The sequence below is a fragment of the Ranitomeya imitator genome, chromosome 2 (assembly GCF_032444005.1).
Source record: "Ranitomeya imitator isolate aRanImi1 chromosome 2, aRanImi1.pri, whole genome shotgun sequence".
NCBI classification, from domain to species: Eukaryota; Metazoa; Chordata; class Amphibia; order Anura; family Dendrobatidae; genus Ranitomeya; species Ranitomeya imitator.
In genome coordinates, this window is record NC_091283.1 from 27,839,185 (window position 1) to 27,910,463 (window position 71,279).

Genomic DNA, 71,279 nt, shown 5'->3' on the forward strand with positions numbered 1-71,279 from the left:
ATCTCGATTTTTTGCTGAAGCTATTTTTGGGATAAAAGCTGGGTCTAATTTTAGGATTATATGATCCTCTCTGACTTGAAGATATGGATCCTTAATTGATAGAGCCTGAATTTCCCCTACGCGTTTAGCTGTTGTAATCGCTACTAGGAAGGTCGTCTTCCAGGTACGAACTGAAATAGGCATGTCCTCCTCTAGAGAATAGGGATCTTTACATAGAGCCCTAAGGACTAAATTTAAGTCCCATGTGGGAGCTAGCTGTCTCAAGGTAGGCCGTAATCTTTGGATAGCCCTCACAAATCTGATTATCCAGGGGTGGGAAGCTAATGGATAATCCAGAAAAGTACTAAGGGCCGAGATCTGGACTTTAATTGTACCTGGCCTGAGCCCCAAGTCAAAGCCTGCCTGTAAGAATTTTAAGACTCTAGGAACATCCAAGACCCCCGGAATCACAGCTGACCCGCCACTTCCCATACAAAATTTTTTCCAGATTTTGTGGTAGATGGCTGAGGTGACAGGCTTCCTACTAGCCTGGATGGTTGTAATTACTTCATCTGAAAGACCTCTGGATTTCAAGATGTCCCTCTCAGGATCCATGCTGATAGATGCAGTCTCTCCGGGTTTTGGTGTAAAACAGGCCCTTGATGAATTATATCCTTCCATAACGGGAGCATGATAGGGTCTCCCGTTGCCATGGCCCCCAACAATGGGAACCAACTTCTCTTTGGCCAGAATGGTACAATTGTCAGCACTGTTGCCTGGTCTTCCTGAATCTTCCTGAGCACTATTGGAATAAGTGCTATTGGTGGAAATGCGTAAGACAGAGGTTCGCTCCATGCTTGACTTAAGGCGTCGACTGCTTCCGGCATGTCTAGAGGGTTGAGGGAATAAAATCTGGGAACCTTTGAATTTTTCCTTGTGGCGAATAAATCTATCCTGGGCGTTCCCCAACGGTGGCAAAGAATTTGGAACATTTCTTGACTTAGTTCCCATTCGGTTGGAGAAACTTTCTTTCTGCTTAGATAGTCGGCTAGTATGTTCTGTGACCCTTCTAGATGCACTGCTGTTATAGATAAGACAACGTCTTCTGCCCAGGCAAATATTCTCTGCGCTAGACCTTGAAGCGCTTTGTGTTTGGAACCTCCTTGATGCCTCAAAAAGGATACCGCTGTTACATTGTCGGATAGGATTTTTACATGTTTGTCCTTTAGGCATGAACGGTTTCTTCTGAGAGCTTCCCAGACTGCGTATAATTCTCTGTAATTTGACGACATCTGACTGATCTCCTCGGGCCACTTGTCCTGAAAGAATTTTCCTTCCAGGTGCGCTCCCCATCCCCACTGACTTGCATCTGTGGTGATCACACAAGGGGTTGATATCCAAGGGATGCCCTTTTTTAGATTGTAGTCCTGGATCCACCATCGTAGTGATCTTCTTGTCTTCATTGATAGCTCTAGCTTCTTGTCTAATGTGGAACGACGTCGATCCCATACCATGAGTATCTGTTCTTGTAAAGGCCTTGAGTGAGCCTGAGCCCATCTGACACACGGAATGCATGCTGTCATCTTCCCCAAGACTTTCATAGCTGCTCTTATCGTCACTGGACTTCTTTGGAATTCTAAGATCATCTTTTTTAATGAGGTTCGTTTGTCCCTTGGTAAGAAGGACTGCCTGGTTGTAGAATCCAAGAGTACTCCTAGAAATATCTTCTGGGATTCTGGCTTTAAATGTGACTTTTTCCTGTTGACCACCCATCCTATTTCCTCTAATACTGCTATGACCCGATCTCTGTGTTGTAGCAGAATGGCCCTTGATCGTGCCACAACCAGAAAATCGTCTAAGTATGGAATTATTGTTATTCCTTGGTTTCTTAAGAAAGCCACCACCTCTGCTACCAATTTGGTGAAAATTCTTGGGGCGGATGCTAGACCGAAAGGGAGGCATTGAAATTGGAAGTGGCAGGTCATGTCCGAGAGACTTACCGAGAATCTCAGAAGCTCCTGAGAAGAGAGATGTATCGGGACCTGATAATACGCACTCTTCAGATCGAGAGTGCACATTACCGAATCTTTGTTTATAAGATGAATGATGGACCTGATCGACTCCATTCTGAACCGTTTGTATTTGACGAAAACGTTCAGAGGTTTTAAATTTATCATTGTACGGGATTCCCCTGACGGTTTTGGAATAGAAAAAAGAGAGGAATAGTGACCTGCACCTATTTCTGGAGTAGGAACCCGAACTATAACCCCGGAGTCGAACAGTTTTTGTAGGTCTAGAAACATAGGGGAATCTTTGGCTAACATTGTTGGTAAGATACACCTTTGAGGTACGCGGGATATTAACTCTATTCTGTAACCTTCTGAGATTATCTTGAGGACATAATCGTTGTCTGAGATCTGACTCCATTGTTTGAGGAAGAAACTTAATCTCCCGCCTATTCCTATGGCGTCATTGTTTCCTTGGTCTATAGCCAGAACCGAACAAGGAATTCCTACCCCTTCTATTCTGAGCGTAGGAACTCCTAAAGGATCCTCTACCTGATCTCCATTGTTCTCTATACTCTGGAAATCTGCGGGGGGGAGGGGGAGGGGGGAGAGGCCTCCTCCGAAAGGGCTGAAACTTCTTGGGTTTATCCTCGGGAAACCCTCTTTTACTATCAGCTGCTGACTCTAGGATGTCATCTAAAGCCTGACCAAATATGCTGGAACCTGAAAATGGAATGGCGCATAATTTATTTTTGGATGCATTATCCCCCGACCAAGATCTAAGCCAAATAGCCCTTCGTGTTGCATTGGACAAGGAGCTATTTCTAGCCGCAAATCTCACAGATTCAGCTGATGTATCTGCCATAAAGGCCGTGGCCGACTTAATGATAGGCAGAGAAGCAATTATATCCGCCCGTGAAGTCTTATTAATTAAATGTTCTTCCAGCTGTTCCATCCACAGGAACATGGATCTCGCTACAGAAGTAGCTGCGATGTTAGTTTTTATTAAAGCTGCTGAAGTCTCCCAGGCTCGACGTAAAAGGATATCCGCCTTGCGATCCATTGCATCCTTAAGACTAGATGAATCTTCGAAAGGTATGGATGTTTTCTTTGCTACCTTGGCTAAAGGGACATCTACCTTCGGAATCTCTTCCCATGTCTTGATCTCTTCTGAATCAAACGGAAGACGGTTTTTAAACTCTCTGGACATCACCAATCTTCGCTCTGCATCTTTCCATTCTTGTGAGATCATCTTACGTATGTGTTCACTCACCGGGAACACCGTCCGTTCCTGATATGTGAGCCCTCCGAACATCTGATCTTGTCTAGACCTCGGCTGGGGGTCTTCTTTCACCTGCATAGTACGTCTGACCGCCTGGACCAGTTCTGTTTCTTCGACTGGAAAGTAGTACCTTTTCCCTTCTTGTTCTTCTACTGGCAGTTCTCCTTCTTCTTGATCAGAACCTCTATATTCTGATTCCGCCTCCGACGAACCATCCTGAACCTCCTGTTCTGGATCTTTCCTTGGTCTTTTACGAGCCGGGCCCGGACTGTACACTTCCCGTTGTGACATTGAAGCTAAGGAATTCTGGACCTCCTCCCGGATTATATTCCTCATTTCGGACAACATTGATGGTTGTTCTTCTCTGACAATTTTCTTAATACAAGAGCTGCACAGATCCTTCTTGTATGTTTCTGACAGTTTTGTGTTACAAAGAGAGCACCTCTTAGATTTAGTCAATACCTTGCCAGACTTTTTAGACTGAGGGAGGGGAGCTTGACTGGCCTCTTTATCCTAAATGTAATAATAAGGACAAGAATGGCTCAGTATGTGCAGGCGTATATTTGAGTACTCTGCGCATTGCGCACTTACCCCCATTTCCTCATTCCTGTTCTCCATATCTTCTGTGGAGAAATGCCACTATAAGTAAGTGATCCTTATGGTAACAGATGTAAAAAAGGGATATAGCAGCGACTGCTGCACTCACCCTTAGACTCCGGCATGTCTGCAGCAATCTGGTCGTACGGACCTTACTGTGTCCTGTAGCCAATTTCTCCAGGGATGCCCTCTAGCGCTTCTTACCACTAGAGGAAGCACTGGAAACATCTGCGAAAGCCCCTCTTTGCGCTCTTAAGCCTGCTCATTTCCGCGTTCCACCAGGTGGAACGCACGCCGAGATGGCCCCGACCCCGGATGTGACGTCACCTTACCTGCGCCTGACACCGGAAGTATCGCGCCTGTCTTATTAGTCCTACTTCCGCGTTCCACACAGTGGAACGCACGCTGCTGGATCCTCTAGCGGCGCCCGAACCGAGAGCCCCCCACCGGGAGGAAGCGGTTCGACCCAGGAGCTCATCCGCTCTACTGGTCTTTATGGCAGAGGGATTCCCCACCGGGAAGTTTCTGCCTGGGGCTTAGTGGAGCGGGGGAAGGATATTGGCGTTAGCCGCACGATCCCCCGAGCCTCCGGACTGGTGAGTCTTCACGCTAGTATAGCGCTCCTTCTCTCGTGTGTCCCTCCATGCAGGGACAGGAAAAACACTGGGGAAAAGGGGGTGGAGTGGGACCTTTTAACCTCTCGTGTTGTATTTCCTGTCCCTGCAAGGAGGAGGAGGACGTCCTCCAATGTGCTGTCAGGGGGACGTCCTGGAAAATAATGTTTGTTTTTTATGGATTTATACGCACACAGAGGTATTTGCATAACTACTTGTAGACAACATTTGCAAGGAGATTTGTATGCTCTCCCTGTGTTTGCATGGGTTTCCTCCAGATTCTTCCCACATTCCAAAGACATACTGATAGGAAATTTAGATTGTGAGCACCATTGGGGACAGCGATGATAATGTGTGCAACCTGTAAAGCGCTGCGGAATATGCTAGCGCTATATAAAAAACAGTAATTAGACCTACTGGTAATTGTATTTCCAGGAATCCATCCTGACAGCACACTGGAGGACGTCCTTCTTATCCTTGATGGGACAGGAAACACGAGAGGTTAAAAGGACCCTCCCCCTACCACCCTTCAGTGCTTTTCCAAAGTAACACATCTGGATGGATGCAAAAACAAAAGGTTTATTCCAACAAAATAATCAATCATACAAATGTTACATTACATGAGTATAAAGATCATACATTAGGGAGGGAAATAGTGCTGTCAGGATGGATTCCTGGAAATACAATTACCAGTAGGTCTAATTACTGTTTTCCAGGTCACCACCTAACAGCACACTGGAGAAATACCTAAGGAGACTGGTATTTAGGGTGGGACCACTGCTTGAAGTACCTTTCTACCGAAAGCCAAATGAGGTGACACTACATCTAACTTATAGTGTTTAGAAAAGGTACTAAGGCTAGACCATGATGCAGCCCTGCAGATCTGATCTGCCGTAGTCCCCCCTTTCTCTGCCCATGACGTAGCCATGGCCCTAGATGAATGGGCTTTGATGTTGACCGGGGAATTCTGCCCTTTCGCTTTATAAGCTAAACTGATTGTGGATTTTATCCACCGTACGATAGTCGCTTTAGACGCTTTTCTCCCTTTATTTGGACCCCTGAACTGAACAAACAAATTGTTGTCTTGTCTCCAGGGTCTAGATCAATCAAGGTACCTGAGTACCGTGTCTCTTACGTCTAAGTTGTGGTAAAATCTTTCCTTTTGATTTTTAGGGAACTGGCAAAACGACGGTAAAACAATCTCCTGATTCATATTAGTATCTGAAACTACCTTAGGGAGAAAAGCCGGATCGAGTCTTAGTACTAATTTATCCTCGAAGATCTGTAAATACGGATTCTGTACCGATAGAGCCTGTAGTTCCCCCAATCTTTTTGCCGACGTGATCGCAACTAAAAATGCGGTTTTAAGGGAGAGTTTGTTGATTTCTATATCCCCCGTTACATCCCACGCCTGTTCGCATAGGAAATTCAGAACCAAGTTCAGATCCCACGGCGGGACTGATCTTCTAATCAATGGTTTTAGTCTCTGGACTGCTCTAGAGAATCTACTAATCCAGGGATGGGCAGATAGGGAAGAATCAAAAAATACACTCAGGGCCGCTATTTGGACCCTTAATGTACTCGGTCTAAGACCTTTTTGAAACCCTGACTGCAAAAAGTCAAGAATTTTGGGGATATTTGGATGGTCAGTATCAACTGTGGTTAGCACTGCAGCCTTGCAGTGCTGGAGTCCTGGGTTCTAATCCCACCTTGGACAACATCTGCAAAGAGTTCGTATGTTCTCTCCGTGTTTGCGTGGGTTTCCTCCGGGCACTCCGGTTTCCTCCCACATTCCAAAGACATACTGATAGGGAATTTAGATTGTGAGCCCCATCGGGGACAGCGATGATAATGTGTGCAAACTGTAAAGCGCTGCGTAATATGTTAGCGCTATATAAAAATAAAGATTATTATTATTTATTATAACTGTCATCTCCCCGCAAAACCCACAGAATCGCTTCCATATTTTTGTATAGATAGCCGATGTCACCGGCTTCCTGCTGGCTTGAAGGGTAGAAATGACATCATCTGAAAGCCCTGTTGCCCTCAAGACCTTCCGTTCAGGATCCAGGCCGCCAGCTGAAGTGCTCTTGGATTCTGGTGTAGAACTGGACCCTGTAGAAGAAGATCCTCTCTCTCTGGTAACAGGAGGGGTTTTCCCACTGACCGTTTTCTTAACAAAGGAAACCAACTTCGTTTCGGCCAGTGAGGAGCTATGAGGATGACTTTGGCCTCGTCCTCGCAGATCTTCCTGTGTTCTCGGGATCATTGCTAGAGGAGGGAATGCATACAGAAGACCGTGGTTCCAGGGTTGTGAGAAGGCATCGATCGTGGCTGGACTTTCCCAGGGGTTTAGGGAGTATAAGATCTTGACCTTTGCATTTTCTTTTGTAACAAATAGGTCCACCGTCGGCTTCCCCCAACGTTGACACAGATCTCTGAATACCTCGCTGTTCAGTTCCCACTCCGTAGGGGATACACTTTTCCTGCTGAGGAAATCTGCCAACTGGTTCTTGGAACCCTCCAGGTGAACCGCCGAGATTGACAGAACCGACCTTTCTGCCCACTTGAAGATCTGTTCCACCAGATCCTGTAATGCCAGATGTCTTGGGCCCCCTTGATGCCGCAGGAAAGCTACAGTTGTCGTGTTGTCTAAGACCTTCACGTGTTTGTTCTGCAGCAGATGTTGCGCCGCCGTTAAGACCTTCCAAACCGCATGTAGTTCTCTGGTTCGATGACTGGTTGCGGTCTTTTCTTTCTCAGCGACCTTGAAAATATCTTCCTTGGACATGACCTCCCCAACCGAGCTGACTTGCATCTGTCGTAACAGATACGCTCGGTGTTTGAAGCCATGGCACCCCCAGTCGGAGGTTTCTGGAGAGAGTCCACCACACCAGGGATCTTTTGACCTGAGAAGTCAGGTTCAGAGTCCGGTTCAGTGAGTTCTGTCTTCTGTTCCAGCTACTCAGAACTCCCTGCTGAAGCTGTAGAGAATGAAATTGACTCCATCTTACGCAAGGGATGCAGGCCGTCATCAGTCCCAGTACTTTCATCCCGTCTCTTATCGTAATTCGGCCTCGAGAAAAGTGACGGATCTTCTCTATTATGCCCTTTAGCCTGTCTTCTGGAAGAAAGGACATTCTTGCTTGTGAATCGAGCATGACTCCTAGGAATTTTATTCTGGGATTTGGAATTTGATCTGATTTTTCCCAATTTATAATCCATCCCAGATTCTCTAGTGTTGAGATGCGGGACTGACAGTTGATCCTGAGCTGGACTTCTGAGTCTGCCGCTACTAAAAAGTCGTCTAGGTAGGGAATCACCATTATATCCTGATTCCTCAGGTAAGCGACCACTTCCACCATAAGTTTTGTAAAAACCCTGGGAGCGGAAGCCAGGCCAAAGGGGAGACAGCGAAATTGGAAATGGTAGATCTTCCATTCCATGTTTACTGTGAACCGCAGGAACCTTTGGTGATTTAGGTAAATGGGTACATGGTAATATGCACTTTTTAAATCTAGAGTGCACATTACCATATCTCTTCCCAACAGAGGGATGGTAGACCGAATCGACTCCATTTCGAACCTTTTGTAAAGGACCCAATTGTTTAGATGTTTCAAATTTATAATTGTCCTTGATTCTCCCGACGGTTTTGTTATTGAGAAGAGATTGGAGTAGTGACCTCTGCACTCTTCCCGAGGGGGTACCGGAACAATAGCCGCCATTTTTAAGAGGTCCTGTATATCTGACCACATGGGGGATGATGATTTTAGATGGGAGCTGGACACCAGGAATCTTTCGGGAGGAAGGGATGTAAATTCAATTTTGTATCCCTGGGACACTATCTGTAAGACCCATGGACTCGTAATCTCCCTCCTCCCAAGAATCCGGCCAGGCGACCCCCTACTCTGATGGCGTCATTTCCTGCGGTAGCTAGACCCTGATCCCGAGTAGCTCGCGTCTTTGGTTTTGGGCCTGCTATCCCCTCCTTTCTGGTAACTCCATCTACCCTGTTTTCCCTTACCCCTGTAATCGGGTTTTTGATTATAGCGGGGTCTCAGAATTTTTTAGGTTTTTCTTCCGGGAACCCTTTCTTTACGTCTGCAGCCTTTTCTAAGATATCATCGAGGACCGCTCCGAAGACCCTGCCCCCGGAAAAGGATATAGAACACAATTTGTTCTTAGAATGCATGTCACCCGACCAGCTTTTGAGCCAAAGAGCTCTTCGGGCTGCATTAGATAGGGATTGACCCCTAGCCGTGAACCTAGCAGACTCTGCGGACGCGTCCGCCAAAAAGGTGGTTGCTAACTTTAGCAAAGGTAGGGATTTCAGGATAGTTTCCCTGGGAGTTTTGGCTATTAGTTGATCTCGAAGATCATCTAACCAAAGGTCCATGGAGCGAGCCACCGATGTCGCTGCAATATTAGATCCAATAATCGGGGAAGAACTTTCCCAGGCCCTTTTTAAAAGGCCGTCTGCCTTCCTGTCCATGGGCTCTTTTAGATTGGAAGAGTCCTCAAAAGGATTTGCATTCCTTTTGGATACTTTAGCCAATGGTATGTCTATCTTAGGTATATAAACCCACTCTGACTTCGTCTGGATCAAACGGCAAACGAAGTCTGAAGTCCTTAGGGATAGTCAGTCTTTTCTCCGCTTCCTCCCATTCCTCCAGAATCATGGATCTGATATGGGAGTTTACAGGGAAGACCTGAGAGGTCTGTGAGCGCAAGCCCCCGAACATCTCATCCTGAACAGAACAAGACGGCTGAGGCTCCTCGATCTGCATGGTTTGCCGCACCACCTCCAACAGTTCTCCTGTGTCTGCAGCAGAGAACAAATATCTTCTCCCTTTCTCCGGAGGATCTCTACTCTCATCTTCCTCCTCTACCTCCGACCCACAGGATGATGAGTCTTCAGAAGAGTAATCGACCCTTGGCCTTTTCCTTGGTCTCTCTGAAGGTGAGAATTGAGGGAGTACCAGACTTGAAACTGAAGCCTGAACTTCCTCTCTTATCATGGCTCTCATATTTGTCATAAGAGACGCCTGTTCCTCTCCTATGATTTTGCAGGTGCATACTTCACATAGGGGTTTCTGCCAGGAATCCTTTAGTTTAACTGCACAGATAGGGCACTTCTTATTTCTACCGGGCTTCTTTACCGATTTCTCGGACAAGGAGGCTGCCTATAAAAAAAAATAAAAAAAAAATTGTATATATATATCTATCTATCTATCTCAAACACTAGCGTCCCCTTTTTTTAAAAAAAATACAGGGCTTTCTTACTTACTAGCACTGCTGACTCCTGCCCCTCTGCTCTAGCTGCGTCCTCCATGATGCTCTAGAGATCGCTACTGCCCCTGCACCATACCTTTTATTTCTGTTCCTCTGTTTAATTCAGCGCTCCCGCGTTCTCCATCACTCTTCCTGTTGCAGAGACGCTGTCCGTCCCCCTCAGCCGCAAACCGGAAGTGACGCGCGGCCGGAAAGAGAGGAAGGTGCAGCGAGGATCTGCTTCCCCCAGCGGCCGCATGGAGACGCGGCATCTGAAGAGGCCGCCGCTGGGATCGCTCGCACCAGGGGACGCGACGGAAGGATCGAGAGGCCCCGCCAGGGAGAAGCGATCCCCATACCAGGAGCAGCGCTACACTGGTAGGCCGAGGGACCCTCGGGCGGGTGTCAGCCAGCGGGTGTCTCATGGAGGGAAGGGTGAGGCAGAGCCCCCCAATCCACATCCCCCGCACAGAACGGTAGATGTGTTCCTATCCATGATGGGACAGGAAAAACACTGAAGGGTGGTAGGGGGAGGGTCCTTTTAACCTCTCGTGTTTCCTGTCCCATTCAAGGATAAGAAGGACGTCCTCCAGTGTGCTGTCAGGTGGTGACCTGGAAATAAAGATTATTATTGTAGCATCAGTTTTCTTTTCTATTTTTTTATGCTAGAGGGCGTGGGTGAATTTATTTATTTTTATACATTGTGTTAGAATACGATTTGTTTTCTGACATTTTGGATAAGTTCCATGGTATAGATCTGTAATACAGCAGTGTGCATGAGGCTCAGTTATTGATGGAACACAAATATAAGATGTAACGATAAATGATGGCAATTTACACTTTACTCTTTCATGATGCGAGACGTACAGACACCATAATTACCGTATACTGCACATAACACAGGCACCAATATACACGCAACGTTCACAAGTAATGATTGTTTATGCTCACGACAGGGAACGGGGGGGGGGCATATTCACACACGAAACACTGAATAGGTCACAGACGTACAAGAAATGGCAAATTTATTTACAGCAAGTCACCTCATGCATGTATACATATGTACAGACATCTATAAAAAAATTATTATTCTAAACAGCATTAGATAAAAAGTTTAAAATACATGGAGGAAAATATTCACAGTCATTAGGCACATTGTTTCTGACATTTTTTGTATGTTAACCTAAGAGAGGCTTTTTAAGTCTAAAGTGCCTGATAACAGCAAGTGTACTTTATAGAAAACGAAGGACCTACCCCAGCCTAAAATTTATAGATTCAAAGAAAAAAGAAACCGCATAAAATAAGCTGCGAATGGTGTAGTAAGAGGGATGGAAGTTCAATCTTTAATCCATTGTGGAGGGTCTCCACTACATTGGAAGGAGAATTAAAGTATTTTTTTTAGGGCATTTACAGCTTCTGCTTTGTGTACCACCAGACGACCCCTGTAAAATCAGGACCATATGAGCCTCCACTTACGGCTGACCTACGGCTCTTAAAATTGGCAGTTGTGGATAACACACACACAAAAAAAAGGTTTATAGATACAACTTGCTTCTGACGAGCGGCTCACTTCCGGTTTGCACGTGCTGTGCCGATCACACATTCATTCACCTAAAACAGAACGTTAAATAAACATCAGCAATAATATCAATACTAGAGATGAGTGAATAACTGCACAGGACCCCGGTCGGGCGCCCACTGACCTGGCACCAGGGACCTGCACATTCATCTGCTCATCTCTAATCACCATCATGATAATAACATTGCTGAATACAGTACAGAAGCATCCATTATAGCTTAATAATCAAATGTTAATTATAATTTAATTAATTCATTGTTAAATTCTTGATCTCCAGATTACAAATAATAGTGGAGGACACTTCAGGTAGGACCGTCAACAACAGGACTCCCCACAGCGATACCTTAAAAGCAAATCTCTCTTCAATACCTTACCTTGCTGGCAAACCTTAAAGAGTTCACAGACTCTGCAAAGTTTTCTTCCAAAGGAGAAATATTAACAAACATCAGCCTATAATAAAAAGATGTAATTATATATATATTAAAAAATTATAAATAGATAAGGAAGGTCTAAGAGTTTTAAGCTGGTTACACACATTACACAGCCGGCTGACTGCTGTCTCCCCCAAACATGGGAAGCGTTCCTGTGTTTTCTGACTTACACTTTTGAGTTTCCACCTAAGCTGTTCTGCAGCAGGTACGTCAGCTTACTATTCCGATATGGTATATGGGCGTCCTGCCAGTAGAAGAAATATATTTTTTTTTTGTTAAGATTATAATATTACAAAGAAACATGTAATATACAGACGAGTCCGTACCTTGTTACATAATGAAGTAATAACCATTCCCAATGTGGACAGTGAAGTGTTAATGCTCTGCGTTTCCTTTAACCGATCTCCTGTGGAAAGAGATCGGTCCAGACGCTCACTCCCAGCAAGGTCGATCAGGCTTAGGACAGCTAAAAACAGAACAAAACCTTAGTAAAGAATTATATATATTTATATTAAACCTGACAAGCGCATGTAATTCTGCAGCTGGAGAATTCTCTTATTTGTGGGAGACCCCATCAGGGTGAATATTACACAGACGGTCATGTCGGTCCATAAGCATTCAGGAACTTCTATGTCCTACATGGTCAATTATAACATGAAGTACCGGACTTTAGATGACAATTTTGGAGCCTCCTTGTTCTGGTGATCAGCTGCCCCCTCCTTGTAGGAGCCCAGATAAGCCCACCCGTACTCTGCACACACTTACATGATGTCCGAACATCTCTGAGACCGTTCTCCCCCTCTATCTTCAGCTGAAACACACTGTGGCTACGAGACGACCGGTCATTAAGAGCAGTTTTCGCCACAGATCGGTTTGTTTTTGCCATCTGCAGAAGTTCGTGCACCTGACAAACATAAATGCACTCACATTAGTGAAAAGTAATGAAATACGGTGAAGTCTTATTCTACAGCGAGCCACGGTTATATCACAGGTTCTCCTCACCTCTTCCACGCTGGAAACGTCGACGTAACGCAGGTTGGTGACATGTACTTCATTGCTGGAGGGACTGACTTTCCGAATGTCATACTCTTGTTTCTTGTCTGGTCGGTTTACCAGCAGATCCCTCAGGGTCTCATTATAAATCTCAAGGAAACTAGCCGTGAACTTATACTTGGGACGACAAAGTAATAAAATCAGTGAATGCGGCTCCTTGTGTGAAATTCTTGACATATTGCAAGGCTGATGAGGAACAGGTCATGTGCTTTAACCCTAACACTATGCGACTACTGGAAATCTTATTCATCTGAATGGCTACCAATACTTGGGTAAGGAAGAAAAAAACCGGTTTTTACGTAGCGGTAATAGGATTTTACGGAGCCACGACAGCACCCCTACGAGAGAGGGGATCTGCCCACCTTCCGGACAGGAACCTACAGGATTTAAAGGGGCGGTCCCCCTCATCACTCCAGTTTGTGTTTCAGAGTATAAGGGACACCGCCATTGAGTTAGTACATACACATATATACTTTAAACATTACTAAATACCATCACCTTCTAAAGAGTGATTTTTTAATAAGCACACTTTTCCCAAAGGGTGCAGAAACCAGTGAATAATTACGGGGGGGAATGTGCGGGTGCTGTCGTGGCTCCGTAAAATCCTATTACCGGTACGTAAAAACCGGTTTTCCTATCGCCACGACAGCACCCCTACGAGAGATTTTCAAAGATCAATCACCTGGGAGGGACTACAGCACTAAGTACTGTACGGCCAAAAACTAAATTGGCCTCTGAAGATAAATCAAGGCGATAATGTCCATAAAAGGTGGAAGGAGATGACCACGTTGCCGCCTTACATATTACGTCTAAGGAGACGTCCGCTCTTTCCGCCCAGGATGAGGCCATGGCTCGAGTGGAGTGGGCCCTGATGCCATCTGGTGGTGTCTGGCCTTTAGCAGTATAAGCAAGATATATGGCATCTCTTATCCATCTGGCGATAGACGCTTTAGTTACACTCGCCCCTTTCCTTGGATTCTGAAAGGAAACAAACAGAGCCCTACTCTGCCTCCATGGCTCTGTTTTGTGTATGTACTCTAATAAGAGTTCTTCTGACATCTAACATGTGATATTTCTGCTCGTCAGCTGAACTCGGACTGTCACAGAAAGATGGTAAAATTATTTCCTGACTTCTATGAAATTTGGAAGCTACTTTTGGTAGGTATGCTGGATCAGGTTTTAACACTACCCTGTCCTGAAAGACCATTAAATAAGGAGGATCTATCGACAAAGCTTGCAAGTCACTCACTCTCCTAGCAGAGGTCAGGGCTACTAGGAAGGCTGTTTTTAAGGTTAAATTTTTTATGGAGACAGAATCTAATGGCTCAAAGAGGGGGTTCTGTTAAGGCGTCTAAAACCAAATTTAAATCCCATGGTGGTAATCTAGGAATATACACTGGTTTACTACGTTCAGTGGCCCTGATAAATCGGGAAACCCATCTATTTCCCGCCACATCACTGTTATATAACGCACCCAAAGCTGATACTTGGACTCTAAGGCCATGTTCACACAGTGCGTTTTTTACTGCGGAACCGCAGCGGTTTTGCCGCTGCGGTTCCGCAGCTGTTTTCCATGCAGGGTACATAACAATGTAACCCTATGGAAAACAGTCACTGCTGTGCACATGATCCGGAATTTCGTTTAAAAAGCCGCGCAGAATAGCTGCGGCAAAAAAGAAGGAGCATGTCACTTCTTTTTCCTGAACCGCAGCGGTTCTGCACCCATAGACCTCCATTGTGAGGTCAAAATCGCAGTAAAACCCGCAGATCAAAAATATATCTGCGGGTTTTACTGCGATTTGATGTGCAGAACCGCTGCAGCAGGAAGTGCGGGGGAGCGGGCGGAAGTGCGTGGTCGGAGTGTGGCTGCTCCCCCGTGCTCCGATCCCGCCCCCCCGTGCTCCGATGCCCCCCCCCCCCCCGTGCTCCGATGCCCCCCCCCAGTGCTCCGATGCCCCCCCCGTGCCCTAATCTCCCCCCCTTATACTTACCCGGCCTCCCGGTGTCCGTCCGGCCGTCTTCTCCCTGGGCGCCGCCATCTTGCAAAATGGCGGGCGCATGCGCAGTGCGCCCGCCGACCGGCAGATTCGCTCCAAAGTGCATTTTGATCACTGAGATATAACCTATCTCAGTGATCAAAATAAAAAAATAGTAAATGACACCCCCCCCCCACTTTGTCACCCCCATTGGTAGGGACAATAAAAAAATTAAGAATTTTTTTTTTTTTTTTTCACTAAGGTTAGAATAGGGGTAGGGGTAGGGTTAGGGTATTTTCAGCCATTTTAGCCCTAAAAAGCTTCCTAGGAAACACACAGTCTCTGCATAGAAAACTGCATAAAAAAACGCATCAAAAAAGGACAAAAAAAGGACCTGCGTTTTCTGCCAAGAGCTGCAGTTTTTTAAAAAAACTGTCCTGAAAAAAAAAGGATGGAAATCCTGAACGTGTGAACATACCCTAAGGGTATTTACCGCCAAGCCCAATTCTCGGCCTTTCTGTAAAAACTCCAGAATAGCCGGAATTGGAACCTTGCCTGAAAAGGGATTTTGGTAGAAGGCAAGGAACTTTTTCCAAGTTTTAGCATAAATTTTAGTGGTAACTTCTTTCCGGCTATTTAAAAGGGTAGATATGAGAGCCTCTGAAAACCCTCTTCTTCTCAATAACTCCCTCTCAAATTCCACGCCGTCAGATGCAGGGATTCCACATTGGGGTAACGGAATGGACGCTGAGTAAGAAGCTCCGGACTGGTTGGCAGTACCCAGGGGTCGGACACAGACATTGCCCTGAGTAACGAGGACCATGCCCTCCTGGGCCAAAAGGGGGCAATCAGGATCACTCTCGCCCTCTCCTCCCTGATCTTCCTGAGGACTATCGGGATCAGACACATTGGGGGAAACGCGTAAGCCAGAGGGAAATCCCAGTGTATTTGAAGGGAGTCTATTATACAGGGCTTGTCCGCCACCCGAAGAGAAGCGAACTTCCTGGTCTGCCTGTTCTCTCTCGTTGCAAATAGATCGATAACGGGCAATCCCCACAGGTCCACTATCTGTCTGAACACCCGTCGATCTAGAACCCATTCTCCCTGACGTAGAGAATGACGGCTGAGGTAATCTGCCTCTGTGTTGAGCTCTCCCCGAATGTGCACAGCTGATAGAGAGCGAAAGTGGGCTTCGGTTATTTCGAGTATGTCTGTGGCGGTGTTCATTAGGGATCTTGACCTTGTACCCCCTTGATGGTTGAGATACGCCACTACTGTTGTGTTGTCTGTCTGGACTCTTACATGTGAATCCTGCAGAGATGGAAGCAGCCTGAGTAAGGCCTTCTTTACTGCCGTGAACCCTTTCCAGTTTGAGGACTCTTGAGCTTCTAAGAGAGACCATTGCCCTTGAGTCCAGACATCTCCTATATGAGCTCCCCAACCTATTGGACTGGCATCGGTTGTGACCGTGTTGTCTGGTACTATACTCCAGCGTACTCCTTTCCCTAAATGTCTTCTGTTTAACCACCATCTCAGACTGTGTAGAGTGGCGGTGGACAGCCTGAGTCTTCCGCCTAATTGCCCCTGAAGACTTCTCTCTGTATCCAAGACTTGGGCCTGTAACACTCGAGTGTGGAATTGAGCCCACTGGACGGCTGGTATGCAAGACGTTAGGGATCCCAGAAGGGACATAGCGTCTCTTAAAGTCAGATCTGGCTTCCTTGTTACCGTACTGACTTTGTGCACAATCCTCTGCTTTTTCTCCTCCGGAAGGAAACATTGTTGCTCTTCCGAATCCAGCAGAATACCTAGGAAAGTCTGAGTTTTTGATGGGTCGAGTCTTGACTTCTCCATATTGACTATCCAACCCAAGTCCTGTAAGGAAGATATGACATGATTTAGGCGAGTACTACACTGGCAAAAGGAATTCCCCACTACCAGGAAGTCATCCAAGTAGGGTATTATTAACGTATCTTGTTCTCTGACATAGGCCATTACTTCTGCCATAACTTTAGTAAATACCCTCGGTGCCATCGATAGACCAAAGGGCATTGCAGCAAACTGAAAGTGTCTGACCTGGCCGTTCAAGCGCACCGCCATTCTGAGGAATTGTTGATGATCTTGGTGAATGGGCAGATGGTAATACGCATCTTTTAAATCCAGGACTGTCATATAACATCTGGGAAAGAGAAGTTTAGTTGCCGTTTTAATAGATTCCATCTTAAAGGCATGATACTCTAGATGTTTGTTTAATCTCCGTAAGTTTATGATGGTTCGAAAGGATCCATCTGGCTTGGAAATTAAAAATAAAGGGGAATAGAACCCTTTCCCCTGTTGATGTTTTGGAACCTCCACTATGACTTTCTTCCGTCTTAGCATTTGGACCTCTTTTTCAAGGGCCTTTTGTTGGTCTAAGGAATCAGGGGCAGTCAAGATATAAAATTCAGAAGGTTTTTCCCGGAACTCTAATTTTAACCCTGAATTGATTATACCTAGAACCCTATTGCTCGAAGTTATTTTGGCCCATTGAGCATGGAAGTATTTTAACCTGCCCCCTACTGGAAGATCTCTATTAACGATAGTTTCTTCTTCTTCTTGAGGAAGATGACGAAGCGTTAAAGTCCGAACCTTTCTTTTTTGGGTCTGATGGTTCCCAGTCTCGGTTCTGGTAAGGTCTTCGGTATTGGAAGCGTTTCCTGAAGGTATTCCTAAAGGTAGGATTGAAAGCTTTAGGAAAACCTTTCTTCCTATCCTCAGCCTTAGCTAGGATATCATCCAATACCGGGCCAAACAGGTACTCACCCCTACACGGTATTGTACATAGTTTAGCTTTCGCCTGGGCATCCCCTTTCCAGGTCTTAAACCATAGGGCTCGGCGAGCAGCGTTTGAGAGACCTGCTGATCTTGCCGCCAATTTTAAAGAATCCACTGACGCGTCCGCTAAATACGCCACCCCTTCACGTATTTGCGAAAGTGAGTTCAACATCTTGTCTCTGGGCACCTTGGACTTTAGCTGTTCTTCCAGTTGGGATATCCACACCATGACGGATCTAGCCGTACACGTGCTAGAGATAGCAGGTTTGAACACCCCCGCAGTTGATTCCCATACTTTTCTCAAAAACATGTCCGCCTTCCTATCTGATGGATCTTTCAGAAGGCCCACATCCTCCAGCGGCAATGTACCGGCTTTAGACGTAGAAGCCACCGCTGCATCCACTTTCGGGACTTTCATCCATTCTGCCAGCTCATTATCTTCAAAGGGATACCTTCTTTTAGCTGATGACGGAAGAAAACCTTTATCCTGTTTATCCCATTCTCTCTTTATAAGAGTCTTAACCGTATCCACCACCGGGAACGTCTTACGACTCCTCTGGCACAAGCCCGCAAACATTATGTCCTGTGCGGACCTTGGTTCCTTGCTCTCTGCAACACCCATGGTAGCTCGGACTCCTTTAACTAACATGTCCATGTTGTCCACCGAGAAACAAGGCCTTCCCTCTTCATCTGAGGAGGATGGAGATAAAGATCGGGAACATTCCCCTTCTTGCAGGGACAGACTAGATCCTGGCGATATGTCCCTGCCCGACCTTTCCTGGCGGCTGCCTCTAAGGGAATAGCTAATTTCCTCCCTGATGACCGCTCTAAGGTCTGATGACCGAAGGGGAGCTTCCTCTTCTAAGGTCTGAGATATGCAAGCCTGACACAGCCTTTTGGTATAACTGTCAGGCATTGGAGTCATGCATAGAGCACATTGCTTGTGCTTAGATTTAGTGGTCTTTTTTCCCTAAAACAAAGCACAAATAACAGACCATATCAGCACCAGGTGTCTGATTTAACACTCACCATAAGGCTGATTCTGTGAATACCGGTTCTGGAGGAGTAGGATCCAAATGTGACGCTGGGGCGCTCGCACGCTGCTGCCCCCGTACCACGCTGCTGCTGCTTCTCCTTGAGCGGCCGCTACCACTCTTGCTGCGCTGTTCCGTTCCCTCTCCATGAGGGTGCTCGGCGTCCCCTACTGAGGACATGGCTGTGCGCCTCATACCATAGGCGCCGCTCTTTAACAGCGCTCCTCCCCCGGCAGCGTACCAACTACTTCCGGGTTCACCAGCGCCGGTGTGGACGCTGCACACCGCGCTCAACCGCGGACCAGGACGGCACTGCCCTACTCCTGGGACGCGCTCCTCATGGCCAGACGAGGGGGGGTCTGCACGCAGGACACCCCCGACGCTGCTTCCGAGCCCCCGATTCCGCCGTTCCTAGCAGATACCGCGCGGAGGCATGGAGGCCCGGGTAAGACTGCTGCTGCAGGCTCCCGCCGTCCGGACAGGAACCCAAACTGGAGTGATGAGGGGGACCGCCCCTTTAAATCCTGTAGGTTCCTGTCCGGAAGGTGGGCGGATCCCCTCTCTCGTAGGGGTGCTGTCGTGGCGATAGGAAAATTAAATATATATATATATATCTACTATATAATTGTCTAAGGGTCACTTCCGTCTGTCCTTCTGTCTAACGGAAATCCCAAGTCGCTGATGCCACGACCAATCAGCGACGGGCACAGTTCGGCGGCAAAATGGCCGCTCCTTCCTCCCCGCAGTCAGTGCCCGCTCCATACTCCCCTCCAGTCAGCCCTCACACAGGGTTAATGGCAGCACTAACGGACCGCGTTATGCCGCGGTGTAACGCACTCCACTAACGGAGCTATTAACCCTGTGTGACCAACTTTTTACTATTGATTATGCATATGCAGCATCAATAGTAAAAAGATCTAATGTTACAAATAATAATAAAAAAAGGTTATTCTCACCCTCCGACGTCGCGCTTTGTCCTCGGCAGTGCAAGTGGCAAGTGCCGGTGCCAAGGATGCTATGTGAGAAGGACCTGCCATGACATCATGGTCATGTGACCACGGCGTCATCACAGGTCCTGCGCTCATACCAACCCTGGGACCGGAAGCTGCTGCGTGCACCACACACAGGCGCCAGGACTTCAAGGGGCCTTCGGAAGGTGAGTATATATATTTTTTTATTTTAAGCTACATAGCTGTGCAATATACTATGTGGCTGTGTCGGTTCTGTTCTATACTACGTCGACTGTGCAATATACTACGTGGCTCTGTTATATACTATGTGGCTGTGCAATATACTACGTGCCTCTACAATATACTACGTGGCTATGTTATATACTACGTGACTCTGCTATATACTACGTGACTGACCAATATACTACATAGCTGTGCAATACACAACGTGGGTGTGCAAAATACTACGTGGCCGGCCGCGAACAATCAGCGACAGGCGCAGTCGCTGATACACATATATACACACACATACATACACACACTTTATTTTCTTCCTTACCCAAGTATTGGTAGCCGTTCAGATGAATAAGATTGCTATATCTTTCTCTCTCTCTCTTATCTATCTATCTTATACACACACAGAGCAGTAACAATGTAGGAGAACGTCCTTAAAGACGTGAGCACAAGCCACTGACCTGCCAGCCTTTAGACTTCAGCTCATCTGCACAGGTGAAGATCTGCCGGATAGCTCTGGGTATCATTCCCATGGTGTCCACGCATAGGTTTTCTGGACCCTCCATAGTATACGTCTTCCCACTGCCGGTCTGGCCATATGCAAATATGCACACAGGATACCCATCAAGGGCAGACTACAGGAGAGAAAGCCTAGGGTAAACCGAGGAAACATGGAGAGAAGCCATCGGTAGAAAACATGGATGTGAGCCTTACCTGAACCAGCAACGAGATCTCTTCGAACACGGCCGCCTGACTAGTGCTAGGTGGAAAGATGCAGTCGAAATTAAAGTCATATTTGACAGCCTGACTCTTATCCCGACCGATGTGAGACTAATGGAGATAAAAAAAAAAGCTAAGTCAGTAACCCCACAGGCACCTCGGTCATTTCACTTTGACCGATAAGCCTACCTCCTCAGTCTTCGTTAACAGTATAGCCTTCTCATCATTAGGGGAGAAAACAATGTGTCCCACAGGTGAAGGCTTCTCCGAGGGCAGGCTCGGCCGGACTCTGCAGAAGACACGAATGTTTCCCTAGTGTGGAAGGGACCAGATGAAGCAGAGATGTTAGATAAGATCACTTACTATTAGAATAGCCGGCGGAGAGTTGGGGGTCTCGTACCTTCAGCTCCTGCACAGTGTTGTGTAACCGTCTGCGCTCGCTTTCCAGCGTGTATATTTGTGTGTCCTTTTCGGTTATATGACATTTCAGATCATTTATCTCCTGGCTTTGCTCTCTCACCGTGGTCTGCAGTCTTGAGTTCTCTCCCTCCAGACAAATCAACCGCCCCTAGAAGAAGGTTTAACCAAACTGTGGTCAGCAACCGATTAATGACAACCTGCATGAAGTGGCCTATGGGATCAGCAAGAAACATACAATGAAAATCCAATAATGCACATGTACTTCACCTCCTTGTCCTTTAGCTGCTGTGTCACACTCTGATTAGTTGTCCTGAGCTCGAACAGCGCACATTTCTCAGTAGCCAGTTCTGATTCCAGCCTCTGGCTGAGCTCGGTCAGCCGCTGCACCTCCTTCTCCGTCTGCGACAACATCTTCTGCTCAGATTGCAGCTTGGACTCTGATGAACTAAATAAGGGATAGAACACAATGTTGTAGAATATAAAGCAAATGGGGTAAGACTAGAGAAACTTTATATGCAAAGCCCTGCTAGGAAGGAGGATGCCAAGATAAAGGACGGGGTGTAACGCAAGATATAAGCCTCCATTCACCATAGCTGCTGGCTGAGGCCACCATTCTGGCTAGTGAGAAGCTCCACTTGCTTCTGTAGTTGCTCCCTGGTGGTTTGGAGACGAGCATTTTCACCTGACAATGATTGTACTTTGCCTTTGTAATTAGTAACCTTGTCCTTCATGTCATTAACTTGGCCCTTCAGATCCCACGCGGCGCGTTTCTTGCCACCTGCTGAAGCTGCCACCTGTGGAGCTGGAGGATGAGGAAAGAAATAAGAGTTAATATTCAGCAATATCAATTATTAGATGCTATAACTTCAGTCTCGCCATATTTACCCCCACATTTCTCCAGTCTTATTCACTACCATGAGAGAGGAAGCGTGACGGCATACGATACATGCTCTTATGTGTGTGTCTACCGGTGCGGAGGAGACGTACAACACTAGCATCAGCCTGCCGCAGCCCAGGTGCTCACTAATATGGAAGCTTACCTGATGCTGGGCCTTTCACTTTAGCAGCACCTGTAGGGAAAAAAAAAATACAATTTCCTAAATGTTAAGGAATTAAAGCGGATCTGTCACTAGATCTAAACATATAATCTGTACATCTCATCACCTGGCCCTGATGAGGAGGAAGAGTTACTTTGAACACTGACTAATTCTTTCTGAAAACTCAGCATTTTAGGAATCCGGCTATGAACACTGCTAGATATTAGGAGTCCAAGTGTAATCGAGCTGCAATGTCCGTCTCTGCCTACACGGCGTGTGTGACAAATTACTGTCCTCTCACTGAATTCTGTCACTTGCTCAGAAGCTGCAGTCTGCACGGCGATGCAGTAAGGCCACAGCCGCCATTCAGCAACCTTTCCAACAGAATTATGGCTTAAAACAGTTTGACTTGATTCAGAATTGTGAGTCGATTTGGCGTTTATGTGCCAGACTCCAGCAAATGGTTCATCAACACTGGAGTACAAATGGCCATCCTCAATGAGCCGGGGCCCGAGGCTTCCAGCAGCACGGGCAGTGTGTAATTACAGTTTCTAACACCATCTGCTGCCAGAACCAAGATCACCGAGGAGAGCTCTGCACATGTGCATTGTATCTGTGCTACCTCAGGAAGGTCCTGGTTGTCAATCACAGGAGCGGGAGGGAGGGGAAAGGAATATTTACCAAAACCCCTGTAGCAAAGCCAGGAAGGATAAATCCTAGCACTGCACGTCTTAATTAGATCACCTGCCTAGCCAGGGCCTGTGCTCACTAGGTGTCAGTCTGTTGGGTGGAGCAAAGTAGAGTGTGCTGAAGCTGGTGAGTGCCCAGCCAAAATGTGAGCTGCACCCGAGAAAGACATGCCAGAGTCCGTCTCTGAATGGAGACTGCATGGGTCAACTAGGAAAGCAGAGCAATCTGCATGTTGGAGGTGCAAAATAATGTGTGGAAGCTGCAACCTGGTCAGTGTGAACTGTGCTTGGAGATGAACACTTCTGTTTGGTGATGGAAGCTGCTTGAGCTCGGGTCCTTCATCCAGGAACTGGAATCTTTTTCTTGGGACTTGTTCCTTGGATGACTATAACTGCTCAATTGATGATGTGGATTTTCGTTTGAACCATGATTTTATTGATGGAATAAACCACAATTTATCTAAAGTGCTGGATCAAATGTCCCCTTTTTTTGACAGCCTTTCCTTGGCTCTGGGATCCTGTGCACTCGTGGATAGGCGAGCTGATCATACTTTCCATGTTTCACAATATACATTGACCCCGCTCGTTGACCCGCTTACCTCCGCTGTTCACCCGGTTCTTCTGCTGTAGGACCTGAAGAGACTGTCGACCTGCAGACGAGAGAATAAACTTATTCTACTGCTCTGTACCAAGGATCCGCACTGGGTTATCAGAAAGACGGAGAACATCCATTACATTATTTCCCAATGTCAAGCACTTCTATGTCTGCCCAGGCACAAGTAGAAAGAGGAATATTCCCTTAGTCAGATTAAAGACCCCATTCACACAATGAGTCTTGTTTATTAATCTTGAACTGAACATATCAGCAACGATTACTTGTAAGTGACTAACTGCATAATCTATCAGGGACCCACGGCAACCACTTTCCTTTCATATGTCACAGGGGAAGGCTCCTGGCTTAGACCATTCAACTATTTTGGTCACAAGACCCCTACCCCCATCAGTCCTAAGAGACAGAGTCCCACATGAGTGACCACCCGTCCATATATTGTGTATTGGAGTAGTGGTGACGCATATGCACAACTGCTCCTCTCATCCTCAAGGAACAGAACTTGTTCCCAGCGTTATCAGAGCCGGACCCCGGACATAACCTTGAGGTCCCTTACCTATCACTTGTGGCTTAGGCAGAGCAAAAGCTGTAGTGACACGAGGTCGGAAAGAAGCAATACTTGCAGCTACTCGCGCCTTTGGTGCCTCACTGATTGGGGACGATTTCAGACGTTTCTGAGGAAAGGAAAGAAGATGGATCGTCACCTTGAGCCGACGCTACAGATACCAGAGTGAAGACACAAAGGGTAAAAAAAGCAGCATGACACACACCCCAAGATCTGCGTTTACCCTGGATGACTGCTCCAGGTTCTCCTCGCTCCGAGACCGCTTTTTGCTTGGAGGGACGGGAAGACGCGACATCTTCAATGGCTGCTGAGACTTCGGATTCTCCATAATCAGAGACTGAAAAGCAAATGATTGGACACATCAGAATGTGGATAAGCACAAAGACTCCATAAGGCCATGTGCACACGTTGCGGATTTACCCGCGGATCCGCAGCAGTTTTCCATGTGGTGTATAGTACCATGTAAACCTATGGAAAACCAAATCCGCTGTGAACATGCTGCGGAAAATACAGTGTGGAAACGCTGCGTTGTATTTTCCGCAGCATGTTCATTCTTTGTGCGGAATCGCGGGGATTCTGCACACATAGGAATGCATCGATCCGTTTACTTTCCGTATGTGGCTATGCCCACCATGCGGGAAGTAAGCAGATCATGTGCGGTTGGTACCCAGGGTGGAGGAGAAGAGACTCCAGGCCCTGGGAACCATATATCTTGAAAAAAAAAAAAAAAAAAAAAGAATTAACATAAATTGTTATATTCTCACCTTCCGGCGGCCCCCACAGCCTTCCCGCTCCTCGCGATGCTCCCGTTCCCAGTGATGGTTTGTGACAATGACCTGTGATGACGTCGCGGTCTCGCGTGATGCTCCGTCATCTGGGGTCATTGCCGTGAGGCATTACTGGGAACGGAAGCAATGTGAGGAGCTGGAAGGCTGCAGGGGCCGCCGGAAGGTGAGAATATCACGATTTTTTATTATTTTTAACCCCTTTCTGACATGGGACGTACTATCCCGATCGCGGCCGGGTGTCAGCTGTTTATCGCAGCTGACATCCGACACTATGTGCCAGGAGCGGTCACGGACCGCCCCCGGCACATTAACCCCTGGCACACTGCGATCAAAGATGATCGCGATGTGCCGGCGGTATAGGGAAGCTTCCCGCAGGGAGGGGGCTCCCTGCGGGCTTCCCTGAGCCCCCCGCAGCAACGCGATGTGATCTCGTTGCTGCGAGGGTCTCACCTCCCTCCCTGCTTCCTCCAGCCCCGGATCCAAGATGGCCGCGGATCCGGGTCCTGTAGGGAGGGAGGTGACTTCACAGAGCCTGCTCAGAGCAGGCACTGTGAAGGCTGCAGCGCTGCATGTCAGATCAGTGATCTGACAGAGTGCTGTGCAAACTGTCAGATCACTGATCTGTGATGTCCCCCCCCAGGGACAATGTAAAAAAGTAAAAAAAAAAATTTCAAAATGTGCAAAAAAATATAAAAAAAAAATATTCCTAAATAATGAAAAAAAAAAAAAAAAAATATTATTCCCCTAAATACATTTCTTTATCTAAATAAAAAAAAAAAAACAATAAAACTACACATATTTAGTATCGCCGCGTCCGTAACGGCCCGACCTATAAAACTGGCCCACTAGTTAACCCCTTCAGTAAACACCGTAAGAAAAAAAAAACGAGGCAAAAAACAACGCTTTATTATCATACCGCCGAACAAAAAGTGGAATAACACGCGATCAAAAAGACAGATATAAATAACCATGGTACCGCTGAAAGCGTCATCTTGTCCCGCAAAAAACGAGCCGCCATACAGCATCATCAGCAAAAAAAAAAAAAAAAAAAAGTTATAGTCCTGAGAATAAAGCGATGCAAAAATAATTATTTTTCTATAAAATCAGACAGTGCGATTTTTACTGCGGAACCGCAGCGTTTTTGCCGCTGCGGTTCCGCAGCTGTTTTCCATGCAGGGTACAGTACAATGTACCCTATGGAAAACAGGACCCACTGTGCACATGATGCGGGAATCGGGAAAAAAAGCCGCGCTGAATAGCTGCGAGAAAAAAGAAGTACCATGTCACTTCTTTTTTCGGAGCCGCAGCGGTTCTGCACCCATAGACCTCCATTGTGAGGTCAAACCCGCAGTAAAACCCGCAGATCAAAAATATATCTGCGGGTTTTATTGCGGTTTGTGCTGCAGAACCGCTGCAGCAGGAAGTGCGGGGAAGCGGGCGGAAGTGCGTGGGCGGAGTGTGGCTGCCCCGATCCCACCCCCCCGTGCGCCGATGCCCCCCCCGTGCCCTAATCTCCCCCCCTTATACTTACCCGGCCTCCCGGTGTCCGTCCGGCCGTCTTCTCCCTGGGCGCCGCCATCTTGCAAAATGGCGGGCGCATGCGCAGTGCGCCCGCCGAATCTGCCGGCCGGCAGATTCGTTCCAAAGTGCATTTTGATCACTGAGATATAACCTATCTCAGTGATCAAAATAAATAAAAAATAGTAAATGACCCCCCCCCCCCCATAGGTAGGGACAATAAAAAAAATTAAGAATTTTTTTTTTTTTTTCCCACTAAGGTTAGAATAGGGTTAGGGGTAGGGTGAGGGGTAGGGTTAGGGTATTTTCAGCCATTTTAACCCTAAAAAACTTCCTAGAAAACACACAGACTCTGCATAGAAAACTGCATAAAATAAGGGATCAAAACACGCATCAAAAAAGGACCAAAAAAGCACCAAAAAAAGGACCTGCGTTTTCTGCAAAGACCTGCGGTTTCAGTCCTGAAAAAAATGGATGGAAATCAGGAACGTGTGAACATACCCTTACTCTTTTTAGTCCCCTGTAGGGAACTTGAAGAAGTTTATGATCCCCTTTAGGCTATGAAGGGTAAAAAAGACGTGGGGGTCTTCAATCAGCCCCCTAGCTTCCCCTAGTGAATAGAGCTAGATCTACTCCTGAGCTGCTATATACACATCCTGCATCCATTTACATTTGGTAACAAAGGGGTTAAAGCGTCTAAAGAAACTTCTTGGGAACTGACAGGCGACATAATAAAACCATCTACAATTAATAGAAGACAAGGACTTAGACTGACATTTCTCTTCCAGTGAGGGACACAATGTTTCCTCTGGTATTAACCCCGAGGAGGCGCCACATCTCGTCCATTCCTCCATGGCTGACAGCGTGGGGTTATAGGGGGCTTCTGCGGCAAAACACAAACTGTGCTTCCCTCATCCACCTCAGGTCCAGCACTGAGCCTCCGCCGCTGTTTAGTGTGTTTTTTTCTGCAGTGTTGCCGTCGTGTCAGTGATATTTGCAGCTTGTGCTGTCAACACAACCAGAACTCTGTGATTGTCTGCAGTGCTGACAAAATGAAGATAGCGCTGCAGACAATAATAGAAACTGGGAGCATTGGTAGAGTCAGTCTCTGAGCTGGGGAGGGTGAGGAAAGATAAGGGTTCTTTGGTATTAAATCAAGCTGCAATGAGAAACCAGAAGCCCCCGTCACCTGTTGTGATCAGAGCAGAGTGAGCGCTGCCGCCCATCTCTGCTGACTATGTGCACACATCTGCCATAAATGCACCACAAGGGGAAAAAAACAGTCACCTGACCACTGCAGCCAGTGACTGGCCTCAGCTGTCACAAAGCCCAGTGATTGGCTGCAGTGGTCACAAGTGTGGACATGCTATCACCCGCCATGTAACCAGAGAAGTTGACAACAAAAGTCCAATAATAAAATACCATACAGTGAGGAGCCTGATGGGAATCCGCTTAACAGCGGCTACAAAACCTATAAAACTGGCGCAGAAATGGGCATCAGTGGCCACGGTCGGCGTCACTGGAAGGGTTAAAAGGCTTTGGGTCGCTGATCTCCCCCTACCAGCACATAATGATGGCCGCATCGTGTCCAGGTCACTCCGGGCATCAGAGCCGGCAGATGGCCACTGCTCACATTGGCGCATTCTGATGAAAGTGTCGTACATCTGGGCCGGTTCTGATGAAAGGGTCGTACATCTGGGCCGGTTCTGATGAAAGGGTCGTACATCTGGGCCGGTTCTGATGAAAGGGTCGTACATCTGGGCCGGTTCTGATGAAAGGGTCGTACATCTGGGCCGGTTCTGATGAAAGGGTCGTACATCTGGGCCGGTTCTGATGAAAGGGTCGTACATCTGGGCCGGTTCTGATGAAAGGGTCGTACATCTGGGCCGGTTCTGATGAAAGGGTCGTACATCTGGGCTGGAGCGACCTGAACACGATGCGGCCACCAGTATGTAATGTGGGGGAGATCAGGGGCCCAAAGATTTAAGCCTTCCAGTGACGCCTCAGTGCCCACTGTGATGCCCATTTCTGCGCCAGTTTTATAGGGTTTGTTGCCGCTGTTAAGCAGATTCCCATCAGGCTCCTCGCTGGATGGTGCTTTATTATTGTAGATAAACCTGTAAGAAAAATAAATAAATTCTGAATAAGAAACCAACTCCAGCACTGAGCCCTGATGTCTCTGAGCTGCTCATTCACTGGAGATAAAACAGCTGATAACTGAGAGCAATAGCATAAAGAGCACAGGGAGTGACACTACAAATGCCAGCATGTCCTGGGAGCCGCATAGTAACAGGTGAGGAGCAGAGACCGGGGGGACACACGGCGGCACTGACCGGATAGCGCGGGTGACGGTGATACGTGCGAACAAGACCGAGCTCAGCCGCCGCCCCATGCCCACCGGCTCCCGGGGTCACCCCCGCACGACTCCCAGGCTCCCCGCCTCGGCCCCGCACGTACCTGCACGGCTCCCCGCCTCACCCCCGCACGTACCTGCACGGCTCCGTTCTCCTCACCCCCGCACGTACCTGCACGGCTCCCGGGCTCACCCCCGCACGTACTTGCACGGCTCCCGGGCTCACCCCCGCACGTACTTGCACGGCTCCGTTCTCCTCACCCCCGCACGTACCTGCACGGCTCCCCGCCTCACCCCCGCACGTACCTGCACGGCTCCCGGGCTCCCCGCCTCACCCCCGCACGTACCTGCACGCCTCCCGGGCTCCGTTCTCCTCACCCCCGCACGTACCTGCACGGCTCCCGGGCTCCGTTCTCCTCACCACCAGCCGCGACTCCGACTCTTCAAATTCAAATGCAGCGTCGGTTAGATCCTAAAAGTCCCGCCTAAGTGTGAGCGACCAATGAAAGCTCAGCGGCGGCGTTAGACGCGCTTCCATTGGATAGTTTTTCAAAATAAAATTGATCAGAACGATTGTGTCAGCCAATCAGAGTCCAGACGGTCGGGCCTGTCTTCCTGTGATTGGTGGACAGCTCGCCTGTCTCTTCTGACGGGTGCCGCAGGGAGGAAGTGACGATGACGAGGCGGAGACAGGACGAGGCGGGCGGAGGACAGCAGCTTTGTGCGCAGCTCCGAGAAACGGTCCGGACCCCGGCACATCCCGGCGCGGGCTGAGGCTCCTGAGCGGCGGCTCCTGCGGCAGTGAGTACAGGGCGGCGGTGGGAACAGCGGCTGCTCGGGGCTGCGGGTGACGGCGCCAGACAGACGCAGATTGACTGATTGGCTGTAAAGTTTGACGTGATCGTCTGCAGTGTGAGCGCGAACTTCTGAGGATCGGCGGCGGATTTGTGGGCGGATTTCTGTGTTTTCTCCGCGGCGCACCGTCCTCTCCGCAGGAGGCTCCCGGGCCGCTGACGGTTGTCTGGGGTTTTCCCCTTTTGGTTTCATCCTTTCTGTTCTGAGCGTGAAATCCGCGGTAAATCCGCCCGAGGCCTCCTGGGACCGATGCAGACAGACGCTGCGGATCCGCGACAAAATCCACAGGAGATTCTATACCTGGAAATGTGAGAGAAATCCACGTGGGGAAACAAGTGGGAGGGAAATCATCAGAAGCCGTGCTGTGTAGAGCCGCAGCGCCCCCTACAGCTCGGGCAGCCTCGGCACAGCCGCACTGTGTGCTCGGGGGCTTCATGCCCCCTGTATCTGCCTGGTGTGAACGAGCGCTAATACCTCACCCGGAGGCAGAATATTGTGGGGATGAGCGGGATCAGCCGGGCTCACACATTGTGCTGACGGTAGAGATGAGTGGGGTGGTCCTCGGGGGCCGCGTCCTGATAATCAGGGTCTAGTTCTCCTGTCAGTGGCCACGTGACGTGGACTGTGTGATGTTAAAGGGAACCTGTCACCCCCCCAGGCGTTAGAAACTAAAAGAGCCACTTTGTGCAGCACTAATGCTGCATTCTGACAAGGTGGCTCTTTTAGTTATTGGTGCTGTAAATGCAGAAATAATCCGTTTTGTAATTAGTCCTAAATTATTTCTGCATTTACAGCACCAATAACTAAAAGAGCCACCTTGTCAGAATGCAGCATTAGTGCTGCACAAGGTGGCTCTTTTAGTTTCTAACGCCTGGGGGGGGTGACAGTGGCCCTTTAAGTGTATGCTCTCTGCCACAGGGAGGACAGCTGGGCGCACGGCAGGTGGGGGGCGTCTTCCTGGCTGGAGCGCAGAACCGGTGGATGGGGGGCAGTCTCCGTGGCGTGTGGGTGACCACGGGGGGGCAGTTTCATGGCGTGTGGGTGACCATGGGGGGGGACAGTCTCTGTGGTGTGTGGGTGACCAGAGGTGGGGAGCCGTGGCGTGTTTGTGGTGGGGCATCAGCCTTCCTGGCCGGTGCGCCCTACTGATATTGATCAGTTTAGTCTCGGTGGTCGGCTCTGATGATCCTCACTGTCTTTCTGTACATTGTTTCTAAAGCTTCAGTAATGGGTGGGCTCTGACCCCATTAGTGACCGGCAATATGTGAGTTTGTGGTGGTCACTAAGGGGCTTCATTCTGACACCCTCTCTTAGAGCAGTACGTGACGCACAGATCGGGGGCTGCCGGTGTTCACCGCTCCTCTTCGGGGTTTCATATCTATAGTCAGTGACAGTCGTGGTCAGTGCTGCGCCCCCCCCCCCATCCCGTCTCACCGCGACCTGTCATGTATGTTAGCAATAATCCACGAGCCCTGTAAAAAAGAAAAAAGGGAGAAATTGCTGAATAAGAAATCATCAAAACCAGAGTTTGCACCATATGGAACCTGAGGCTACTTTCACATTTCCGTCTGCAGTCCCGGCCGGGAAAGAGACAGAGAGACATTTCCTGCTGGGCATGTGCAGACGGAAAAACTGGATACAACGCACAGAGAAACGTTCCCTTGAACGACGGGCCGCCAAAACCCGACGCAACCAGTGCATGACGGACCCGACGTGTGGCCAAACGTCACAATCCGTCGCTAATACAAGTTTACGGGGGGAAAAAGGCACCCTGCGGGCAAATTTGCAGGATGCATTTTTTTACCAAAACGACGCATTGTGACGGGGAGTGCTCAACTGAAATGTGAAAGTAACCTAATAACGCCTCTTTCACGCTTCCGTCTTTGAGCTCCCATCGAAATCCGTCGAGTTTTGAAAAAAACAGGATCCTGCAAATTTTTCTGCAGGATCCTGTTTTTTCCCATAGACTTGTATTAGTGACGGATGGCCACACGTTTCATCCGTCGTGCACTGGATCCGTCGGAAAATTGCTGTCCATCGGGCAGAGACGATGTTCAGAGGAACGTTTTTTCAGCACGTCGGAAAATCGTTCAGTGACGGATCCTGCGTTGGCCGTTGTTGGCTACAATGGAAGCCTATGGACGCAGGATGCGTCGCTGACCGTCACACACAGGAATCCAGCGACGTATCCCGTTTTTGTTGCATCCATCAAGGAACTGGATGCATTACATACGTTTTGCATTATTTCTAAGACATCTGTCGATTTTACGCATTCTGACAGCCGCCTGCCGACAGAAGTGTGAAAGAGGCCTAACTCGTTTCTCAATGATGCCCAAAGTTTTGCTTTTTCCACTTTAGTTCTAGATTTATTTTATGTTTCCGCACTTAAAAAAATCATAAGACATAGTTCCTGCACATTTATTTATATAAACTGTATATATTCTGTAATATTTAGTTTTAACAAGCTAGAAGTATAAAGGAAGGAGACGAGGGGCATCCAACATGTTGTTACTCAGTCTTGACCCCTTTATAAATAATAAAATAATCTTATATTTGCCCTCATTACCCCCTAAAAAAGTGGGGTCCAGATACTCTACTCCCCTAGATGAATATATTAAAGGGGTCTTGTTTTCAAGGTGAGCTCAGCTTTGGGGGACGCGGGATGCAGTTCCTTTAGCTCAGTGCCGCTACATATGTGTTAAGGGGTCTATTGTATTGCTCAGATCTTTCGCCTTTTTTTTTTTTTTTGTGTCCAGGTAAAAATTTAAATAACAATGGGGATATATCTGAGCACAGGAAACAGGTTATACATTTTGGCTGCCTTCCTTGATGATTTTTTTTTGTCTGCTTTGTGCAAAAAACAACCTCCTCTTTTTAAATTGACGCCTATAGGAGAAAAAGTTTTTCTTTGCCCTCGTTCCTGAGAATTCTCGCCACAGGTGCCGCCTTTAATCTTTTAACAACTGCCAGTGCATCTTTTAGTGGCGCCAGTTAAGGGTACTTATTCCACAGCGCCACTTTTCAATGGCGCTGAGAAATAAGTGTACAGCGTCCCCAGCGTTGGAAAATCTCCGAGGTCTCGCCTATCGGGGGGGGTAGCTGAGACCCCGGAGAACATAATCTGGGCCGGTTCTTACAGTCCCTGTCACGTGATTGCCATTATTCACTGAATAACGGTGATCACAAAAAAAGTTTGATTTATTTAAACAATGCATTTCTCTCTCCTGATATGATCTAGCATATCAGAGAGATTGGGTCCCCCCAAGACCCCCAGGTACCTCCGCCATCCCCGGACCCTCCTGCTCCTTTCCCAAGCCCACCGTGTCAACTCCCTGGAAGAAAATGGCTGGTGCAGTGCGGCCGCCGAGATCTGCTGGCCGGTACCCGTCAACAATAGGAAATTTTTCCCATTGGTTCCTTTTGATCACTGATAGTCTCCATCACAGTGATCAAAATTAAAAAATATATATAGTAAATCAAACCCCCCTTTGTCACCTCCTTAGTTAAGATTACAATTTTTAAAAAAAACATTTTTAATTTTTTTCCATTCTTTGCAGGTTGGGGTTGTGTTGGGGATAGAATTGGGGTTTTTCAAAAGTAAAACAAACTGATGGCTAGTGTTGAGCGCAAGTGCTCACTGAGTTTGCATTGGATGCTCAGGTATGCATGGAGTATCGCAGATCCTTGCAATTTTTGGTGTCTTAACAGCCACGAAACATGTGGGGTGGGGACTCGAGCATGTCACTAGAGCACCCTTGATACTCTGCGCACCCGATGCAAACTGGAGTAGCGAGCACTTGCGCTCAACACTAATGACGACATATTCAATATGACAACCTAGTGTTATCAAATTCTGTGTCTTACCTGTGGGTTCAAAATGCTCACTACACCCCTGGATAAAATCCTTGAGGGGTGTGGTTTCCAAAATGGGGTCACTTGTGGGGGGTTGCCAGTGTTTGGGCACATCAGGGGTCTCCAAACGCGACACGGTGCTCGCCTTCGATTCCAGCCAATTTTGCATTTAAAAAGTCAAATGGTTATCTCTCCCTTCTGAGCCCTGCTGTGCGCCCAAACAGTATGTTTGTATGCGTTTTTGTAGGCTAAATAAAGATCTACAGTGTTCCAAATTATTATGCAAATTGGATTTGTCATAAAGACTTCATTGTTTTGTTTTTCAAATAAACTCGTGGATGGTATTGTCTCAGGGCTCAATGGATCACTGAAATCAATCTTAAGGCTGTGTGCACACGTTGCGTTTTTTTCACGGTTTTTCCCGATAAAAACGCTATAAAACCACAAAAAAAAACGCATACAATAAGCATCCCATCATTTAGAATGAATTCCGCATGTTTTGTGCACATGATGCATTTTTTTCCGCGAAAAAAACGCAGCATGTACATTAATTTTCCGTTGTTTTTTTTTTTTTTGCGGATTTCCCACTCCAAAATGCATTGGGAAGTGTCCGGAAAAAAACGCCGCAAAACCGCAGCAAAAAAGCATGCGGTTTTCTTGCAGAAAATGTCCGGAATTTTCTGCGAGAAATCCTGAACGTGTGCACATAGCCTTAAAGGGACTCTGTCACCTGAATTTGGAGGGAACAATCTTCAGTCATGGAGGCGGGGTTTTCGGGTGTTTGATTCACCCTTTCCTTACCCGCTGGCTGGAATATTGGATTGAAGTTCATTCTCTGTCCTCCATAGTACACGCCTGCACAAGGCAAGATTGACGCCTATCATGCATCCCTACTGTCATCAGTGGCTGCAGGGTATATCAGGGCCCGCAGGGATAGTCATTGTGGAGCGGGGGCGCCACAACGCTCCCCCCTAGGGCGTCTACCTCCGCAGCCAGGTAGGGGCAGTATAGGTGCCTCAAGTAGGGCGTTATAGATTTCCCCATTAGTTCCATTTACATTGGTTTGAGCACACTTGTTTTGTTTGCTTTTTGTTCACTGTAGGTGGGGTTGGTTGCCTTGTTTTTAATAATAAAAAGGAATTTTAATATTGAGTTTTTTTCATATGATTTTGATGGTAGACCCCTCGTGCCAATTTGAATCTTAGTGAGATTAATTCTGATATCAAAGAAGGGTCCTATGTTAACATGTAACTTGGCCTGTTAGGATGTTTTGGAGATAAATAGCTGTTTTGTTCAGTGAATGTGACCTCCTAATGCTGCAAATTCCACAAATGAGCATTTTCAGTTCTTTAAAACAGATCAAATGTATAGAAATTCTACTGTGCCTAATAATTAGGAACAGTGCAGTGTGAGATATTCATTTTGGAGATTATACTGTTATCATTGGGAGGCTTCTTCAATAACATTCGATGTTTAATCTAACAGGTGATGACTTTTATTAGACGGACTGTCATTTGCGCTGACGATTTAGGAAAATCCCAGAAAAATATCATTTGCATAATTTGGAACATGGTGTATTAGGGTCATTCCTTGTCAAGTGAACCAATGCTTTTTACCTCTATATTTGTTAATTATTTTGATATTTTATTTGGTAATGGTGTTAGAGAATGCAAAATATGAAGAGAAAAATTCTAGATTTTTTTTTTTCATTTTATTGATTTTCAAAGTTCGGAAAAAGTGTGAATTTCGGTGTTGCTTGACATTACATTCCTCCTCGTAACTTGGGCTAGAAAAAAGATAAAATAAACCCCATTCTACCCAGAACTGTACAGGCTTTCACCAGATATGTCACAAGAGTATCTTTGTCTATATTTTACCCATGCAAATGCAAAATTTTATAACACATTTCTGAAAAAAAAAAAAAGTCTAATTTGAAAAACTGCACATGTGCCTGCTGTGCTCCTAGCCACATCTGTACCAAAACACAAGTTGGGATCGTGAGGGAATCCTATTTATAACTATTGGGGTAAGTTCACACAGGGCGTCTCTGCTGCTTTTTTTTTTTTTTCTGAAGCAAAACCTGATCTTGGCAGGAAAGAAGCTGCGGCAAAAACACAGGTTTAAGTGCATTTTTGGTGCTGTTTTTTTTTTTTTTTTATTCATGCTATCTCCTTGACTTTTCAGCAGCAAATAATGTTACCTGCATTTTTTGTAGCGTTTCTTTTTCAACACCCATTCAAGCCAATGGGTGAAAAACACTGAAAGAAGTGACGTGCTCTATGTCCAAAAAATGCAGCAAAGCACAAAATCCTGATGACAAAAAACACAATGTGTGTACGAGATTTCTGAACGCTCATGGGCTTTGCTGGAACTCTTGTACTATAAAAAGCAGCTGAAAATTAGCATAAAAAAGCAGCAAACACTCCCTGTGTGAACTTACCCTTACAGTGTCCATTCGAAAATCTTTCGTTCAGATTTGTTAAGCCTGCAGTGAAAAAGTGTGGGGTTTATATTTTCCAAATGGTCCATGATTTTTAGATATTGGTGTATTATGTTACAGCTTAGAAGCCGGAGAGGACAGAAGAGAAAGCTGTTAGGGCTGAGAATGAGCAGAGGACCGGCCGGCAGCTATCAGTCATGTTAAGTATCTGCTCACCGCAGGGTCGGGAAGTAAGGACTCATACCCATGTGCGAGAAAAAAAATGGTCCAATGTCCGGACTGGAAAAACGGACAAGTGCTATGCGAGTACAATGCGATTTTTAAACACAATTACCCATATGCAATGCGATTTTTTTTTTTTTTTTTTTTTTTTTTTTTATTAAAATATATATCTATCTCCATCCCCTGGCACAAAATATTGACTCACCGGCCTTGGAGGATGTTAATTCAGTTGTTTAATTTTGTAGAAAAAAAGCAGATCACAGACATGGCACAAAACTAAGGTCATTTCAAATGGCAACTTTCTGGCTTTAAAGGGAACCTGTCACCCCCTCAGGCGTTTGTAACTAAAAGAGCCACCTTGTGCAGCACTAATGCTGCATTCTGACAAGGTGGCTCTTTTAGTTATGATGCCGGCACACGCTGAAATAATCACTTATAAAATGTGCCCCCTCTTACCCTGAAATGTTCCCGGAGGCGTCTCTTTCCTTGCTAAACAGATGCAGCACAGCCATCACAACGGGCCTGTGCGCGCCGGGCGCCGCCGCCTCCTCAGCGCTGTTTTCAAATGAGCCTGCGCTCTTTTCTCATGCCTTGGGCATGCGCAGTGAGCGCTGCCCATCCTCTGTCCTCATTTGCAGTCTAGCTGACTGCGCCTGTGCGGCCGACGCAATGTGAATAAATCAGAAGACACTGCGGGGCGGGATGTCTGGCAGGGCGGCCGCACAGTCAGCTAGACCGCAAATGATGCCATTAATGGTACCAATAAAAACGTCAACTCGTCCCGCAAAGAACAAGACCTCACATGACTGTGGGCCAAAATATGGATAAATTTATAGTCCTCAAAATGTGATGGAAAAACTATTTTTTGCAATAAAAAGCGTCTTTTAGTGTGTGACAGCTGCCAAACAAAAACCCGCTATAAATAGTAAATCAAACCCCCCCTTCATCACCCCCTTAGGGAAAAATAATAACCTTTGAAAAATGTATGTATTTCCATTTTCTTATTAGGGTTGGAGTTAGGGTTTGGATTATGTTTACAGTTAGGGGTGTGTGTTGGGGTTAGAGTTGAGGGGTTTCCACATCAGGGGCTCTCCAAACGCGACATGGCGTCCGATGCCAATTCTGCGTTGAAAAAGTAAAACAGCTCCTTCCCTTCCGAGCTTTGCCGTGCGCCCAAACAGTGGTTTACCCCCACATATGGGGTATCAGCGTACTCGGAACACTTTGTACAACAACTTTTGCAGTCCAATTTCTCCTGTTACCCTTGTGAAAATAAAAATTTTGGGGCTAAATAATCATTTTCGTGGGAAAGAAAACTTTTTTAATTTTCGCGGCTCCACATTATAAACTTTAGTAAAACAATTGGGGGTCCAAAGTGCACACCACACATCTAGATAAGTTCCTTAGGGGGTCTACTTTCCAAAATGGTGTCACTTGTGGGGGGGTTTCCACTGTTTAGGCACATCAGGGGCTCTCCAAACGCGACATGGCGTCCGATCTTAATTCCAACCAATTCTGCATTGAAAAAGTCAAACAGTGCTCCTTCACTTCCGAGCTCTGCGATGTGCCCAAACGGGTTTACCCCAACATATGGGTTATCAGCGTACTCGGGACAAATTGTACAATGACTTTTGGGGTCCAATTTCCCCTGTTACCCTTGGAAAAATAAAACAAATTGGATCTGAAGTAAAAAAAATTGTGGGGGGAAAAAAAAGGTTAAATGTTCAATTATTTTTTTTTTAAACATTCCTGTGAAACACCTAAAGGGCTAATAAACTTCTTGAATGTGGTTTTGAGTTCCTTGAGGGGTGCAGTTGTTAGAATGGTGTCACTTTTGGGCATTTTCTGTCATATAGGCCCCTCAAAGTCACTTCAAGTGTGAGGTGGTCCCTAAGGCTACTTTCACACTAGCGTCGGAATCTCCCCGTCGCAATGCGTCGGGCAGAGATTCCGACGCTAGCGTTTGACGCACTGCACAACGGGTGCAGCGGATGCATTTCTCCGGTGCATCCGCTGCCCCATTGTGAGGTGGGGGCGGAGTTCCGGCCGCGCATGCGCGGTCGGAAAAAGCGGTCCGTCAGGAGCAAAAAACGTTACATGTAACGGTTTTTGCTCCCGGTGGTCCGCCACAACACGGTGCAGCCGTCGCACAACGGTTGCGACGTGTGGCAAAGCGTCGCAATGCGTCTCTAATGTTAATCTATGGGGCAAAAACGCATCCTGCAAACAACTTTGCAGGATGCGTTTTTTGCCATAAACGACGCATTGCCACGTCTGGCAAAAAAAGCCAGCGTGAAAGTAGCCTAAGGGTATGTTTCCACGTTCAGGATTTGACGCATGTAAAATCTGCACCTGAGGTCACTGGCAGGTCACCTGCGTTTTTCATGCGCTTTTTTTTTTTTTTTTTCATACGGATTTGTGTGTTTTTTGTAAGCTCAATAAAGATGTACAAAAATGGTTTTCGTTTCTTGTCCAACCTCTTCATTTACATACTCCATTGAAGAATACTGTTTACCCACACAGATAGATGATAGATGATACCAAGCCTGATGTTTAGTATATCTATGCATCTATAGATATATCTATCTATAAATACATCTATAGATATATATACTCTATCGTCTAAAGGTCTGTTTGTCTGTAATGGAAATCCCGCTTCGCTGATTGGTCGCTGGTCGCGCCAGCCGCCCATCAGCAACAGGTGCTGTCCGGCCGCGAATTGGCGCGGGATTTAAACCACGCTTCGCTGATTGGTTGCGGTCGACCGCAACCAATCAGCGATATTGCAGCGGGATTTAAACACCGCTTCGTAATAAACTACATACATATTCTAGAATAACCGATGAGTTAGAATCGGGCCAGTAGATATGTAATAGCAAGGCCGATGTTTATGAAAGAACGTTTGATTAAAAAATAAATAAATAAATGCCGTGGGCTCCCGCACAATCTTCTGCGCCAAAGGGGGAAAGCCAGGGGCCAATATTTGTAGCCTGGGAAGGGGGTAATACCCATGGCCCCTTCCCAGGCTATGAATATCAGCCCGCTGCTGTCTGCGTGGCCTTTACTGACCATTAAATTAGGGGGACCCCCCCAAAAAAAGAATTGGGGTCCCCCTATATTTTATAGCCAGAAAGGCTATGCAGACAGCTGCAGGCTGATATTCATAGTCCAGAAAGGGGCCATGGTTATTGCCGCCCCAGAAATTGCGCTTCTGTTAGATGTGCCAATTCTGGCGCTTAGCCCCTCTCTTCCCACTCCCCTATAGCGGTGGGATATGGGGTAATAAGGAGTTAATGTCACCTTGCTATTGTTAGGTGACATTAAGCCTGGTTAATAATGGAGAGGTGTCAATAAGACGCCTATCCATTACTAATCCTATAGTAGTGAAAGGGTTAAAAATAAAGACACAGCCAGAACAAAGTATTTTAATATTCTTAATTTCACCATACTTGGCATACTCGCTCACCTGCAAAAAATTAAAAATAATAAACCAACCGTATACTCCCTGTCCGCCGTAGTCCAGTTAATAACGAGTGTCCCACGATGATCTCCCCTATAGAACAGTGACCATCGGGTGATGTCACTGAGTTCAGGGTCTCACTTTATGGCAAAGTTGCGTGGGAATTCCCCTCCCCCCACCCCGTGGCTATGATCGCTCTGATTGGCTGTTGAAAGTGAAACTGCCAATCAGAGCGATTTGTAATGTTTCACCTAAAAAAAACTGGTGAAATATTACAATCCAGCCGTGGCCGATGCTGCAATATCATCGGCCATGGTTGGAAACACTGATGTGCACCCACCCCACCGATCTGTGGTCCGCTCCCCCCAAGGCAATGCCTTTTACCTGCGGATTTTTCAAAAATGGTGCTGAAAAATCTCTCACAAATCCGCAACATGGGCACATAGCCTTAGGGTTAGGGTTGGAATTAGAGTTGTGGTTGTGGTTAGGGGTGTGTTGGGGTTAGGGTTAGGGTTGTGATTAGGGTTATGGCTACAGTTGGGATAAGGTTTAGGGGTGTGTTGGAGGTAGAATTGAGGGGTTTCCACTGTTTAGGCACATCAGGGGTCTCCAAACGCAACATGGCGCCACCATTGATTCCAGCCAATCTTGTATTCAAAAAGTCAAATGGTGCTCCCTCACTTCCGAGCCCCGACGTGTGCCCAACCAGTGGTTTACCCCCACATATGCGGTACCAGCATACTCAGGACAAACTGCGCAACAATTACTGTGGTCCAATTTCTCCTGTTACCCTTGAGAAAATAAAAAATTGCTTGCTAAAACATCATTTTTGAGGAAAGAAATGATTTTTTATTTTCACGGCTCTGCGTTGTAAACGTCTGTGAAGCACTTGGGGGTTCAAAGTGCTCACCTCACATCTAGATAAGTTCTTTTCGGGGTCTAGTTTCCAAAATGGGGTCACTTGTGGTGGGTTTCTACTGTTTAGCCCCATCAGGGGCTCTGCAAACGCAACGTGACGCCCGCAGAGCATTCCATCAAAGTCTGCATTTCAAAACGTCACTACTTCACTTCCGAGCCCCAGCATGTGCCCAAACAGTGGTTTACCCCCACACATGGGGTATCACCGTACTGAGGACAAACTGGACAACATTTGTGGTCCAATTTCTCCTATTACCCTTGGCAAAATAGGAAATTCCAGGCTAAAAAAATCATTTTTGAGGAAAAAAAAATTATTTTTTATTTTCATGGCTGTGCGTTATAAACTTCTGTGAAGCACCTGGGGGTTTAAAGTGCTCAATATGCATCTAGATAAGTTCCTTGGGGGATCTAGTTTCCAAAATGGGGTCACTTGTGGGCAGGGTGGATTTGATTTAAATCTAACTGATTTAAATCACTAGTCAGTAAGGCTTGATTTAAATCAGTGATTTAAATCAAAGTTTCTACCTAACTGAATTTGACTCCGCAGAGGTCCCAGCCTCTTCTTCACGGCAAAAATGTTACAACATGAACAGAGTTGAGAAAAAGACCTTTATCCTATTGTTCTACAAACCTATGAATACAGAATCAACCCCTTCAGTGCCAAATCCAAGAAGTTAGACAATATGTTTCTGATTGTTTGGAGTGGAATAGAACTGCACAACACAAGAAGAATGTGAATCTAAGTGTGAGGAGGAGGAAGGGCAAGCAGACAAGAAAATGAAAGTGAAACTTTGAGCACAATACTGCAGCATAGCCACAGACAGACAAGTCTGGATCTGTTTGTGTGTACGATCTGAGGTTTATTACATTCTTTCCTTATAATGGCAGCAGGCCGTAAAAGAGACCCAGTTTGGGAATATTTTAATGAAGCTCCTTCGCCTATCGGTAAGGCAGGCATGCGTGCAAAATGCAAACGATGCAACAAAGAGATGCAAGGCCTGGTGGCGCGAATGAGGCAACATCATGAGAAGTGCGGTGATTAAGATGATGATGATGTAACATTTTTGCCGTGAAGAAGAGGCTGGGACCTCTGCAGAGTCAAATTCAGTTTTGAGAACTGCGTAAGTAAAGCGAGCGTCTGTGATAATATAGGAGAGAAACTGCCCTCTAATCCTACAGAAACCTCTGGAAGAGCATGGCATTGTGAATGTTACACATATACAGCCTTTATTCTACTGAGTTAAACAACTCAGCTTTATCTCATGATGGAAGAACCTTTGGATGGTAAAATATTTTCCTCAAAAAGCAGTTTATTGAAAAAAATCCGATTTAAATAAAAATAATCCGATTTAAATAAAAATAATCCCTTTTTTTTTTTTTTTTTTTAAACATTGAATTTTATCCACCCTGCTTTCGGGTGGGAGCTCCAATGTTTAGGCACACGGGGGCTCTCCAAACGCGACATGGTGTCCGCTAAAGATTGGAGCCAATTTTCCATTCAAAAAGTCAAAAGGAGCGCCTTCCCTTCCGAGCCCTGCCGTGTGCCCAAACAGTGGTTTACCCCCACATATGAGGTATCGGCGTACTCGGGAGAAATTGCCAAACAAATTTTAGGATCCATTTTATCCTATTGCCCATGTGAAAATAAAAAAATTGAGGCGAAAAGAAATTTTTTGTGAAAAAAAAAAAAAGAAAAAAGTACTTTTTCATTTTTACGGATCAATTTGTGAAGCACCTGAGGGTTTAAAGTGCTCACTAGGCAACTAGATAAGTTCCTTGGGGCGTCTAGTTTCCAAAATGGGGTCACTATTATCCTGATTTAACAATAGAGTATTTGAATAAATCACTTTCTAGCATCGCAGAATCGCCCATTGCAAAAAAAAATCCATTATCCGGTTATTGCCAAAAAAAAATTAGAAAAAGTTACAAAAAAAATGACCCTTGAGCTGGTAGGTGAAGGAGAACATGAGTGATTCAGAGATTATTCTGCAGCTTAAAGATAAATGTAAATCCCCCCCATAGCAGAAGTGAGCAGTTCATGATGCTACATACACTACCGGAGAGTGGGACATGCAAAAGAATAGAAAATGAATTTAACGTTCGCAATAGAATGGCTACAAAAGCCAAATGTCTCTAGTTGAACAAAAAGGCTTCATGTCTTGTCCTGATCCTAAACCAGGCAAAACATTAGGTGAAGCTATAGAGCATAAAGAGTTTAACAATGGTGATGGTGAGCCGAATTATGCCATGTCCAGAAGAGCCTGGATCTTACCAATTTGAAAGAAAACTATGAACTTAAAAAAAAAAAAAAAATTCCACTTCTGCCAAAATAGGATTTTCCAAATTTGCTGAACTGTGACTGAAGAATTGTGTTCTGGCTGGGGGTAGTGGTGCACCCTCAGTATATGTATGTACAACACCAAGCTCCTGATTGAAGGGGGTAAGCTGAAAGATACTCAGATTGGCGATTACAAAGTGCGTCTGTCTCAAATATTGTGTCCAGAAAAGAGTTGGAGTTTGTTACCTCAATATTTGCAAGAAATGTCCTTCAGTTTTGGCTCTCAAAGTAAAACTATTAAATTATTTTGAGGCTATGGTAGATAATATAACTTGTAAACAGTGGATATTTGTAGACAGATGGACTTTTGACACGGTTTTTAAAAGTGCAGAACATTTTATAGAATGTTTTTGTGAAAAGCTGATAGTCCTTAAGACTATCTCACTCATTTATAGCTCGCCAATAGTGATGAGCGAGTACACTCATTGTTCGGGTTTTCCAGAGCACGCTCCGGTGATCTCCCGAGTATTTGTGACTGCTCGGAGATTTAGTTTTTGTTGCCGCAGCTAGATGATTTACAGCTATTAGCCAGCCTGAGTACATGTTGGGGTTGCTAGGGAATCCCCACATTCATGCTGGCTAGCAACCGTAAAGCATGCAGCCGCAAGGAAAACTAAATCTCAGAGCAGTCACAAATACTCGGTCACCCGAGCGTGCTCTGGAAAACCCGAGCAACAAGAATACTCGCTCATCACTACTCACCAACAGTCTGACTCCTACAATCCCCTCAAATCATCAGACCGAATGAGGCAGTAATAAGCGTAGACTATCGGAGAACTATTCCTTAGTAGCTCAGGATGCAGCCCAGTCATTTCACTGGAACAATGACCATGCGACTGTGCCCCTTCTGCGATCTATTACAATGAGAATATGATATGACTAGATGGTGGCCCGATTCTAACGCATCGGGTATTCTAGAATATGCATGTCCACGTAGTATATTGTCCAGCCACATAGTATATTGCCCAGCCACATAGTATATTGCCCAGCAACATAGTATATTGCCCAGCCACATAGTATATTGCCCAGCAACGGAGTATACAGCACAGAACCACGTAGTATAGAGACTTAAAAAAATAAACATATACTCACCTTCCGAAGGCCCGTTGAAGTCCTGCTATACTTACCATCCGCCGCCTTTCCTGCTCCCGGTACCGCTCCATTGCAAGCGGCAGCTTCCGGTCCCAGGGCTGGTGTGAGCAGGACCTATGATGACGTCACGGCAGGTCCTTGTCGCACACCAGCCATGGGACGGGACCGGAAGCTGCCGCTTGCAATGGAGCGGTCCCGGGAGCGTGGCGAGGAACGGGAAAGGTGGTGGAGGGTGAGTATAGCAGGTTCTTTGGTTTTTTATTTTTAACATTACATATTTTTACTATTGATGCTGCATAGGCAGAATCAATAGTAAATAGTTGGGGACACACAGGGTTAATAGCAGCGGTAATGGAGCGCGTTACACCGTGGGCCATTACCGCTGCCATTAACCCTGTGTGAGTGGAGGGGATTATGGAGCGGGTGCCGGGCAGTGAGTGCAGGTGAGTAGGGGAGGGACTAATCTGACTGTGGCCGTCGCTGATTGGTCGCGGCAGCCATGACAGGCAGCTGCCGAGACCAATCAGTGAACGAATAACCGTGACAGAAGGACAGACAGACGGAAGTGACCCTTAGACAATTATATAGTAGATAGTTCTGATATCTGAGTGCTTACTTCATGAGTCAATAGCTGTTGATTTGTTCCAAAAAAAAATTGATTTTGGTGATTAAAAACAGACATCCTACCAAGTTTGAGCAAGGTCTACTACCTCTCGGTTGGGGCTTCTGCACAGTATAAAAATAGGAAAAACGTTATAAATGTATACCATCACCGGAAAGACTTTGGAGTGGAAGCTGAATGGCACATATTTGCCCCTTCTCATGGCAAAGGTGTATGTGATGGTTTAGGAGGCCCCGTGACACGCCTGCAGCCCGAGCCTCCAGAGGCCGTATTCACACCAAATCTGAACACCCAGGCAGTTCATGTATTGTACAAACCAGGACTACGGAGAGGAGGAGAGTTTGTGAAAACCTCGGTTACAGGAAGCAGAACCCATCACAGGGACTCGGCAATACCGCACTGTCATCACAGGTAGCGGAACAGAAATAAAAACAATGATTTTTGGTTATGTGACCTGTGAATGATTGGCACTGGTGGCGGCTACTGGACTCTCCAAAGATAATAATAATCTTTATTTTTTATATAGCGCTAACATATTCTGCAGCGCTTTACAGTTTTGCACACATTATCATCACTGTCCCCGATGGGGCTCACAATCTAAATTCCCTATCAGTATGTCTTTGGAATATGGGAGGAAACCGGAGAACCCGGAGGAAACCCACGCAAACACGGGGAGAACATACAAACTCCTTGCAGATGTTGTCCAAGGTGGGATTAGAACCCAGGACTCCAGCGCTGCAAGGCTGCTGTGCTAACCACTGCGCCACCGTGCTGCCCCAAAAAATGACTTTTCTGCACCGTCATTTGTGTATCCAAGAAAACCAAACACTTTAAAAGTTAACAAAAATCAGATATTAACTCAGGTGGAGCCGAGCACCATGACAGGCCGTGCATACACTGACACAAAAGGAAACGACCATTGCTAGTAAGTTCTGATGGACAAGATGACATTTAACCCACTTGAAGTGACACATTTATGATAAAAGGCCAGTGTAAAAACATACTATTAATTGTTTGATTATTTTATAGAACGAAGATTTAACTACTGTGCTATTCTTCTTAAACACTTTATAAGTGACATGTTTAGTGATATAATAGAAAAACAATTGTTACATGTTGTAGTGAAATATGTATGGATGTATGACCAGCAGTAACTTGGCATCTGTTCTAGGCTGCAGCTCTTCACAAAGGTCATGACCTATGTTATCCTGAGAAAAAAAGAGTCTTCCTGGTCTCTCCAGGGGGGATTTCCTGAGAACACACAAAGTGGAAACATTTCACACCTTCTGACACTTTTTTTGAAGAGAGACTCCAATTGCAGCTACCCACTGTTTACTAATAGAAAGGTCACACAAATAGTGTTCAAAGAAAAATAATGTATTCATTGGTAAAATAGCCAGGATCCAGTCACAAACCAAGGATTAGTATATTAACCTGAGAGGCTGGTCTAGAAATCTGATGTCCAGGGTAAATCCATAAATTAGGCCTTTACACATAGAAAGATATAATAATAATGTTCACAGACTGAGGGACAGCCAAGCTGGTGTGAGCCATCTCATATTCACCCCCCTCAAGGAGCAGAATGACAGACTGCAAAGTTTAGATACTTCTGCAAGTTTTCTCCCTTTTATCTTATAACTGATTTGCATACTGGTATGCCACTTTTTATTTCTATTTTTATCTTTTTGTTGTAAGCACTGTACCTTTCCTATTAAAGCTTATATTGTTTCTTCTTGCGGAGAGTGACATGTTAAGCATGTCGAGATGAGGAGACTTAAAGTCACAATGCTCCTCTGGGAAATATGCAAATTGTCTCTTCAGAGAGGAAGAAGACTAGAACTCTAGTGCCACGAGGGGCAGTACCCCGAAAGTGTCTGCAAATTGAGATTCTGGTTTGGTTTTTATCCTTAGTCATGTGACAAGGCTAGTTAAAGGGTCAACATTGGCTGTTAAGATTGCTACTTCCAGTAGGTGGCACTAGAGTTCTAGTCCTCTTCCTCTCTGAAAAGGCAATTTGCCTATTAAAGCTTAAAACTTTAATAAGACTGAACCTTGTATGCTCTAAAGAATCCATAGCCTTAGTTTATAATTCCAGTTTTTCCCGGGACTCCTTGGCCTTGTGTTCAGTGAGTGGCAGCGTGTATGAGTGGGGTGCGTGGTCTGTTGGGGTGTGATTTATGCTCCCATTACAGCATAGGGCAGAGGCTGAATGCTGGACTGAGTGAGAGGAGAGAGATTAACCCTTGCAGGCGCAACCCCAAGTCACGTGCTGAGAAGCGTATAAATAGGTGGTAAGAATATTGGTTCTTTTAATCTTGTTTTTAACATATAATTGGAATGAGACTGTATTTAGAAAACCACACTTGAGGATATGATCACCTTTTTTCTTTTGGTTTGTTCAATGCATTCAGGTTGAAAATGCTGAGCCAGTTGTTATAATTAAGATGTATTTATTCTGGCACTTCGGTATTGTTTTTTTTGTGTTTCTTTATTGTTGCATATAAATGTTGAATTCAATAAGTTGTAATTTGAAAAGAAAAAAGGAAGAAACTCACCCAAACATAAAATCAGATGATTCAAGGCTGAAAAAAATGAAATTAAACTTGATGGGTCCCAAATTGAATCCCTGCACAAATATAAACAAGAACACAAGTAACACACATACGTTTTTTGTTTTTGTTTTTTTCACAATTGCGCATCAAAATTTTGCTTTTGACTTCTTCAAAACAAAATACAAAGAAAGTCTTGTGACTTATCAAATGAAAGCCGGTACCGTTCTGAGAACAATGAAGCCTCTCCCACCTCTTTATCTTAATTCTAGCCTGATTATATATATATATATATATTTATTTATTATTATTATTCCTCTTCCTCCTCCTCCTCTTCCTCCTCCTCCTCCTCCTCCTCCTCCTCCTCCTCCTCCTCCTCCTCCTCCTCCTCATGGGCCAGATCTTCCATCCTCGCTCCTCGGGGGCAGTGTTAATCCGTTCATGACCGTCCTCCAGTATCTGATGTTTTCACAATGTATCATAGAAAGTTCTACCACAAAGTAAAAGTTCTTTCACCCTGTCGTTCTCAGGATCTCCGCTTGCTGTCAGAGCTTTCTCCCTTCCACCTAATCTACACTTGTTTTCACCATCTGCGCTGACAAGAATGTTTCTGTTCTCTGACAGCAAGTGGAAAGGGTAAAAATCCATAATAATGGAAAGATCTAGTGCGTGGGAGCGTCTTCTGAGCATGTGCGGCCATATCCCAAACTGTGCAATGTCCGGTGGTCTCGCTCTCTGTATCCCCCCTACATAATGTCGTCTCTCTGCAGGTCATTATGAGCGCTCGGAGACTGAACACGAGCTCTAAGCGGAAGAGGTCAACACCGCAAAAGCTGAAGAGCCGGAAACTGTTTGCGGTCTCTGGAAACGATCTATCGGAGGTGCGGTATGCAGCTCACAAGCAAAGTAATGCCATTTATTGACACTACAAAGGGCTGTTCCCTTTCAAATAGAATTCATCAATCAATGCAATTATTTTTCTTTAAATGAAAACAAAGCAAGCTGTTCTCACCTTCCCCTGGTCCACCAGCAAGTATCTGCCTCTGCTCCCGGTGTCTGGCTTTGGCACAGACGTCATGTCGACAACCGATCAGTGAACTCCGCAGTGTTCCCATATAGATGGATTTCCCTATAGAGCTCACTGGCTGTCGACATGACGTCTGTGCCAAAGCGACGCTCTGGTGGACCCAGGGAAGGTGAGTGCAGCCCTGTTTGTTTCTTTAAAACATTCTGCAGCCAGAGATTAACTTTTAATGACAGGGAGCAACGCCTTAGTTGGTGATCTGTCAGTGGCAAATTTTGACTTATCTGTGTGCTGTTTCTTATGATCCTTTTCTCTTCTTCTCTAAGTCAGGAGATGGAGAGAATCAGGACTTCCAGCTGTGCTTGTCACCAAGCCCCGAAACGCTGCACAACCGCGAGAACGTGCCGAAATCCCTCCATCAATCGCCGTCAAAGAAGGAAACCCCACAGAACAAAGAAAACAGGCCGGGACAATACTCCAGCGACTCCGAAAGGACACAGAGGGGACGGGGGCGGCCGAAGGGGAGCAAGAACAAGACTTTCCCCACGTCCGCCACCAGGGTGAGATCCCCAAACTTTCCCCAGCCGTCACCTCTATGTGGCCGGCCTTTATTACCGAGGCCGGTGCTACATCAGCTTGTAGCTGAAATTGAACTGGACCAGTAACACTGCCGCTCTCCTGGTCTTCGTGGTCCTAGTGACGCCTCTGGTTCCTTCATAGGTGTATTCAGTCCGTGAGGGAAAATCGCCAACATCGTCTCCAAAAAAAGATAGTGATCCCCATCAAGAAAACGGAGTGACGACCCCACATCGAGGCCGAGGGAGACCGAAGGGAAGCAGGAAGGTGAGTGAATGTAAGGCAACATGTGGTTCGACAGGAGACCGTGCTACCAGAACTTCCGGATCTTCCAACGTTTCAGTCCTGACCTTGTGTTAGATCACGAACCATTTACTATAGATCTGTGTAATAATGTCAGGTAATCCCCAGTGGTGAAAATACCCCAAAGAGATCAAGGGGAAGGCCGAAGGGAAGCAAAAACAAGAAGCCGTCCAAGGCCTCCATGACGGTGAGCTCCGCGCCATAAGTCTGACATGCAGCCCCCCATCTTTGTGCCATTCCTGTCCTAATACTGTGCCCTCATCATATTCCTCACAGAAAGTAGTAAGTTCTGGAGTCAAGAAGGCAGGCCGAGGGAGACCGCGAAAAGTGCCAGTAACAAACGAAGTCGAGACCCCAAAACGAGAAAGGGGTCGACCAAAGGGAAGTTTGAACAAAGTTACTAAAGCCAAAAAGGTGAGATGTGCCCCCAGTGTACGGATTTAATGGGGTTATCTGCCCCTGCGCGCCTGTGCCGGTTACCTGCCCCCGGGCGCCTGCGCCGGTTACCTGCCCCCGCGCGTCTGCGCCGCCCTCACCTTCCCTTTATTGTCCGGTCTGTATGACAGATCACGTGACCCCTGCTTTTTGCTGGAGACTACATTTCCCATAATCCTCGGCTGCAGGCATTTTCCACAATTCCATAAATTGCTCACTGACAGGTTCTCGCCCATTTCTGCTTTCTCTTTCAGTTAACTCTTTCAACCGGGACCCAAGAAAAGAGGAATCGGGGGCGTCCAAGAAAGATTGTTTTGCACCAAAGTCCTGTAGTGCCATTAGGCCCAAAGCGTCCAAGAGGAAGACCAAAGAGTATTTCCAAGGATGTGCCGGTGCCCAGTCCTGAGGTAGGGGGCTGCAATGATGCTCAAAGCTCCGGCCCCTCTAACTAGACGTTCTGCGTGTGATGGGGCTGCCTGGGGGTCCTCTGTCCTGTTCAGTAATCGCCCCCCACTCACTTTTCCCAACTATCAGAAGAAAGTCCCAATTTCTAAACCTCTTATATGGCGTTACAGCTTAGGGTTTTGTTTCTTGTTGTCCAGCGCCGCTCTTGCCCACAGGCCATGTCTGGTATTGCAGCTAAAGCCTATTACAATTGCCCTCCAGAAACAACCCACCTATAAGAGGCTGCTCGGCCTACAAAGTAATGGAGCGGGGAGGACGGGGGATCAGGTGCACAACATGGCTCCCCCCCTCTATAATGTGATAATGACCAGGTGATTAGTCTCGGGATAAGGACGGGGAAATCGTGAACAGTACATCATCGGTCGGGCTATTACATCAGAGCGGGTCGGGGTGTATGGAGCAAATAGGCTCAACCCACCACACAAGGCAGGTGCCAGGAGGGCTACACAGCCAGCATCTGCGTCCAGCGGCAGCAGCGACCGGAGCCAACTCCTGAAAGGTGCATGTTACAGATCAATCACTGACGGCAGCAAATGACCTGCAAAATCCTGCCCGTGTCCATCCCCCGCAGCGTGATCACAGGGTGCCAGTGGGCAGTGGTGGCAGGCAGTGCACGCTATGGCGGTACTCGTATGAACACCACATTTAAAGGGAAAAAAATGGATTCTCCCTACTTTTCCCCATTTAAAAATCATTACATTTAAAGAGGCTGTGTGGCATCACGACATCTAAGAGTCTGCTCCATCAAAAAAGAAATTGTTTAACCTGTGCATTAAATGTCATAAAGAGGGAAAAAATACATTGGAATGCCAAATCTGCATGTCCTCATACGGCGCCACTGAAAACAAAGTGTCACATGTCGGAGGCCGCGCAAAACATAGGGTTTTTTTTTGTTTTGTTTTGTTTTTTAATTCTGTTTAAATACCGTATTTTGCGGACTACAAGACACGTTTTTTTTTTTCTCTCCAAAACTTGGGAGGAAAACGGGTTCATCTTACAGTCCAAATGTAGCTCACTGGGGGTAGTCTGTGGGCTTCACTTAAAAAAACAAAAAAAGTCTGTGGTGCAGGCAGGAGCGGAGTCAGCGCTCTACACATTGCTCTCCCTCCCGTGGCCATTTTCCTGATGCCCACCCCCGGGACAGCCCCTCTTCCCAGCTTAGGGCTCACTGCAGCGCCCCACATCGGCTGCCGCTACTGGCTTCTTCCCCCTCCTCGGTTCTTTCCGGTAAGCTAAATCCAAACTAGAATATTGACGTGCGCCCCTTCCCCACCCCCTCCAATTTGACACATTAATAAAGAAAATCTTCCCATTTTTCTCCACCAAAATTTGGGTTTTGTCTAATAGTCCGCAAAGTGCTGATATATCATTTTATTTTTTTTTCCCCCTCCAAACCTGCCGCTACAGTAGCAAAAAAACACTACCTGGGTTTGGTTTTGTCACTAGAGCGCGAACTACACCACATCACTGGCTGCTTTCTGTGTTCCTTTTGGCTTTTTTTTCTGCCTATGCACATCAGAAAACTGCTAGATCTGCAGCAGGTAAAACGGGTTTTATCAAAACTACAACAAGTAAGCCAGTAAGTGATACATCGCTGGAATCTGGGTCTCTCGTGGGGTGTAGGATTGAGCCATCTATATCACTGTAATAATGACCCGGTGATTGCGGGGACGGGGCGATCTTCTGACTGTTCTCTTTTCTTTTACAGCTGCAACCCTCAGAGAAAGAAGAATACTCCCAGGAGGAGGACTATGATAAGGACGATGATGATGATGAGGAGGAGGACAACGACTCTGATCAATAGACGGCAGCGATGGGAACGATTCTTCTGGAACTGGTAAGTGATTTGTATCCTGCCATCTACCGATCCTCAGATCTGCCTGTCGGAGGAAAGGTTTTCCCGAGTTCCCACAAATGTTGGGATTCTTATCCCCATTTGGACGGCCAGCTGGATCCCGGCGTCTGCCCGCGGGGACGGCCTGCTTCTGCCCGCGAGGACGGCCGGCATCTGGCTGCAGGACTTCATTTGTTTGGGGTGGGGACTACGCCTGTAATTTTCAGACATTTTATAGAGAGAATAACGGGATGGCTGCAGGATCACACGAAGAAGTGGTCTGTTACCATGGAGATGCACAGTTCTGATTAGTACCTGCATGCACAAAGAAATACAAGATTTTTTTTTTAGGCTGTATGTTTTTTTTGTTTTTTTCTTTAATAAATCCATCCTGCAGATTGGCAGTGATCCAGGTCCTGAGACCTCAACTGATTGCTCAAAATATTCCATAGAAGTGCATGGAGGGAGCAAAAGTGGTCGGGCCGCTGTTTGGCCCTTACGCTTAGTGTTGAGCCTGTACTGCTTGGAGGGGTGCGCTTTTAAAGTCTTTTGAGCTATTAGTTGGGATCCAGGGACCCAGACCCGGCCGTTATGCTCCAGATAAGATGCATCTATAGATGTGGTGATATGTAGACTTGTGTGTATGTGCACGCATGAAAGTATTTGCCCCCTCCGCCCCCCTTCCTTATTTCCTGTTCTTTTGCATGTTTGTCACACTGAAATGTTTCTGATCACCAAACAAATGTACATATTGGACAAAGATAATCACAAAATGCATTAAAGGAAAAAGAAATCCAAACCTACAGGGTCCTGTGTGAAAAAGTGATTGCCCAATAAACCTAATAACTGGTTGACCACCCTTACCAACAACTGCAATCAAGCGTTTGCGATAACTGGCGATCTGTCACTTTCACACAGGACCCTGTAGGTTTGGATTTCTTTTTCCCGTAATAATAAACACCTTCATTTATAAACTGCATTTTGTGGTTTCTTTGTCTAATGTTTCAGATCACCAAACACATTTAAATATTAAAGTGTGACAGACATGGAAAAGAATAGGAAGTCGGGAAGGGGCAAGCACTTTCACACCAAGGTATACAGATATTGAAGTAGAAGATTCAGGTGTTTGCTGCAGTCTGTCTTATTCGCTTCCTTTTTCTTCTGTAGGAAAACATTTGGCGCAGGACCCGGCGGTGACATTAGAAGACGCCGGCGCGGCCGGACGATATTTTGTAGTGACGGGCAGTATAAGGATGTACATTTTGATGTGTAGTGATGTTTTGTTTTTTCTTTCCATTGTGGTCACCTCAAATATACTTTTGTTACCATTTCTGTATTGTAATTTTGCTGCCGCAATGTAATTTCTACCAATGTGAATTGTACCGAGGCAGAGTCTTGCTTTCTCTCCTCTTCCCATATTCTCTCTATTGTAGTCGGGATGCTCTTTTCTTTTTGTTGGTGACTGTACGAGCTCCGCTTCCTATGTGTTCAGTTATATTTTGTTACAACGATACCTGGGGCCATTTACAACCTGCAGAACAGCACAAACACCGACCGTCAGCTGTAACTACACCGGCGTCTGATAGTGTACATGTACCCGACGTGGTAAGGCGACATGCTGCCGATAGGAAACTGTACATGTATAACCCAGGCTGGATGTAACGGGGCCCATGTATAGAAACTAAAAAACAAACATGCCGACATACCAAAGAAATGTGCTGACGGCTTGCTCCAAAGTGATATCCCACAGTAGTAACAACGTGAAGAGCCAGTAAAATTAGAAATGGAATGGACACCGATAGTAAGAGATCTATGGAACTAGAACCACAAGGTGGGAACCTGACAACCAGTGTGGGAGGCGCTAGAGAGGCGACAGGCGCTCCAGAATCGGGGACACAGTGACTGCGCCGGACGCACTGTAATTTATACCAGAATCTGTTATGAATCGGAGCAGAAATCTTCTATCGCTCAGATGGAGGATGACTGGTAAAGGGGCACTGGGAGATGGGGGCAGCTCGCACCAGGGAGCCTTCATGAAGACTGGTACAGGAACACCAGCCTTGATGGATCGGCCCCAGTAGTGCGGCCGGAGGGTTTTATTAGAAATGTTCTAAACCCAAAATCTGGACGGTTCGAATACAGGAATCGGTCAGGGGCCGGTGGCACCACCATATATTTTTTATTTTAGTACACCTCATTCATTAAAATGAGTTTGCGTGGTCTTAACCCTTACAGTCACTGTATATTAAGGCTTTTATGTCTGCAGCCATTGGATGATCCGTCTGTCCGCACAGGATCTCTCCTCTTAGTTTCCGGTGTATTCTCATCTTTTGGCACCCGCCGTAAATATGGAGAAAACTTTGGTTTGTTATTAAATATTGATATAGGCAATTGCTAGACTTCATGTGGAGACACGACGAATATAGGCGGAAACGTCCCCTCTGTATAAGGACAGTCCCAGGGTTACACTGAGGACGGAGGTGGCGACTGTGGACTCTCAGCGCGTTTTTGTACAGCGGAGATCTGATTAGTATGGCGTTCGCACGGACACATTTTATCATTCGTTTTTAGACCCAGTTCAGTAATGATTGCACTTAATCTGATATGAGTGATCAGCAGCAGCGGTATAGGGAGGTGATGTGCGATCACACGTTCTGCAGGTAGATGAGGTGGAGGTGCTCGGCCCTGCAGGTGTAAATCGCCCCAGTGTAAGCAAAGACAGTCATTCACTTTTTGTTCTGTGCTTTTAAATATAGTGTAGTGTCTTGTAATCGGTTTTACAAAAATAAAATGTCAAGTTAATTTTTCCTCCTCGTTGAATTATTTCCTCCGTTTTCTGTAAAGACTTAATTATAATAAGGTCACAATTCTGCAGCCTTTATGGCGGAGATTCCCCTGCAGGCAAAAATAAAGTTATGAGGTGTTTAGTGATGAACTGTGAAGGCCGCCTCTTGTGCTGGATGTACAGTGGGTACGGAAAGTATTCAGACCCCTTCAATTTTCACTTTGTTCTATTGCAGCCATTTGTTAAATTCAAAAAAAGTTCATTTTTTCCTCATTCACCCCGAAGCCTGTTTTCAACTTCCTGACTGGGCCATTTTTTCAATTCTGACCACTGTCACTTTATGAGGTCATAACTCTGAGACGCTTCAACGGATCCTGGTGATTTCTGAGATTTTCTCGTGACATATTGTACTTTTTGATAGTGGTAAAATTTCTGAGATTTGACTTGCGTTTATTTGTGAAAAAAATGGAAATTTGGCGAAAATTTTGAAAATCTCTAAATTTTTAAACTTTTAGTTTTTATGCCCTTAAATTAGTCATATCATACAAAATAGTTAATACGGCCCGTCTTAGAGTGAACGGTACCCTTTCCCCGCCCATTGACATAAGAAACGGGACCCGTCAGGGTTGTCCCCTTTCCCCCTTACTTTATATCCTTGCGATGGAGCATCTGGCAGTGGCATTACGGAAGACTCCTGATATTGAGGGTCTGCGGATTGGCCAACATGAGTTTAAGATATCCCTGTATGCGGATGATTTATTGCTGTACATTACCAACCCGACCGTGGCTTTTCCTGTACTCCTCCGAGAGTTCCGTAGGTTCGGGGAGGTTTCAAACTTTAAAGTAAACTACTCCAAGACGGAGGCGCTCAATATCTCCCTGCCTGATGATCTAGTCTCTCAGCTTCAGGCGTCCTTCTCTTTTAAGTGGAAGACCGATGCCTTAAAATATTTAGGAGTCTTAATACCTGCTGACATTAGCGCAACATATGCTCTGAACTACGTCCCGCTCCTGCAGAAAACTATCTCGGACCTTAAACGGTATGGCAGACCTCAGCTATCTTGGTTCGGACGGGTGGGAGTGGTCAAAATGGATATTTTACCCCGATTCCTCTATCTTTTTCAGACTGCTCCAGTGCAGGTTCCAGATTGCTTTTTCAGGCGCCTGCAGTCAGCTATCAATAGCTTTATTTGGGGAACTAAGAAGCCGCGGACTCGGTTCTCAGTGTTAGTGAGACCCAAGACTAAAGGGGGGGTAGGCCTTCCTGATTTTAAACGTTATTATCAGGCAGTCTTGCTCTCTAGGATTGTCGACTGGAGGTTCGGTGATGCTCATAAACAGTGGGTGCTCCTGGAGAAACTTTTATCGCCCTCTTCTTTGTACTGGCTGCCTTGGCTGGGGGGGACCGGACGCCCACCTGTGTCGAGTTTTGCTCCACTCACACAGATTGTTTTGAGGTTCTGGGATAGATCCTATGTGAAATTACGCCTGACCTCCCGATTGAGCAGACTGAGTCCCCTTTTTGACAATCCGGCCTTTCCCCCAGCAATGAATAGATCTACGTATCTGTGTTGGTCACGACTTGACGGGGTGGGACTGGGTCGGGTGAAGGATAAGCTTGCGGGGCTCTCCGGCATGCGGGGGTTACGAGGTTCTGATCTTACGACACCGCTGTCCTGGCTGGAGTTTCTGCAATTGCGGAGCTTTCTTTCCAGTGTGCCGATGGGGGCGCTGACACCATTTGAGTCCCTGATGCTCCCTACCGAGGGTCCCTCCCACGTGGTTTCGGTGCTCTATGGCCTGGTCTTGAATTCACTTCCCCCTACTACGCTTGGATTTATGGAGGCTTGGGAGAGGGACCTGGGGATCACCTTTTCTGAGGCGGATAGTCTAAAAATCTTCACTCTTGCACATAAGATGACGATGTCCAGTCAGGCGCAGGAGAGGAATTATAAATTACTGACACGCTGGTATAGGTGTCCCGTCCTTCTCCACAGGATTAACCCGGAGATCTCGGACGCCTGCTGGAGATGTGGCTCTGCCACGGGCTCTATGCTTCATGTTTGGTGGTCCCCTGCAACCCTTCTGGAACTCAGTCTTCGATGCCTTTCATTTGATGACTGGGGTCCGCCACGAGCCCTCCCCCCAAATGGCACTACTGTCCCTGATACCCAGTTCGATAGCTTCCGTTAAAAAGGGGATCCTGAGATTTTGCCTCATAGCTGCTAGGGCTGTTATTCCCCGACATTGGAGGTCCACTGAGGTCCCCTCCACGGAGGAATGGATAGCTGAAATGGATAGATTACATCGTCTAGAGTTGCTGGTGGCGGGTGATGGTGATGCTGCATATGTCCAGAGACGCACCTGGTTCCTCTGGCAATCCTTCAAGGAAAGCACAGGGCTCCTGACTTGGCTGCGTACATACTCATAATTCTCAATACGTGGGCGTATACATTGCTGGGTCTCCCTTAATCCCCCCTTCTTCCCCTTTCCCCCCCCCCCCCCTTTTTTTTTCTCTCTCTCTTCTTCTCTTTATTTCTTTTTCTCCTATCTCTACAATTGCTTTTCTCACAGGTTTTGTATCCTGTATCCATGTCCCGAGGTGATTCTCAAGATGAGAAGCATGTACCCTTTATGTGCCAGAGTCCTTGTTCAACTACACTTGTGCTGTGTGCTCAGAGGCGTAATGTATAGTTCTGGACATTGTAATGATTCGTTTTATTGTTTTTCCTGTTTAAAATTTCAATAAATATATTTACTGAAAAAAAAAAAAAAAAATACAAAATAGTTAATAAATAACATTACCGACATGTCTGCTTTACATTACCACAATTTTGGAAACATAATTTTTTTTGTTAGGAAGTTATAAGGGTTAAAAATTGACAAGCGATTTCTCATTTTTACAACAAAATTGGCAAAACGATATTTTTTTTTTTTTATTTTTTTTAGGGACCACCTCACACTTGAAGTGACTTTGAGGGGTCTATATGACAGAAAATGCCCAAAAGTGACACCATTCTAAAAGCTGCACCCCTCAAGGTGCTCAAAACCACATTCAAAAAGTTTATTAACCCTTCAGGTGCTTCACAGGAATTTTTGGAATGTTAAAAAAAAATTAACTTTTACTCGGACTCCCATGACAGCACGACGAGAGAGGGGATCCGCCCATTAGGAACAGGAAACCTACAGATACAAAAGGGCGGTACCTCTCCCTTGCCTCAGTTGGTTTCCTGTTCCTGAAGGGGACGGATGCCTACAGAAGGAGCCCAGGCCGGCCGAATACGGTAGCGGGGGTGTCTCCTACCTCGGCCGGTGCGGAGATCCCTGGAGACGCCACGGTGGTCCTTGCTGGATTTCACGGCAGTGGCGTTCGCAGCAGGGAGCGGAGTCCGGAGGATTTCCTGTCTCCATCAGCGCCGGCGCAGGTAAGTATTCCCATTGGTGGTGCAGCGGTATGGCGTGGCTGCGGGTGCCGGGCTCAGGCGTGTGGGTGAGCTCCCGGAGCACTGCGCTCCATCCCCGGCGTCCTGCACAGCTCTCAGCGCGTGCTGGAGCATTTCCGGGTGCAGTGACGTCAGGGGGCGGGGTTAGCGGCGGCTTCCGGGTCGCCGGACGTCTGCGCATGCGCAGTCGTCCCAAGATGGCGGCGCCCATCGCGTCTGTGTGCCGGTTTTGACCGCAAGATCTCCTGCCCTCTGCTGTATCCTGGACCAATAGGGACAGCGCTGGCCCATCTGCTGACCGGATCCATGGGGTATTTATGCAGGTGGAGATGTTAGATCCCTGCTTTTGGTCGCATTTCGTCATGGAGAGTGGTGGTGAGCAGCAGCAGCTGCCAGACGAGGTACGTCAGAAGCCCAAACAGAAGGATAGAGGCGACCAGCCCAGTCGTAAGAGCTCTTCCGAACAAGGATCCAGAGCTTCGACTAAAGAAACCCCTCGGATTCCGGTACTTTACTTTGGCGCACGGGTAAGTGATCTACGTGAAAGTTCACTCTGTGACGCGGGCCCCTTATACTTTCATTCCAGGGGAAGAAGAGTACGGGAAAGTCTAAACATTAGGAGTGTGCCCTCTGTGGTTTCCTCCACTAGGCCTGTTACCCCTAGTAGTCAGGAAGATAAGAGAAGATCGGGCCAGAGTTATATTGATTGCCCCATTCTGGCCCAGAAGGGCCTGGTTCACTTGGCTCAGGATCATGTCGGTGGAGGACCCCTGGGTACTTCCGGACATTCCAGATCTGCTCTACCAGGGTCCGATCAGTCATCCTCAAGTAAAGAATCTCCATTTAACGGCATGGATTTTGAAAGGGCGTTGCTAAAAAGCAAAGGGTTCTCCCCGAGTCTAATTGAGACCCTTATGAAAAGTAGAAAGCAGATAACCACAACAATTTACGCTAGAACCTGGCGGAAATTTCTGGCCTCTTCTGATTTTAATTTAGAAGAGGGATTACCTATAAAACAAATCTTAGAATTTCTGCAAAAAGGCTTAGAGCTAGGTCTATCTACTAGTACTCTAAGGGTACAGGTCTCGGCCCTAGGGGCTCTATTTTCATGCAACATCGCCAATAATTATTGGATCTCGAGGTTCATTAAAGCATCTATTAGATCTAGACCCATACATAAAGATAGATCTATGCCTTGGGATCTCAACCTAGTACTATCAGCATTGACTAGAGAGCCGTTTGAACCTTTACAATCAGCTTCAATTAAGGCCCTATCTCTTAAGACAGCTTTTCTTGTGGCAATTACATCTGCCCGTAGAGTTGGGGACATACAAGCACTCTCCAGGGTATCCCCTTATACAGAGTTTCTACCAGACAGAGTAATCCTCAGACCGGACCCAGCCTATTTACCAAAAGTGTCATCACGGTTTCACAGGACACAGGAGATAGTTTTACCATCCTTCCTTCCCAATCCCTCCAACCCTAAAGAACTACTCCATACATTAGATGTTAGGAGATGCCTGCTAGAATACATCTCTATTACTGACACATGGAAGAAAGATGATGCGTTGTTCTTATCTTTCCAAAACCCTAGAAAGGGACTTGGGGTATCAAAGTACACACTAGCAAAGTGGATTAGGGAGGCTATCTCTTTGGCTTACACTGCAGGTGGAGGTCCGGCTCCGCAGAATCTGAGGGCGCATTCCACCAGGGCCATGGCTACATCCTGGGCGGAAAAGTCTGGAGTATCAATCGACCAGATATGTAAGGCGGCCACATGGTCATCCCCGTCCACCTTCTTTAAGCACTATAGGTTGGATTTGGGGGCTTCCTCTGATCTCACATTCGGGTTAAGGGTGCTACAGGCCATAGTCCCTCCCTAAGGAAGCTTACATCTCTGTAATTCTCTCGTCGTGCTGTCATGGGAGTCCGAGTAAAGCATTAAGCTACTTACTGGTAGCGGCATTTCTCGGAGGCCCATGACAGCACCCTTAGTTCCCTCCCTATTCACTGGGGGTTGCACTTCCTATAAATGTATATATTTCACAATACGATACCAGTCCCAATAGATGTCTGATATTTTGTATATAATCTGTATATAGTGTATATTTTTGTGTACCACTAACCGCGGTAGTCCTCTCAAGACTCTGAAATACAACTGAGGCAAGGGAGAGGTACCGCCCTTTTGTATCTGTAGGTTTCCTGTTCCTAATGGGCGGATCCCCTCTCTCGTCGTGCTGTCATGGGCCTCCGAGAAATGCCGCTACCAGTAAGTAGCTTAATGCTTTTTTTTCACAACATTTTTACTTCAGATCCAATTTGTTTTATTTTACCAAGGGTAACAGGAGAAATTGGACCACAAAAGTCGTTGTACAATTTGTCCTGAGTACGCCGATACCCCATATGTTGGGGTAAACCATTGTTTGGGCACACGGCAGAGCTCGGAAGAGAAGGAGCGCCATTTGACTTTTCAATGCAAAATTGGCTGGAATTGAGATCGGAACCCATGTCGTGTTTGGAGAGCCCCTGATGTGCCTAAACATTGAAACCCCCCACAAGTGACCCCATTTTGGAAAGAAGACCCCCCCCTAAGGAACTTATCTAGATGTTTTGTGCACTTTTAACCCCCAATTTCACTAAAGTTTAGAATGTAGAGCCTTGAAAATTAAAAAAATCTTTTTTCTTTCCACAAAATGATTTTAGCCCTCAATTTGTTTTTTTTCCCAAGGGTAACAGGAGAAATTGGACCACTAAAGTTGTTATCCAATTTGTCCGGAGTACGCTGATACCCCATATGTGGGGGGGAACCACTGTTTGGGCGCACGGCAGAGCTCGGAAGGAGCGCCGTTTGGAATACAGACTTAGATGGATTGGTCCCGTCCCGTTGCATCTGCAGAGCCCCTGATATACTTAAACAGTAGAAGCCCCCACAAGTGACCCCCATATTAGAAACTAGACTCCCCAAGGAACTTATCTAGATGTGTTGTGAGAACTTTGAACCCTCAAGTATTTCACTACAGTTTAACACAGAGCCGTAAAAATAAAAAATTTTTTTTTTTTTTTTTTCCACACAAATTATTTTTTAGCCCCCGGTTTTGTATTTTCCCAAGGGTAACAGGAGAAATTGGATCGCAAAATTTGTTGTCCAATTTCTCCTGAGTACGCTGATACCCCATATATGGGGGTTAACCCCTGTTTGGGCGCACAGGAGAGCTCGGAAGGGAAGGAGCACTGTTGTAGTTTTTCAACATAAAATTGGCTGGAATTGAGATCGGACGCCATGTCGCGTTTGGAGAGCCCCTGATGTGCCTAAACAGTGGAAACCCCTCAATTATAACTGAAACCCTAACCCAGACACACCCCTAACCCTAATCCCAACAGTAACCCTAACCACACACCTAACCCAGACACACCCCTATCCCTAATCCCAACCGTAAATGTAATCCAAACCCTAACTTTAGCCCTAACCCTAATGGGAAAATGGAAATCAATACATTTTTTTAAATTGTATTATTTTTCCCTAACTAAGGGGGTGATGAAGGGGGGTTTGATTTACTTTTCTAGCGTTTTTTTGGCGGATTTTTGATTGGCAGCCGTCACACTGAAAGTCGCTTTTTATTGCAAAAAATAGTTTTTGCATCACCACATTTTGAGAGCTATAATTTATCCATATTTTGGCCCACAGATTCATGTGAGGTCTTGTTTTTTGTGGGACGAGTTGACGTTTTTATTGGTGCCATTTTCGGGCACATGACATTTTTTGATCACTTTTTATTCCGATTTTTGGGAGGCAGAATAAACAAAAAACAGCAATTCCTGAATTTCTTTTAGGGGGGCGTATATACCGTTCCACGTGTGGTAAAATGGATAAAGCAGTTTTATTCGTCGGGTCAGTACGATTACAGCGATACCTCATTTATATCATTTTTTTATGTTTTGGCGCTTTTGCACAATAAAAACTATTTTATATAAAAAATAATTGTTTTTGCATCGCTTTATTCTGAGAGCTATAACTTTTCATATTTTTCTGCTGATGATGCTGTATGGCGGCTTTTTATTTGCGGGACAAGATGACGTTTTCAGCAGTACCATGTTTATTTATATCCGTCTTTTTGATCGCGTGTTATTCCACTTTTTGTTCGCCGGTATGACCATAAAGCGTTTTTTGCCTCGTTTTTTATTTATTTTTTTGTGGTTTTCACTAAAGGGGTTAACTAGTGGGATAGTTTTATAGACCGGGTCGTTACGGACGCGACCATACCAAATATGTGTACTTTTGTTTTGTTTTTTTATTTGCATAAATTATTTATTGGGAAATATTTTTTTCTTTATTTGGGGATTTATTTTTTTTTTTTTTTTTTTTTTTTACTTTCTAACATTGTCCCAGGGTGGGACATCACTATACTAGATCAGATCGCTGATCTGACAGGCAGTGCAGGAGGCTTTCCGGCGCCTGCTCTGAGCAGGTGCCGGCTAGCCACCTCTCTTCAGGACCCGGAAGGAGCCCCGTGGCCATCTTGGATCCGGGGACTCCTTCCGGAACAACGCGATCGCATCCCGTTGTTCCGGTGGGAGAGTGCAGGGAGCCCCCATCACTGCACGATGCCCCTCTGTCGCTGTCACTACTGACCGGCATCAGAGGAGTTAAATGCTAGCGCCGATCGTGGGCATTGCTGCGGGGTGTCGGCTGTCATATACAGCTGAAACCCACACGTGATTGCCGCGGCGCTCACTGTGAGGCCGCGAGATCGTGCCGCCATACTAGTACTGCGGTTTGCGGGAACTCAGTTCTCGCAGAGCACTACTAGTACGGCGCATGTCGGGAAGGGGTTAATGTACACTCTGCACCCTATCTTGACTAAAAAAAAAGAAAAGTAGACATTTTTGCAAATTTATTAAAGAATAACTGAACTATCCCATGGTCATAAGTCTTCAGACCCTTTGCTCAGTATTGAGTAGAAGCCCTTTTTGAGCTAGTACAGCCATGAATCTTCTTGGGAATGATGCAACAAGATTTTCACACCTGGATTTGGGGATCCTCTGCCATTCTTCCTTGCAGATCGTCTCCAGTTCTGTCAGGTTGGATGGTGGACGCCATTTTCAGGTCTCTCCAGAGATGCTCATTTGGGTTTGGGTCAGGGCTCTGGCTGGGCCAGTCAAGAATGGTCAGAGTTGTTCTGAAGCCGCTCCTTTGTTATTTTAGCTGTGTGCTTAGGGTCATTATCTTGTTGGAAGGTGAACCTTTGGCCAAGTCTGAGGTCCAGAGCACTCTGGAAGAGGTTTTCATCCAGGATATCTCTGTACTTGGCCGCATTCATGTTTCCTTCAATGACAACCAGTCCTCCTGTCCCTGCAGCTGGAAAACATCCCATAGCATGATGCTGCCACCACCATGTTTCACTGTTGGGATTGTATTGGGCAGGTGATGAGCAGTGCCTGGTTTTCTCCACACATACCGCTTAGAATTATCACCAAAAAGGTCTATCTTCACATCATCAAACCAGGGAATCTTATTTCTCATAGTCTGGGAGTCCTTCATGTGTTTTTTTAGCAAACTGGGCTTTCATATGTCTTGCACTGAGGAGAGGCGTCCATTGGGCCACTCTGCCATAAAGGCCTGACTGGTGGAGGGCAGCAGTGATAGTTGACTTTGTGGAACTTTCTCCCATCTCCCTACTGCATCGCTGGAGCTCAGCCACAGCGATCTTGGGGTTCTTCTTTACTTCTCTCACCAAGGCTCTTCTCCCACGATTGCTCAGTTTGTCTGGACGGCCAGGTCTAGGAAGACTTCTGGTGGTCCCAAACTTCTTCCATTTAAGGATTATGGAGGCCCCTGTACTCTTAGAAACCTTGAGAGCTGCAGAAATTCTGTTGTAACCTTGGCCAGATCTGTGCCTTGCCACAATTCTGTCTCTGAACTCCTTGGCCAGTTCCTTTGACCTCATGATTCTCATTTGGTCTGACGTGCACTGTGAGCTGTGAGGTCTTATATAGACAGGTGTGCGCCTTTCCAAATCAAGTCCTATCAGTTTAATTACACACAGCTGGACTCCAATGAAGGAGTAGAACCATCTCAAGGAGGATCACAAGGAAATGGAGAGCAGGCGACTTAAATATGAGTGTCTGAGCAAAGGGTCTGAATACTTATGACCATGTGATATTTCAGTTTTTTTTCTTTTTTAATAAATTTTCAAAAATATCTTCAATTCTGTTTAATTTTTCTGTCAAGATTGGGTGCAGAGTGTACATTAATGGGGGAAAAATGAACTTTTTTGAATTTACCAAATGGCTGCAATGAAACAGTAAAAAATTTAAAGGGGTCTGAATACTTTCCGTACCCACTGTAAGTGATCCCCCGAGACATGTGAGCCTTCTCGGCCGAGATCTCTCTGTAGGATCCGGCCTCTCTATCACATGACTTCTTTATTGCTGTACATTAATAACTGGTCAGCAACAACATTGTAAATTGACCTAAAGTATCTAATCCGTATAGATCTGATGCTGCTGAAAACAACAAAACTGAGAATTGTCCCTGGTTTTCACTTTGTAAGTGTCGCTCGTGGAGAATTGCAGTAAATGTATGGAGGTGGATACGGTCCAGTTTCTCACATTAGGTTGTATTAGGCTGGAAATATCCAGGGAAGAGAAACCCTTCAGCCGGGGACAAAAATGTACAAAATGTCCCGTTGGTTGATTGTAAGGAAATGTCCCTCCGTCCACCACACATCAAAGTAGGACTAATGGCGAGAAGAGCAACAGGAAAGTGCCGGCTTCTGGTGACATCAAAACTCCCTCCATTATATCACGGAAAGTTGGGAGAGGACATCTTTGTCCCCCAGATTAGAGGCTTTACAAGGACATTCAGTCTGACTTCAGGCTGTACAGAAGGCGGTGTGGAATAATTTTAACACCTTCACCATCTGATTTCTTTTTTTCTGCCTTCGTTTTTTCCTCTCCTTCTTCCCAGAGACATAACTTTTCTTTCTCATCATTACAGCCGTATGAGGGATTCTTTTTTTTTTTTTTTGCAGGACGAGTTGTACTTTTGCATTAAACTATTTTATTTTACCACACGGTGTACTGGAAAACGAGGAGAAAAAAAATTCTGAGTGCTGTGAAATTTTCAAAACAAAAAGTCCAATTCCATAATTGTTTTTTTATTTACCATGTTCACTAAATGCTAAATCTGACGAGACATGTTTCCCCAGGTCAGCACCAGTACAAAGATGTCAAACCTGTATACGTGGTCTTGGTTTGTTTTTTTTAACTTATGTGGTGTGAAAAAAAAAATTGCTTTTGTCACCATTTTTGGAGACCCCCGTAGCGCTTATGTTTTGCGTTTTGAGCTGACATTTCTATTGACACCGTTTTGGGGTAGATACGGTGTTTAGATCGCTTGTTATTGCTTTTCATTGCAATGTTGTAGCGGCCAAATAAAACATAATTCTGGTGTTTCAATTTTTTTCTCTATACCGTTTCACGATCAAACTAATTTATATGTTTGGACATTTCTGAACGCAACGATACCAAATGTGTTTGAAATTTAAAAAAAAAAATGGGGCAAATGTCTTGTGACTTAGAACATGTGTGCTGTTTTTGTTTTTTTACCTTTATACTGGTTTCAGTAGTCCCCTTAGGAGAGTTGAAGCTGCGATCGTCTGCTCGCATGTGATACACAGCAGGGCATCAGTACTGTTGTATGTGTAGCTGAAATCGCGAGCAGACCCCCGGCTGTTGTGACAACCCATCGGCACCCCACGATCCCGTGACGGGCGCAGATGCGTGGGACTTGTGACGGGCTTCCGGCCGTTGAGTGTTGAATGTGGCTAATGGCCACGGGGAGATCTCTGATCCTCTCAACGATGTAAGGAGCACGTAAGACCTGATCAGATCAGCTCTTATCTGTAGGGATAGATGCGGGCTCAGCGCTTGAGCCCACATCAAAGTATTTATACGTCCAAAGTTTTGAAGGGGTTAATAGTGTTCGGATATTTTGGGAAACGAGTGTTCGTCCAATTACACAGAGCTGGTGGATGTCTTATGTGCTACCACAAGCTGTCTTTGTGGCCGGCTCTGATGCGAGGGCTAATGAGAACTGTCAATCTGTCACTGTTGGCAATAAAGTCACCATTGGTCTCAGAGACGCTGGGGCAGAGGTGACCCTGGTGCGTCCAGCCATAATAACCCCTGCCGATATCATACCAGGAAAGACTATGTATAACCGGGATTGGAGGGGTCAGCCCTGCTGTGCCCATGGCCCGTGTGTACCTGGACTGGGGAGCAGGGAACGGATTGAGAGAAGTATCAGAGGCTATTCCCACCAATGTGTTGCTAGGCACGGACCTGGGGAGGATGGTGTCCCACTATATTTCTTCCTTGCAAGTAAATGCTACAGAGAAGGTGGAAGCAAGTGACCCACCTGAGATCCTGTGCGATGAGGGAAAATGCCCCAATACACAGGACTGTAAATATGTGGCAGCTGTGACCCGGAGTCAGGCTGCGGCTCAGACTTGGACCCAGAGATTAGAGGATGAGTCTCAGACAGAACTGCCAGGACAGGAGGCCCATACTGTGGCCCTGGATCCTCCTCACATGGCAGACCCAACAAGGTCCCTGATAACAGACACTGGAGACTCAGCTTCAGACCAGGGCCTGGCAGTCACACTAGGCCAGGGCCTGCAGGCTGACCGTCAGAGCTTCCAGGAGGCCCTGCGGACAGATGTTAGTCTGGAGGAGCTCAGATGTCTTGCAAACTGACCCCTACTGCTTCTGACAGAGAGGGTATACTGGGACCAGGGCAGACTGTATGAGGACACACTCCCCATGGATCCTACAGAACCTTGGAACTATGAAACGTGGCTGATCGTCCCTTATCTATTTAGGGAACAATTTTTGAGAATTGCCCATGAAATTCCTTTGGCCCGACACCTTGGAATACAAAAGACTAAGGGTACCGTCACACTATACGATTTACCTACGATCACGACCAGCGATAGGACCTGGCCGTGATCGTAGGTAAATCGTAGTGTGGTCTCTGGGGAGCTGTCACACAGACAGCTCTCCAGCGACCAACGATGCCGAGGTCCCTGGGTAACCAGGGTAAACATTGGGTAACTAAGCGCAGGGCCACGCTTAGTAACCCGATGTTCACCCTGGTTACAAGCGTAAAACTAAAAAAAAAAAAACAGCACATACTTACATTCTGGTGTCGGTCAGGTCCCTTGCCATCTGCTTCCCGCACTCACTGACTGCCGGCCGTAAAGTGAAAGTGAAAGCACAGCCGCTGTGCTCTGCTTTCAATTTACGGCCGGCAGTCACAGTGCGGGAAGCAGACGGCAAGGGACCTGACGGACACCAGAATGTAAGTATGTGCTGTTTGTTTTTTTTTAGTTTTACGCTTGTAACCAGGGTAAATATCGGGTTACTAAGCGCGGTCCTGCGCTTAGTAACCCGATGTTTACCCTGGTTACAAGCGAACGCATCGCTGGATCGCATCGCTAGATCGGTGTCACACACACCGATCTAGCGATGACAGCGGGAGATCCAGCGATGAAAGAAAGTTCTAAACGATCTGCTACGACGTACGATTCTCAGCAGGATCCCTGATCGCTGCTGCGTGTCAGACACAGCGATATCGTAACGATATCGCTGGAACGTCACGAATCGTACCGTCGTAGCGATCGAAATGGTATAGTGTGACGGTACCCTAAAGCTCGCCTGACACATAACTTCTATTGGCCTAAGATGGGGACAGATATTGCCAATTACTGCCGATCGTGCGTAGTTTGTCAGAGAGTTGGAAAGTCTGGGAATATACAGAAAGCTCCGTTGATACCACTGCCTGTGATCGATGAACCTTTCCAGCGAGTGGCTGTGGATATCATAGGGCCACTTGCAATCCCTAACAGCTCTGGCAAAAAATACATCCTCACAGTGGTGGACTATGCTACACGATACCCGGAAGCTGTGGCACTGTCCTCCATCCGAGCAGACAAAGTGGCGGATTTTTTACTGACTATGTTGTCTCGTGTGGGTTTCCCCAGGGAAATGTTAACCGATCAGGGAACCCAGTTCATGTCTGATCTGATGGAAAACCTCTGTGAGAAAATACGAGTGCAGCATTTTGTGACCAGCGCCTATTATCCCCAAACCAACGGACTCTGCGAGCGTTTTAACGGAACATTAAAGCAAATGCTGAAAATGCTTGTGGAGACTGAAGGGAGAGACTGGGAGTGGTACCTCCCCCATCTGCTGTTTGCCTCCAGAGAGGTACCCCAGGCGTCTACTGGATTCTCCCCCTTTGAACTGGTTTATGGGAGGAGGGTCAGGGGGCCACTTGATTTGATTAAGGTCTGTTGGGAGGACGACCCCAAAACTACGGGAGTCTCTGGTTGAATATGTACTGCGGCTCAGAGAGAGAATGCAAAAACTGAGCAATCTGGCCCATGAGAACGTGACCCAGGCCCAAATCAACCAGAAGGTCTGGTACGACCATAATGCCAGACTGAGGGCCTACAAGGATGGGCAGAAGGTTTGGGTGTTGGTCCCTATGTTACTGAATAAATTGCAGGCCGCATGGGAGGGACCATATACTGTATATAAGCGGCTGAATGATGTTAATTATGTGGTGACACTAGATGAGCATGCAAATCATCAGAAAGTATTTCATGCAAATATGTTGAAGGCTCATCATGCCAGGGAGACCTGTGTCTTACCTGTCTGTAGCCTGCTTGAAGAGGGGGAGGCTGATCTGTTACTATATGTGCGGGCTGGGACTCAGTACCTGGAGTCAGCAGAGTTTAACCCTGAGCTATCCCACAGTCAGCGGTCTGAGCTGATGGGGGCGCTCAGAGAGTTCACCGAAGTCTTCACAGGGGAGCCTGGGAGGACACACTTAGCAGTTCACCATGTGGACACTGGTACTAATCCCCCAGTACGGCAGTCTGCATACCGTGTGTCAGCAGAGGTGAAGGCACACATGAGGGAACAAGTAGAGGAGATGCTGTACCTCAAGGTAATACAAAATTCCCAGAGTGCCTAGGCCTTGCCTGTGGTTCTTGTCCCGAAAAAGGACCGTACTACCCGGTTCTGTGTAGATTACATGAAATTAAATGTACTGACTACACGTGAGGTCTACCCCATGCCGAGGATAGATGAGCTGTTAGAGCAGCTAGCTAAAGCATCGTACCTCATCATCATGGACCTAAGTAGGGGATACTGGCAGATACCCCTGACCAGACAAGCTCAGGAGAGGTCTGCCTTTATAACGCCATTCGGGTTGTTTGAGTTTCTGGTGATGCCATCTGGTATGAAGAATGCCCCTGCGACCTTCCAGAGGTTGGTCAATCACTTATTTGAAGGATGTGATGATTTTGCCCTTGCTTATCTTGATGATATAGCCATTTTTAGTAATTCTTGGGAAGAACACCTCGTACATCTTTCTCAGGTGTTGCAAAGGCTTAAAACTGCAGGTCTTACTGTTAAGCCAGGGAAGTGTCAGGTAGCCTTGCGGGAAGTACAATAGCTAGGACACCGGGTGGGGGGAGGACTGTTAAAACCTGGGCCAGGGAAGGTAGAAGCCTTTACGGCCTGGTCCATCCCACGAACCAAGAAGCAGGTACTGTCCTTCCTGGGTACAGCTGGCTACTGTAGGAGGTTTATGCCAAACTACAGTGCTCTGGCCAAACCGTTAACTGATCTGACCAGGAGGAAACTTCCCAAAATTGTCTCCTGGAGTCCTCAGTGTGAGGAATCATTCTCTGCCCTAAAGTCGGCATTGGTTAGTTCACCCGTCCTTCAGGCCCCAGATTTCACTTTCCGATTTGTAGTGCAGACAGACGCCAGCACTTGTGGGCTAGGTGAGGTTCTCAGCCAGGTGAACCAACAAGGTGAGGAGCACCCAATTCTGTACCTAAGCAGGAAACTCCTGCCCAGAAAAGTGGCTTATGTCACCATTGAAAAGGAATGTTTGGCAATTGTGTGGGCTCTGCAGAAGCTGCAACCATATGGAGCGCCCCGGACACAGGGCCACAAGTCACTCGGTACCGGTCCCTTCTCCTTCTGTTCTGCGGTTGTCATGGTGGCTGGACCCGGTCATGATCCTGCAATGGGGCGTCCAATGAAAATGGTAGTACAGTCTGTCAGTAGTTCGTGACGCCACCTGTGGTGTTCGGTCAGGGCGACCGACGCTGCTGTGGGGTCCGCTGGGGTGATGAAATGGCAGCTGGATGGTATACTTTCCCACAGGTGAAGTATGTCCCCAGGGCTTTCCAGTAAGGTGGATGGTGATGGTGTGAGGTGCAGGCAATAACGAGGACACAGGGTTGCAGTCTCTTTACCTTTTACTGAAGGCTTCAGTACACTCAGTCCAGAGCACGTTCAACAGGGCTCTCTGAGACCGGCCGGTCCGATGGGCACATCCAGAGTTTCCCTCGCAGATGGAAATTGTTGCCTACCAATAGCGCCTGTGTGTTGTAGTCCTACCCTGCTGAGCATTCAGAATAGTCCTCACAACTGCTGTTCTCTTTCGTTCGTTCTCTACAGCTCTCTCTCTCTTTCTCGTTCTTTAGTTCCAGATGTTGCTAGTTTCTAACGTCCCCCAGATAAAGTATGGCTAGGACGCCACCCGTTTGACGGGAAGGCTTGGAGGTCTTCCGGGACCCTAGAGACGCCCCACTCCCAATGTTGCCCCCTATGTCTTCGTAGGTGTAAAAGGTAGACAGCCAACCTATAATCAACTGTCCAGCGGAATTTGAAGTAAGGCCTGAAGTCAGTTACTCCTACGGTGATCCAGCCGCGCCTCAGTAAGATGTTGCCTTCCTCTCTCGGCACGACTCTTACTGGCTCTCCTTTGTGCTGATCTCGTTTACACTGTTCCACAATATTCTTCCCCTCTTGTCTCTTCCTTAGGATACCGCCGCAAGGTGTGCAGGCACGGTTCCGTTACGTTCTGTTCTGTCGCTAGGCACCTGCCAGGTTCCCACGCCTGACAGGGACCCCCCTGTGTCTTCTCCCCGCAACACCCCCTGCCACGGGATGTTGCCTGGTTCCAACCCAGTCAGCTTCTGACTAACTTCCTCCCCAGCCCCTAGTTTTACCAGTGTGAGGAGTGGCCCAATAAATAAAGCCTTTTGCTCCCCCTAGTGGCCGGAGTGTGAAGTGTAATGTGTTCTGGTGATACCTGGTCAGGAGAACTCTTTAGTGCCATCGGACGTACCGCTACTCGCCTTGGGGCCATACTGCAACGACCAGGTCTCTGGGGCGCTGCACATACATCTATGGGCGCAACTTCACCGTGATAACAGATCATAACCCATTGAGTTGGCTCAACAGAGTAGTTGGGGACAACGGGAAATTGCATAGATGGAGTCTGATGTTACAGCAATATGATTTCACAATTCAGCATAAGAAGGAAGTCGATCATGGCAATGCTGATGGCCTATCTCGCCAAGGTGTGGCAGAACCAGATACATGCTCGGGAGCTGACCTGTAAGTCAACCCCTATGCACGTTCATAAGGAGGGAGGTGTGGTGAAATACGTATATAT

The 71,279-nt window shown here is 46.5% G+C and overlaps 2 protein-coding genes across 8 annotated transcripts; one reads left to right on the plus strand and one right to left on the minus strand.

Annotated features, from left to right (window-relative positions):
* Nucleotides 1-10,757: 10,757 nt before the first annotated feature.
* On the minus strand, nucleotides 10,758-28,992 carry KIFC1 (kinesin family member C1). 7 transcript variants are annotated; one of them, XM_069746299.1, is made up of 17 exons: nucleotides 28,911-28,992; nucleotides 24,085-24,198; nucleotides 23,853-23,970; nucleotides 23,286-23,336; nucleotides 22,001-22,030; nucleotides 21,549-21,762; nucleotides 21,228-21,405; nucleotides 20,941-21,108; nucleotides 20,730-20,852; nucleotides 20,535-20,651; nucleotides 20,282-20,455; nucleotides 12,762-12,929; nucleotides 12,525-12,663; nucleotides 12,086-12,225; nucleotides 11,930-12,003; nucleotides 11,703-11,778; nucleotides 10,758-11,360 (listed from the first exon to the last, which is right to left on the minus strand). In XM_069746299.1, the coding sequence occupies exons 2-17, from the start codon at nucleotides 24,187-24,189 to the stop codon at nucleotides 11,316-11,318; spliced, it is 1,920 nt and encodes a 639-aa protein (XP_069602400.1). In that variant the 5' UTR covers nucleotides 24,190-24,198; nucleotides 28,911-28,992; the 3' UTR covers nucleotides 10,758-11,315. The 7 variants fall into 7 exon arrangements, with proteins under 7 accessions (XP_069602400.1, XP_069602396.1, XP_069602398.1 ...); XM_069746295.1 differs by having other exon boundaries at nucleotides 24,067-24,198; XM_069746297.1 differs by lacking the exon at nucleotides 28,911-28,992 and adding an exon at nucleotides 28,868-28,888 and having other exon boundaries at nucleotides 24,067-24,198.
* Nucleotides 28,993-29,202: 210 nt separating this feature from the next.
* On the plus strand, nucleotides 29,203-54,307 carry LOC138661529 (myoneurin-like). Its single transcript, XM_069746303.1, has 9 exons — nucleotides 29,203-29,321; nucleotides 47,639-47,749; nucleotides 48,219-48,452; nucleotides 48,613-48,735; nucleotides 48,869-48,958; nucleotides 49,048-49,185; nucleotides 49,461-49,613; nucleotides 51,380-51,508; nucleotides 52,673-54,307. Exons 2-8 carry the CDS (start codon nucleotides 47,645-47,647, stop codon nucleotides 51,473-51,475), a joined length of 939 nt encoding a protein of 312 aa, XP_069602404.1. The 5' UTR covers nucleotides 29,203-29,321; nucleotides 47,639-47,644; the 3' UTR covers nucleotides 51,476-51,508; nucleotides 52,673-54,307.
* The last annotated feature ends 16,972 nt before the right edge of the window (nucleotides 54,308-71,279 follow it).

Excerpts from the sequence above, each read along its gene's own strand:
- KIFC1 (XM_069746295.1), bottom strand. The coding sequence starts at position 24,189 with ATGGAGAATCCGAAGTCTCAGCAGCCATTGAAGATGTCGCGTCTTCCC. Across the intron at positions 20,652-20,729 it reads TGTTAACGAAGACTGAGGAG|TCTCACATCGGTCGGGATAA; the intron begins GTAGGCTTATCG and ends TATCTCCATTAG. Across the intron at positions 12,930-20,281 it reads TGAAGTCTAAAGGCTGGCAG|TATAAGTTCACGGCTAGTTT; the intron begins GTCAGTGGCTTG and ends TGTCGTCCCAAG.
- LOC138661529 (XM_069746303.1), top strand. The coding sequence starts at position 47,645 with ATGAGCGCTCGGAGACTGAACACGAGCTCTAAGCGGAAGAGGTCAACA. Across the intron at positions 47,750-48,218 it reads CTGGAAACGATCTATCGGAG|TCAGGAGATGGAGAGAATCA; the intron begins GTGCGGTATGCA and ends TTCTTCTCTAAG. Across the intron at positions 49,186-49,460 it reads AAGTTACTAAAGCCAAAAAG|TTAACTCTTTCAACCGGGAC; the intron begins GTGAGATGTGCC and ends TTTCTCTTTCAG.